The sequence below is a fragment of the Bombina bombina genome, chromosome 2 (assembly GCF_027579735.1).
Source record: "Bombina bombina isolate aBomBom1 chromosome 2, aBomBom1.pri, whole genome shotgun sequence".
Lineage (NCBI taxonomy): Eukaryota > Metazoa > Chordata > Amphibia > Anura > Bombinatoridae > Bombina > Bombina bombina.
The window spans coordinates 900,031,288-900,103,376 of record NC_069500.1 but is presented as its reverse complement, the minus strand read 5'-3'; positions in this window follow the sequence as shown (position 1 = coordinate 900,103,376).

The window sequence follows — 72,089 nt, the reverse complement described above, 5'->3', positions numbered from 1 at the left end:
AAGTGTACATTTAAAAAAAAAAAAAAACTTTTTGGACTGTGAAACATCAGTCTGCTTTTTTGTGTCAGGCTCACAGCGTATACTGTGCCCACTTGCCCAGTGACACCACTCATATCTTGTTTAATAGTAGTGTAAGTGTACATTTAAAAAAAAAAAAAATTTGGACTGTGAAACATCAGTCTGCTTTTTTGTGTCAGGCTCACAGTGTATACTGTGCCCACTTGCCCAGTGCCACCACTCATATCTTGTTTAATAGTAGTGTAAGTGTACATTTAAAAAAATAAAAACTTTTTGGACTGTGAAACATCAGTCTGCTTTTTTGTGTCAGGCTCACAGCGTATACTGTGCCCACTTGCCCAGTGCCACCACTCATATCTTGTTTAATAGTAGTGTAAGTGTACATTTAAAAAAAAAAAAATTTGGACTGTGAAACATCAGTCTGCTTTTTTTGTGTCAGGCTCACAGCGTATACTGTGCCCACTTGCCCAGTGCCACCACTCATATCTTGTTTAATAGTAGTGTAAGTGTACATTTAAAAAAATAAAAACTTTTTGGACTGTGAAACATCAGTCTGCTTTTTTGTGTCAGGCTCACAGTGTATACTGTGCCCACTTGCCCAGTGCCACCACTCATATCTTGTTTAATAGTAGTGTAAGTGTACATTTAAAAAAATAAAAACTTTTTGGACTGTGAAACATCAGTCTGCTTTTTTGTGTCAGGCTCACAGCGTATACTGTGCCCACTTGCCCAGTGCCACCACTCATATCTTGTTTAATAGTAGTGTAAGTGTACATTTTAAAAAAAAAAAATTTGGACTGTGAAACATCAGTCTGCTTTTTTTGTGTCAGGCTCACAGCGTATACTGTGCCCACTTGCCCAGTGCCACCACTCATATCTTGTTTAATAGTAGTGTAAGTGTACATTTAAAAAAATAAAAACTTTTTGGACTGTGAAACATCAGTCTGCTTTTTTGTGTCAGGCTCACAGCGTATACTGTGCCCACTTGTCCAGTGCCACCACTCATATCTTGTTTAATAGTAGTGTAAGTGTACATTTAAAAAAAAAAAAATTGGACTGTGAAACATCAGTCTGCTTTTTTGTGTCAGGCTCACAGTATATACTGTGCCCACTTGCCCAGTGCCACCACTAATATCTTGTTTAATAGTAGTGTAAGTGTACATTTAAAAAAAAAAAAAATTTGGACTGTGAAACATCAGTCTGCTTTTTTTGTGTCAGGCTCACAGCGTATACTGTGCCCACTTGCCCAGTGCCACCACTCATATCTTGTTTAATAGTAGTGTAAGTGTACATTTAAAAAAATAAAAACTTTTTGGACTGTGAAACATCAGTCTGCTTTTTTGTGTCAGGCTCACAGCGTATACTGTGCCCACTTGTCCAGTGCCACCACTCATATCTTGTTTAATAGTAGTGTAAGTGTACATTTAAAAAAAAAAAAAATTGGACTGTGAAACATCAGTCTGCTTTTTTGTGTCAGGCTCACAGTATATACTGTGCCCACTTGCCCAGTGCCACCACTAATATCTTGTTTAATAGTAGTGTAAGTGTACAGTTAAAAAAATAAAAACTTTTTAGACTGTGAAACATCAGTCTGCTTTTTTGTGTCAGGCTCACAGCGTATACTGTGCCCACTTGCCCAGTGACACCACTCATATCTTGTTTAATAGTAGTGTAAGTGTACATTTAAAAAACAAAAAAATTTTGGACTGTGAAACATCAGTCTGCTTTTTTGTGTCAGGCTCACAGCGTATACTGTGCCCACTTGCCCAGTGCCACCACTCATATCTTGTTTAATAGTAGTGTAAGTGTACATTTAAAAAAATAAAAACTTTTTGGACTGTGAAACATCAGTCTGCTTTTTTGTGTCAGGCTCACAGCGTATACTGTGCCCACGTGTCCGGTGTAACCAGTCATATCTTGTCATACCTGATGTTTTAAAGCACGTTATTCCAAACTATTTAGGAATGTTAGGTTATTTATGCCCTTTATGGATTAAAACCAGACTCTGCATCAACTATGTAATTTTCCATGGGAGTTTTGCCATGGATCCCCCTCCAGCATGCCACAGTCCAGGTGTTAGTCCCCTTGAAACAACTTTTTAATCACTATTGTGGCCAGAAAGAGTCCCTGTGGGTTTTAAAATTCGCCTGCCCATTGAAGTCTATGGGGGTTCGCCCGTTTCGCCGGTTCGCAAACTTTTGCGGGAGTTCGCGTTCGCAGTTCGCAAACCCAAATTTTTAGGTTCGAGACATCACTATTTATGACCTCAGTGCTGCTGATGCTGATTGGCTGCTGTTCATTTCTTCATTTTTTTTTTTTTTACCTGCAACTGGGCAGCAGCTGAGTATAACTTTTTGTACAGCACTTACTCTGCTGAACTGAGGAAATTGTGAGGTAAAATATCTTCTTTTTTTACATAGAGATGCTCAGGTGATATTTTCCTGTCAGCTTTTTACAGTTATACTGCATCAGTTTCAAGGGATTTACCATATGAGTATTATGTCCCTTTAAGGTGATACAACGCTGCATCTGCTGCTTTTAAAACTGCTTTAAAACTGATCTTGAATTAGATTGTCTTTATCATGTGAGGCTGTCAAAAGAAGTCTGAATCTAACTGTTTGTTGGACGGTGGAAGAAAGTGAACTCTACATGCACTTAAGTCTTCACATTGCAATGGTGGGTAAAAGAAGGCCTTACTTGATGGTTAACACATTCCAGATATTTAAAGGGACATGAAACCAAATTTTTTTTCTTTCATGATTCAGAAATAGCATGCAATTTTAAACAACTTTCGAATTTACTTTTATTATTTAATTTGCTTCCTTCTTTGTTATCCTTTGCTGAAAGGTTTATCTAGGAAACTTTTTTTGTGAATGCGCAATTTGAAATAGGTAACTGAAAACTATTACATGTGTGCTGCTTAACTGTCATAAAACAAAACAACTAACTGTACAAGAATAAAGCTGTGGGCAGAGCTTGGCAGCCATTTTCAGATGCTAACAAACTATTATTTAAACCTTTGATGTACTTCTTACAAGCTTATAGATGTGGAACCTGTTGCAAGATGCTTGTCTGGTACGTAACAATAAGTAATAAAGATTAAGTATTGGGTCTAGACTGTCCCTTTAAGGCTTTGAGTTCTTTTCAGTTTGTATTTGTGGTTATCCACTACAGTTAGCGCTACTTGTTACCATTTTTCACATAACCACGTCATTACCCTCCTTGGAACCAAACCATACCATAGTAAAAAAGTATTGCTGATGCTGCGCCCTAACATGATCCAGACCACAACACCACTAAACAATACCTAATTAAAAGGGACAGTAAACACCTTATAATTACAAGGCATTTTTGTTGTGTTCCTATAGAATAACAAACCAGCCAAGTCTTAATGTGTTTAAAACATATTAACATCCGTTTTAAGTAATTATATATCAATAACCAAATTCCACCCACCATTTGTCATATTTGGAGGAGCCAATCCAGACTTGCAGACAACAAGTCTAACCACTGTTGTAAAATTAGTAAACATTAAATTGTTTTGCAGTTATCAGTTAAAGCCAATCAGGGACAGATATGTAGCAGGGTTATAGCCTTGAGAAATCAGCAGGGTGTATTTCAAGGTCTAAGAGTTCGAAATTGCTCTATTTTCAAAGCTAAATTGCATGAATTACATGAAAATGGAGCAAAATAAACAAGGAAAATATTTTTCAAAGTTGTTTTATTACACATAACTAATAATTTTGGGCCAGAATATGAGTATCGCGCTAACGGTTATGCGCAAGCCATATCGTTTTTTTTTTCACGGCTGTTTTTGTGCGTCAGATGTAGCACTGGTATTACAAGTTGAAAGTAAACGCAATCGTTTTAGCGCAATTGAAGTTAGTATGCGCCTTGATAGAGCGACCTCGGAGATCTGGTTCACTGTTTTACGCAAAAAAGTACAGTTACACTCATAACACTATCTAAAAAAAAATTAAAAATATTGTACAAAAAAGTTATAAGGGCTCAAAAATATGGGGCCTCAGGTAAAAAAAAAAAAGGCAGGCAAAGTGCTTTAACAGAACTACATATATATGTCTTAATATATATGTATGTATATATAAATATACATGCAGATTGGAGTCCTCTGCAGTTAAGATGGAAACATGTTGAAGCATATTTATGCAATATTCATATTTAATAAAAGGTTATGCTGTCTATTTACTGTAAATATTCCAAATTCCAATGTTGTTCTAAGTATTTTTAAATAGCTATTCTTATACTTTTTACTTTCAACTTGTAATATGAGCGCTACCCAACACATGCAAAAAAAAGGTTAACGAGTGAGCGGTAGCAATACATTTTGCTCCACTCGTAATCTGACCCTTTATATAGAAATATCAAGGGTGTTAAGTATCCCTTTAACTCCCTACAGAAATAATTAATGCAGTTACCCCACCACAATCTGCCACTATAATTAACCCAGCATAATGCACCCACTACAAATACCAAATGCCCAGCTTTATGTCTGATTATCCCCCACATACATTTGCCATCAAAAGTATATTCCCTTAAAATGTTATCCTCCCTATGGTAATCTAATCTAAACTCTCTACTCTGCGAAGCAATTTCCCAAAACAATTACTTCTTTACCTAGCATTCTAGTGATGTGTTTTGCGAAGTTGTCCTGGAATGCATAACAAAGGTGTTTGTATTTGAACTGTAACTCGTGACACTGTTTTTTTAGTAAGGGAAGCATTGATGCAATTTATTTCAACATACTATGCCTTTAAAGCATAAAGATTGGAACTAAAATGTAATATGTACAATTCTGTTAATAATGCTAGGGTTGATGCCAATATCCATTGGCTTTAAAGTATAAACATTTTACTTTTGAATATGTTTATGCTTTTAAGTAGTATTAATATATAATATATATATATATATATATATATATATATATATATATATATATAAAGTCTTACTTCAATAAGGAACTGCACTTGCTGGATTTAGTTCAAAGAATGCTTAAATCTTTATTGTGGTAACGTTTCAGGGTTCACAGACCCCTTCCTCAGACCAGACAACAGTGCAAGTGAAAGAACAGTGCAATATATAGCAACAGAGCCCCACCCACCAAACAGTGAAAATTGCGCCAAAAATTTGTAACCATGGTAGCACACAATTGGCCAAAATGAACAGTGATAATACTTATCTGAGTAAAATAAATACTAATTAACAATGCAGCAAGTATATACAGTACATAAATCCTAACCATACGTTATATGTGAATATTTACAAAAAAATAAAAACAAATGTGTCAAACAAAAACGTGTAAACATTTCACTGGATATATAAATTTCATTAGAAACAAACGGCTAGATTTAGAGTTCTGCGGCCAAAGGGGTGCGTTAGCTACGCGTGCTTTTTTTCTCCCCCACCTTTTAAATACCGTTGGTATTTAGAGTTCACAGAAGGGCTGGGTTTTCAGTACGTTAGGCTCCAAAAAGGGATCGTAGAGCATAATTTATCGCCACTGCAACTCTAGATACCAGCGGTGCTTACGGACGCGGCCAGCTTCAAAAACGTGCTCGTGCACGATTCCCCCATAGGAAACAATGGGGCTGTTTGAGCTGAAAAAAAACCTAACACCTGCAAAAAAGCAGCGTTCAGCTCCTAACGCAGCCCCATTGTTTCCTATGGGGAAACACTTCCTACGTCTGCACCTAACACCCTAACATGTACCCCGAGTCTAAACACCCCTAACCTTACACTTATTAACCCCTAATCTGCCGCCCCCGCTATCGCTGACCCCTGCATATTATTATTAACCCCTAATCTGCTGCTCCGTACACCGCCGCAACCTACAGTATACCTATGTACCCCTAATCTGCTGCCCCTAACACCGCCGACCCCTATATTATATTTATTAACCCCTAATCTGCCGCCCCCAACGTCGCCTCCACCTACCTACAATTATTAACCCCTAATCTGCCGACCGGACCACACCGCTACTATAATAAATGTATTAACCCCTAAAGCTAAGTCTAACACTAACACCCCCATAACTTAAATATAATTTAAATCTAACGAAATAAATTAACTCTTATTAAATAACTTATTCCTATTTAAAGCTAAATACTTACCTGTAAAATAAACCCTAATATAGCTACAATATAAATTATAATTATATTGTAGCTATTTTAGGATTAATATTTATTTTACAGGCAACTTTGTAATTATTTTAACCAGGTACAATAGCTATTAAATAGTTAATAACTATTTAATAGCTACCTAGTTAAAATAATTACAAAATTGCCTGTAAAATAAATCCTAACCCAAGTTACAATTAAACCTAACACTACACTATCAATAAATTAATTAAATAAAATACCTACAATTATCTACAATTAAACCTAACACTACACTATCAATAAATTAATTAAATACAATACCTACAAATAAATACAATGAAATAAACTAACTAAAGTACAAAAAATAAAAAAGAACTAAGTTACAAAAAATAATAAAATATTTACAAACATATACTAATTACACCTAGTCTAAGCCCTCTAATAAAATAACAAAGCCCCCCAAAATAAAAAAATGCCCTACCCCTGAAGATCTTCCTATCTTGTCTTCACCATGCCAGGTATCACCGATCACTCCAGGCTCCGAAGTCTTCATCCAAGCCCAAGCGGGGGCTGGCGATCCATCATCCGGCTGAAGTCTTCTATCAAGCGACGGCTGAAGAGGTCCAGAAGAGGCTCCAAAGTCTTCATGCTATCCGGGCAGAAGAGTAGATCCGGACCGGCAACCATCTTCTTCAAAGCGGTCACAAGCGGCTCCATGTTGAAGACCTCCGGCGCGGATCCATCCTCTTCTTGCGACGTCCTAAGTCCGAATGAAGGTTCCTTTAAATGACGTCATCCAAGATGGCATCCCTCGGAATTAAGGTAGGAAAATTCTGATTGGCAGATTCAAGTTCAATCCGATTGGCTGATCCAATCAGGCAATCAGATTGAGCTTGCATTCTATTGGCTGATCGGAACAGCCAATAGAATGCGAGCTCAATCTGATTGGCTGATTCAATCAGCCAATCAGATTTTCCCTACCTTAATTTCGATTGGCTGATAGAATCCTATCAGCCAATCGGAATTCGAGGGACGCCATCTTGGATGACGTCATTTAAAGGAACCTTCATTCGGACTTAGGGCATCGCAAGAAGAGGATGGATCCGCGCCGGAGGTCTTCAACATAGAGCCGCTTGTGACCGCTTTGAAGAAGATGGTTGCCGGTCCGGATCTACTCTTCTGCCCGGATAGGAGGAAGACTTTGGAGCCTCTTCTGGACCTCTTCAGCCATCGCTTGATAGAAGACTTCAGCCGGATGATGGATCGCCAGCCCCCGCTTGGGCTTGGATGAAGATTTCGGATCCTGGAGCGATCGGTGATACCTGGCATGGTGAAGACAAGGTAGGAAGATCTTCAGGGGTTTAGTGTTAGGTTTATTTAAGGGGGGTTTGGGTTAGATTAGGGGTATGTGGGGGGTGGGTTGTAATGTTGGGGGGGGTATTGTATGTTTTTTTTTACAGGCAAACGAGCTGAATTCTTTGGGGCATGCCGAGCAAAGGGCCCTTTTAAGGGCTGGTAAGGTAAAAGAGCTTTTCTATTTTAATTTTAGAATAGGGTAGGGCATTTTTTTATTTTGGGGGGCTTTGTTATTTTATTAGGGGGCTTAGAGTAGGTGTAATTAGCTTAAAATTGTTGTAATATTTTTATTATGTTTGTAATTAATTTTTTTATTTTTTGTAACTTAGCTTTTTTTATTTTTTGTACTTTAGTTAGTTTATTTAATTGTATTTATTTGTAGGTATTTTATTTAATTTATTTATTGATAGTTTAGTGTTAGGTTTAATTGTAGATAATTGTAGGTATTTTATTTAATTCATTTATTGATAGTGTAGTGTTAGGTTTAATTGTAACTTAGGTTAGGATTTATTTTACAGGTAATTTTGAAATTATTTTAACTAGGTAACTATTAAATAGTTATTAACTATTTAATAGCTATTGTACCTGGTTAAAATAATTACAAAGTTGCCTGTAAAAACATAATTTATGCTTACCTGATAAATGTATTTCTCTTGTAGTGTATCCAGTCCACGGATCATCCATTACTTATGGGATATTAACTCCTCCCCAACAGGAAGTGCAAGAGGATTCACCCAGCAGAGCTGCTATATAGCTCCTCCCCTAACTGCCATTACCAGTCATTCGACCGAAAACATGCAGAGAAAGGAAAACCATAGGGTGCAGTGGTGACTGTAGTTTAATGGAAAAATTACCTGCCTTAAAGTGACAGGGCGGGCCGTGGACTGGATACACTACAAGAGAAATAAATTTATCAGGTAAGCATAAATTATGTTTTCTCTTGTTAAGTGTATCCAGTCCACGGATCATCCATTACTTATGGGATACCAATACCAAAGCTAAAGTATACGGATGACGGGAGGGACAGGCAGGCTCTTTATACGGAAGGAACCACTGCCTGAAGAACCTTTCTCCCAAAAACAGCCTCCGAAGAAGCAAAAGTGTCAAATTTGGAAAATTTGGAAAAAGTATGAAGAGAAGACCAAGTTGCAGCCTTGCAAATCTGTTCAACAGAAGCCTCATTCTTAAAGGCCCAAGTGGAAGCCACAGCTCTAGTAGAATGTGCTGTAATTCTTTCAGGAGGCTGCTGTCCAGCAGTCTCATAGGCTAACCGTATTATGCTACGAAGCCAAAAGGAGAGAGAGGTAGCCGAAGCTTTTTGACCTCTCCTCTGACCAGAATAAACGACAAACAGGGAAGACGTTTGTCGAAAATCCTTAGTTGCCTGTAGATAAAATTTCAGGGCACGGACTACATCTAGATTGTGTAGCAGACGTTAAGGATTAGGACACAAAGATGGAACCACAATCTCTTGATTGATATTCCTGTTAGTGACCACCTTAGGTAGGAACCCAGGTTTAGTACGCAGAACTACCTTGTCTGAATGAAAAATCAGATAAGGAGAATCACAATGTAAGGCAGATAACTCAGAGACTCTTCGAGCCGAGGAAATCGCCATTAAAAACAGAACTTTCCAAGATAACAACTTGATATCAATGGAATGAAGGGGTTCAAACGGAACCCCCTGTAAAACATTAAGAACTAAGTTCAAACTCCATGGTGGAGCAACAGTTTTAAACACAGGCTTGATCCTAGCTAAAGCCTGACAAAAAGCTTGAACGTCCGGAACTTCTGACAGACGTTTGTGTAAAAGAATGGACAGAGCTGAAATCTGTCCCTTTAAGGAACTAGCGGATAAACCCTTTTATAAACCTTCTTGTAGAAAAGACAATATCCTCGGAATCCTAACCTTACTCCATGAGTAACTCTTGGATTCGCACCAATATAAGTATTTGCGCCATATCTTATGGTAAATCTTTCTGGTAACAGGCTTCCTAGCCTGTATTAAGGTATCAATAACTGACTCAGAAAAACCACGTTTTGATAAAATCAAGCGTTCAATTTCCAAACAGTCAGCTTCAGAGAAATTAGATTTTGATGTTTGAAGGGACCCTGGATCAGAAGGTCCTGTTTCAGAGGTAGCGACCAAGGTGGACAGGATGACATGTCCACTAGATCTGCATACCAAGTCCTGCGTGGCCATGCAGGCGCTATTAGAATCACTGATGCTCTCTCCTGTTTGATTCTGGCAATCAATCGAGGAAGCATCGGGAAGGGTGGAAACACATAAGCCATCCCGAAGGTCCAAGGTGCTGTCAAAGCATCTATCAGAACCGCTCCCGGATCCCTGGATCTGGACCCGTAACGAGGAAGCTTGGCGTTCTGTCGAGACGCCATGAGATCTATCTCTGGTTTGCCCCAACGTCGAAGTATTTGGGCAAAGACCTCCGGATGAAGTTCCCACTCCCCCGGATGAAAAGTCTGACGACTTAAGAAATCCGCCTCCCAGTTCTCCACTCCCGGGATGTGGATTGCTGACAGGTGGCAAGAGTGAGACTCTGCCCAGCGAATTATCTTTGATACTTCCATCATTGCTAGGGAGCTTCTTGTCCCTCCCTGATGGTTGATGTAAGCTACAGTCGTGATGTTGTCCGACTGAAACCTGATGAACCCCCGAGTTGTTAACTGGGGCCAAGCCAGAAGGGCATTGAGAACTGCTCTCAATTCCAGAATGTTTATTGGTAGGAGACTCTCCTCCTGATTCCATTGTCCCTCAGCCTTCAGAGAATTCCAGACAGCGCCCCAACCTAGTAGGCTGGCGTCTGTTGTTACAATTGTCCAGTCCGGCCTGCTGAATGGCATCCCCCTGGACAGATGTGGCCGAGAAAGCCACCATAGAAGAGAATTTCTGGTCTCTTGATCCAGATTCAGAGTAGGGGACAAGTCTGAGTAATCCCCATTCCACTGACTTAGCATGCACAATTGCAGCGGTCTGAGATGTAGGCGTGCAAAGGGTACTATGTCCATTGCTGCTACCATTAAGCCGATCACCTCCATGCATTGAGCTACTGACGGGTGTTGAATGGAATGAAGGACACGGCATGCATTTTGAAGCTTTGTTAACCTGTCTTCTGTCAGGTAAATCTTCATTTCTACAGAATCTATAAGAGTCCCCAAGAAGGGAACTCTTGTGAGTGGAAAGAGAGAACTCTTCTTTTCGTTCACCTTCCATCCATGCGACCTTAGAAATGCCAGTACTAACTCTGTATGAGACTTGGCAGTTTGAAAGCTTGAAGCTTGTATCAGAATGTCGTCTAGGTACGGAGCTACCGCAATTCCTTGCGGTCTTAGTACCGCCAGAAGAGCACCCAGAACCTTTGTGAAGATTCTCGGAGCCGTAGCCAATCTGAATGGAAGAGCTACAAACTGGTAATGCCTGTCTAGAAAGGCAAACCTTAGATACCGGTAATGATCTTTGTGAATCGGTATGTGAAGGTAAGCATCCTTTAAATCCACTGTGGTCATGTACTGACCCTTTTGGATCATGGGTAAAATTGTCCGAATAGTTTCCATTTTGAACGATGGAACTCTTAGGAATTTGTTTAGGATCTTTAAATCCAAGATTGGCCTGAAAGTTCCCTCTTTTTTGGGAACCACAAACAGATTTGAGTAAAACCCTTGTCCTTGTTCCGACCGCGGAACCGGATGGATCACTCCCATTAATAAAAGATCTTGTACGCAGCGTAGAAACGCCTCTTTCTTTATTTGGTTTGTTGACAACCTTGACAGATGAAATCTCCCTCTTGGGGGAGAGAATTTGAAGTCTAGAAGGTATCCCTGAGATATGATCTCTAACGCCCAGGGATCCTGGACATCTCTTGCCCAAGCCTGGGCGAAGAGAGAAAGTCTGCCCCCCACTAGATCCGTTCCCGGATCGGGGGCCCTCGATTCATGCTGTCTTAGGGGCAGCAGCAGGTTTCCTGGCCTGCTTGCCCTTGTTCCAGGACTGGTTAGGTCTCCAGCCTTGTCTGTAGCGAGCAACAGCTCCTTCCTGTTTTGGTGCAGAGGAAGTTGATGCTGCTCCTGCTTTGAAATTACGAAAGGAACGAAAATTAGACTGTCTAGCCTTAGGTTTGGCTCTGTCTTGAGGCAGGGCATGGCCTTTACCTCCTGTAATGTCAGCGATAATTTCTTTCAACCCGGGCCCGAATAAGGTCTGCCCTTTGAAAGGTATATTAAGCAATTTAGATTTAGAAGTAACGTCAGCTGACCAGGATTTTAGCCACAGTGCTCTGTGTGCCTGAATGGCGAATCCGGAATTCTTAGCCGTAAGTTTAGTTAAATGTACTACGGCATCTGAAATAAATGAGTTAGCTAACTTAAGGGCTTTAAGCTTGTGTGTAATCTCATCTAATGGAGCTGATTCAAGTGTCTCTTCCAGAGACTCAAACCAAAATGCTGCTGCAGCCGTGACAGGCGCAATGCATGCAAGAGGTTGCAATATAAAACCTTGTTGAACAAACATTTTCTTAAGGTAACCCTCTAACTTTTTATCCATTGGATCTGAAAAGGCACAGCTATCCTCCACCGGGATAGTGGTACGCTTAGCTAAAGTAGAAACTGCTCCCTCCACCTTAGGGACCGTTTGCCATAAGTCCCGTGTGGTGGCGTCTATTGGAAACATCTTTCTAAATATCGGAGGGGGTGAGAACGGCACACCGGGTCTATCCCACTCCTTAGTAACAATTTCAGTAAGTCTCTTAGGTATAGTAAAAACGTCAGTACTCGCCGGTACCGCAAAATATTTATCCAACCTACACATTTTCTCTGGTATTGCAACTGTGTTACAATCATTCAGAGCCGCTAACACCTCCCCTAGTAATACACGGAGGTTTTCCAGCTTAAATTTAAAATTTGAAATATCTGAATCCAGTTTGTTTGGATCAGAACCGTCACCCGCAGAATGAAGCTCTCCGTCCTCATGTTCTGCAAATTGTGACGCAGTGTCTGACATGGCCCTAATATTATCAGCGCACTCTGTTCTCACCCCAGAGTGATCACGCTTACCTCTTAGTTCTGGTAATTTAGCCAAAACTTCAGTCATAACAGTAGCCATATCCTGTAATGTGATTTGTAATGGCCGCCCAGATGTACTCGGCGCTACAATATCACGCACCTCCCGAGCGGGAGATGCAGGTACTGACACGTGAGGCGAGTTAGTCGGCATAACTCTCCCCTCGTTGTTTGGTGAAATATGTTCAATTTGTACAGATTGACTTTTATTTAAAGTAGCATCAATACAGTTAGTACATAAATTTCTATTGGGCTCCACTTTGGCTTTAGCACATATAGCACAGATATCTTCCTCTGAATCAGACATGTTTAACACACTAGCAAATAAACTAGCAACTTGGAAATACTTTTCAAGTAATTTACTATAATATGAAAACGTACTGTGCCTATAAGAAGCACAGAAAAAGTTATGACAGTTGAAAATTAATAAACTGAAAAGTTATAGCATCAAATCTTTGTAAAAAAACACAATTTTAGCAAAGGATTGCTCCCATTAGCAAAGGATAACTAACCCTGATAGCAGAAAAAAAATACAGAAATAAACGTTTTTTTATCACAGTCAACTACAATCTCGTAGCTCTGCTGTGAGTGATTACCTCCCTCAAAACAAGTTTTGAAGACCCCTGAGTTCTGTAGAGATGAACCGGATCATGCAGGGAAGACAATAAACTTCTGACTGAATTTTTTGATGCGTAGCAAAAGCACCAAAAAAGGCCCCTCCCCCTCACACATAACAGTGAGAGAGATCAGTAAACTGTCATAAATTAAATAAAACGACTGCCAAGTGGAAAAAAATAGTGCCCAAAACATTTTTTCACCCAGTACCTCAGAAAATTAAACGATTTTACATGCCAGCAAAAAACGTTTAACATTAATAAATTGAGTGTTATTAAAAAGCCTGTTGCTAGTCCCTGCAAATTAGGCTAAAGTTTTATGCATACAGTATAATTCCAGTGAAGTGCCATTCCCCAGAATACTGAAGTGTAAAATATACATACATGACAGCCTGATACCAGTTGCTGCTACTGCATTTAAGGCTGAGTTTACATTATATCGGTATGGCAGAATTTTCTCATCAATTCCATTGTCAGAAAATAATAAGCTGCTACATACCTCTTTGCAGATTAATCTGCCCGCTGTCCCCTGATCTGAAGTTTACCTCTCCTCAGATGGCCGAGAAACAGCAATATGATCTTAACTACTCCGGCTAAAATCATAGAAAAACTCAGGTAGATTCTTCTTCAAATTCTACCAGAGAAGGAATAACACACTCCGGTGCTATTATAAAATAACAAACTTTTGATTGAAGGTATGAAACTAAGTATAATCACCACAGTCCTCTCACACATCCTATCTATTCGTTGGGTGCAAGAGAATGACTGATAATGGCAGTTAGGGGAGGAGCTATATAGCAGCTCTGCTGGGTGAATCCTCTTGCACTTCCTGTTGGGGAGGAGTTAATATCCCATAAGTAATGGATGATCCGTGGACTGGATACACTTAACAAGAGAAATAAATATTAATCCTAAAATAGCTACAATATAATTATAATTTATATTGTAGCTATATTAGGGTTTATTTTACAGGTAAGTATTTAGCTTTAAATAGGAATAATTTATTTAATAAGAGTTAATTTATTTCGTTAGATTTAAATTATATTTAAGTTAGCGGGTGTTAGTGTTAGGGTTAGACTTAGCTTTAGGATTTAATACATTTAGTATAGTAGCGAAGTGGTCCGGTCGGCAGATTAGGGTTTAATAATTGTAGGTAGGTGGAGGCGACGTTGGGGGTGGCAGATTAGGGGTTAATAAATATAATATAGGGGTGGGCTGTGTTAGGGGCAGCAGATTAGGGGTACATAGGTATAATGTAGGTTGCGCCGGTGTACGGAGCGGCAGATTAGGGGTTAAAAAAATATGCAGTTGTCAGCGATAGCGGGGGCGGCAGATTAGGGGTTAATAAATATAATATAGGGGTCGGCGGTATTAGGGGCAGCAGATTAGGGGTACATAGGGATAACGTAGGTGGCTGCGGTGTGCGGTCGGCAGATTAGGGGTTAAAAAATTTTAATAGAGTTGCAGCGATGTGGGGGGACCTCGGTTTAGGGGTACATAGGTAGTTTATGGGTGTTAGTGTACTTTAGAGCACAGTAGTTAAGAGCTTTATAAACCGGCGTTAGCCCAGAAAGCTCTTAACTACTGACTTTTTTCTGCGGCTGGAGTTTTGTTGTTAGATTTCTAATGCTCACTTCAGCCACGACTCTAAATACCGGCATTAGAAAGATCCCATTGAAAAGATAGGATACGCAATTGGCGTAGGGGGATCTGCGGTATGGAAAAGTTGCGGCTGCAAAGTGAGCATTAGACCCTTTCCTGACTGACTCTAAATACCAGCGGTAGCCCAAAACCAGCGTTAGGAGCCTCTAACGCTGGTTTTGACGGCTAACGCCAAACTCTAAATCTAGCCGAAAGTAACTTAATAGGGAAGCGTTTTAACTCTGCAGTGAAATATGCATACTGGCTCAATGAATATTATCACATATGTGCGTGTCCCTGTCTATATATCAGACAACGATAGTCACCACACTATGTACCCAACAAATATAGCAACAGAAATAATATGCGGGTGTGCGTTCTACAGGCCTTGCCGGCCTTCAGTCAGGTATACAAAGTTACCGCATAGCATAGTTCGTTAGAGCATATCAATCTGTATAGTCACAAAAGCGTCATAAATCATATTGTATATATACACAATTAAGCAGGCTATGTGCAGAGCGGATAGATAGTCTACTACATAGGGATCGGTATAATCAGCTCAGCATGTAGAGGATTAATAAGTGTATACAGTTCACTAGTCTCCGTAAAGGCAAAACGTAATCTATGAGGTATGCACAACACTTACGTCTGAGATCTCGTAAGGAGCTGGCTGGAATACTGATGATAGTGGTAGATAGCCTGATGCGCCGATGTGCGTGTGTAGAAACAGGCGCGGATGTCTGTGGAGTATAGAGACATCAAGCATGGCTAATTTGCATAGCCTGCTGACGTCAGTGTATGGGCGAGCGTGCGCAATAGAGTGAGTGATGGATAGCTGTTTAGAGAAACTGCAGTGTATTGTAGAATAGTCTAAAGGGCCGCTGCAATGTATGGTAATATCTCCCACCGTGGCTATAGCATAGTGTAGTCAGGAGCATTTAAAAACAAATTTCAATAGCTCATGTTCATGTTTCAATCTATGTATCAATAATGCAAGTAGTGTTATATTGTGGGGATAATCTGTCATGTGAGCCGTATTGCAGATGCCTATCCGTGCAAAGACATGAAAAGATATCATAAGTGAATCAACAGGCAAGAGTGTAAAAACCAAACAAAATAATCCACTACATGAAACTCTATACAATCTGCCCCTATGGTACCCTTGTGCCTGAGTCTATCATTACTCGTACAGTGGGACCTCAAAATTGGTATCATCGGTCCCCTGTTTAAAAATGGCAATCAAGGTATAATTGCGCAAATAGATACATTGTAGTAGTCCCGGATGAGACTAAATTAACTACACAGCCAGACTTGTATAGTCAGCACCAATATCAGTAAACGTTTGTTCTATGCGTAGGGGTGTCCTTGATCTATATGTCACTCTGTGCATTATCGACTTAGCACCCTGGTTGATGTCCCTACTGAATTGCGAGTGCAGGCACACACAGAGGATATATATATATATATATATATATATATATTTATTTATTATTTAGATGTTGAACTACCAGTCACAAAATTCAATTTCAGTTTAAATATGAACATTTATAAAATGATTCTAAAACGATTTAAAAAACAAAATCTAATTATTTAATATCATTATAAGTAAATGCATATTAAAATTGAGAAAAAATATTTATTGAATATTTCATTTCATTAGAAATATGGGATTTTTTATTTTAAAATAGTAACGTTTGAACTTACTTCAAAATGCTTGCTGATAATATAGTCATTTTTGGTTTGTTGCCTATTTTGGAGGAAACAGTTTCAATTATATACTGCATTATTTAGATTCCCCCCAGAAACTGAATATTCTTTATGAAATATGTTAGTGAGTCATTTATGTTATAATTATATTGGTGGCCACTCAATTTAGGATACACATTTGCATTGTTTTAAATTATTTTACAATCATCCGTCCAAGTAATTACATTGGTTATTCATTTGATGGATTTTTTAGTTTATTGTTATACACATTGTATAGTGTGTGTGTATTTTAGGAATATATTTATTTTTTATATTTATATTATAACAACCATTAGCAAACATAAACATCTTAATAAGAATACATTCTGTTTGGTATTTTATATACTAATACATTTATTTTGTATTTTGGGGAGCTCTTACTTCAATTGTTAATTTAAAGATCTTTTGGATCAAAAAGCCTTTTCCATATCCAAGGTTTTTTTACATTTTCAAGCTCAACATTTTTAGCATGTTCTATTTATTATCATGCTTACTTAAAAAATAATAATTAAGCTTTCATTTGCATTCAGAGTAAAGATTTTAAGCTAATACCTGAGTAAAATCTATTTATTTGAGATCTTGTTTGTACATATTTTCACCTTTGCAGGATGCAATTAATGACTATTTTTTTTTTTTTTTAAAGAAGTTTTTATTTTTAAAAAATAACAGATTTTACAAAACGTAGATAAGAATATTTCCATAGCGTAACAATGAGGTACAGCAGTAAAAGGGCTTTTGGATTAAAGGTCCATACATCATACATAAAAGTGCAACAAGTTCAGTACATAGGTTCAGTGCAGAGGCCTGTATGACCCATACTTCTATATTACAGTCTCTGGGATATTACATAAGTTACAACATATATTAAATAGCGTTATACCTCAAAAGGGTACTGGCAACTGGCTAAGATGGTATCTAAGGGCAAAGCCTGATGTTTTGTATAGTGGATGTTAGTGGGTTCTATTTATTATCATGCTTACTTAAAAAATAATAATTAAGCTTTCATTTGCATTCAGAGTAAAGATTTTAAGCTAATACCTGAGTAAAATCTATTTATTTGAGATCTTGTTTGTACATATTTTCACCTTTGCAGGATGCAATTAATGACTATTTTTTTTTTTTTTTAAAGAAGTTTTTATTTTTAAAAAATAACAGATTTTACAAAACGTAGATAAGAATATTTCCATAGCGTAACAATGAGGTACAGCAGTAAAAGGGCTTTTGGATTAAAGGTCCATACATCATACATAAAAGTGCAACAAGTTCAGTACATAGGTTCAGTGCAGAGGCCTGTATGACCCATACTTCTATATTACAGTCTCTGGGATATTACATAAGTTACAACATATATTAAATAGCGTTATACCTCAAAAGGGTACTGGCAACTGGCTAAGATGGTATCTAAGGGCAAAGCCTGATGTTTTGTATAGTGGATGTTAGTGGGTTCTAAGTTTGTGTCGCTCTTTGTGCTGCTTCCATAGAGATAGTTTAAGTTCGTGTTTGACTAATGAACCTGATTGGAGGTGGTGGTACCTTCCAAGTTGTAGGAAACTCTCTACCTGGTCCTCCCACTCTTTCTCAGTCGGGGTATTGGAAGATTTCCAGTGTCTTGGGATTTGGGTTTTAGCGCTGTTTAGCATGAGGATCAACAGGTCCCTAGCATTACTGTCATGCAGTTTGGGCAGGAGTAGAAATAGTAAGATCTTTGGATCGTTTGGTAGCTGTTTGCCTATTGCGTCTGACATGCGCTCCAGTACCGTCAGCCAGAACGTATCTAGTTTATTACACTGCCACCATATGTGTGTAGGGGTTCCTATTTCTCCGCATCCCCTCCAGCACTTATTGCTAGCCGTTTTGTAAATAGTGTGTAGTCTGCTGGGGGTCAGATACCATCCCGTTAAAAATTTTAAGTTGGTTTCAAGGACTCTTGTGGAAATTGATGAGCGCTTAGTAGTGTTAAAAACAGTCAGCCAGTCCTTAGCAGCGATGCTAATGCAATGACTATTTTTTTATATGCAGTCATTAGTAAAATGAAAACTGTAATAGTTAACAAGAGAGAGTCACCTGGTGTCTGTCGCTAACTTAAAATGAAAGTATTATTTGGATTGAATACCATTGAGGACACTTTTTCAAATTGTTAGGCATGAATTCTAAAAATATATAAATATAAATATGTAAAAACATAATTTTTGTTGTGTGTGTGGTTAAAAAATGAAAAGTTACACAAATGATTTGTTATTGCATATGTTTAAAAACAAACACACAGAGATACGATTTAATGTAACTTCTCCATGACTGATGTTGAGTTAAAATGTGGCACACGGAGACAAATATTTTATCAAGAAAATGTGGCATGAAAAAAAAAGCCAAGTGGCTCTATATAACTAAATCATATTCTGATTGTTGGATATTTATTCTGAAATGTGTGGTTTTTTTCTTGGATTCAGGAGCTGACATTTTATATAAGTATTAGGCATGTAAATGTTTTGCAAACATATCTGACAGATTGTTTCTTTCTTTTGTAGAGAGACATACATTTTCTTGACACAAAAAGCATGGAAACTGTTCTGTTCTACTATTCCAAATTACAGTTAAACTATTACAACCATTTGTAGATGTGTTTTCAATGACAATATCTAGAGCTGCCAAACAGCATCTACAACCATTTAGCAAGACTGATTATGGCTAATGTACTTTAGTTCTATTACAAATATTCTGCTTTTATGAACAAAAAGCATGTTGCCAGGTAAATTCAAGTAAGCTGCTGACATTTCTTTCCCAATATCTTTTAATCTCTTATTGAAAACATAAGAACCTTACTATAGAAAACTTTGTTACATTGCCGGGTATTAAATTCTACTAAAAGAGTCTTTATAAATCTAATATAAAACCAAAGAAAATAAACAAAGCAAATTCTATCCTCAAACTACACATTTTAGCAAAATACATTTTCTCATAATAAAACCTTTAAAAGAAAATACTATTATATTAAATTCCACCACCACCACAAAATAAAAATGGAATTATTATACCCTCTAAGACAGTGGCCTAGAACATGAGAAATAAAAAAGGAATAAAAAGAACGAACATCTTTGATTATTTAACAAAAACAAAGATACAGGAACTACCAAATCCAGAATTCCAAAATCCAAACATACTAAATTCAAAACGTTTTAATAAAAAAAAATTAAAAAAAAATATAAAAAATTACTTTTTTTCCTTGCCTGTAAGTCACAATTTTTCTGCCTGTGTCTTTGGTTTGATCTTTGTGTTCTAAAATGCAAATAATAGTCTATTTATTTAAAACAACAAATATTACATTACTGATTACAGTACTGTACTATCTTTATGAGGGTACTATGTCACAAAAGCAATACAAATAATATAAAACTACATTTAGGTTGCATGTATAATGACATGTAAATATTGCCTAAATTACATAACATATTGTTTATACTTGGTTCCATCCCCCCTCCAAATGGTCCCATTTTACAGATGCAAATATTCCGAAATCCAAACTTTTCTGAAATCCAAACCTTTGCTGGTCCCAAGCAGTTTGGATAAAGGGTTTTATACCTGTAAACTCATAATTTTTTTAATCTACCAACTAGTTTTGAATTACAATTGCCTTATATTTACTTCAACCAGAATGCATGAGGTCAATTATCTCAGGAGGCATTGAGATAGTTACATTATTTTATTTTTTCCTTTACTTAATGAAACTGAATGTTCTTATTCTACAATGTACATATTTTAACACACTGCTTTTTCTTTACAACAGCTTGAAAATGACTTACCACATGTTGTTTTATTCTAATTAAATAAATATACAGCTAGATCTACCATATGAGTGTACATGCATTTTGCTATAATATGCATCCATATACACCAATACATATATTTTCATGCTTATTCAAAAAGAAATTTAACAAATCCATAAGACCTGCAATTCATAGGTATGGATTCTGTCTTGGCTTTGTTTGCCCCATATCTAAAATGGAATTTTTCCAGAAGGAAATAAAGAACTTTTGCTGTGTGATACGTGTGAGTAGCCAAGACACTAGCTTGGTTTCTAAATACCAATTCAAGACCTTGGGCCTATCTATCAAGCTCCGAATGCAGGCTCGCCAGAAACAGCAGTTATGAAGCAGCGGTCACAAAGACCGCTGCTCCATAACCTGTCCGCCTGCTCAGAGCAGGCGGACAGACATCGCTGGAAATCAACCCGATCGAGTACGATCGGGTTGATTGACACCCCTCTGCTGGCGGCCCATTGGCCGCGAGTCTGCAGGGGGCGGCATTGCACCAGCAACTCTTGTGAGCTGCTGGTGCAATGCTGAATACGGCGAGCGTATTGCTCGCCGTATTCAGCGAGGTCTGGCGGACCGGATCCGCCCTGTCGGATCAGGTCCGCCAGACTTTCTTAAATAGGGGCCCTTGTGTTTTTTAAAAATGGCAAGCCCATATTGTTTTCTGCAACAATGCATACATCAGGTTTTCAACCAAGACATACTTCAACAAGACACAAATGTTCAAGTCTTTTAACTTTATTAATGTATAGCCATTTGTATTTAAAAAATAAACCATTTAATATATTGCAATAAACACTAACACAAGTGCCAGAATTTGCAGAAGGAGTTAAAAGCTTAAAGGGATACTAAACCAAAATTTTATTTTCTTTCATGATTCAAATAGAGCAGGCAATTGTCAGCAACTTTCTATTTTACTCCTATTATCAATATTTATTCATTCTCTTGCTGTCTTTATTTGAAAAGCAGGAATCTAAGCTTAGGAGTCGGCCCATTTTTGGTTCAGAACCTGGGTAGCGCTTGCTGATTGGTGGCTAAATGTAGCAAAGAACAAAGAAAATTGATAATAGGAGTAAGTTAGAAAGTTGCTTAAAATTGCATGCTCTATGTTAATCATGAAAGGATTTTGGAGGGCTCTCTTCATTATCAGTAAAGTTATTATCTTCATTCTACTCATACAAATCACATTCTCCATAAAATAGCTATTTTATTCTAACCTCCTACCCATATACTGTAAGCATGATCAGACAGCAAGAGTCAGAAGTTAAATGGATTTCTTCTCTGAAAAGGTGCTATGCAAAACACCTCATATGGCAGTAATGTACCAGATTTTTGAGTCTTTGTTATTGCTGGACTGTTTTAATTAACTGTAATGAATAGTACATTTTACAGAGTTATTATTCTTACTGATTTACTTTAAAGGGACAGTAAAGTCAAAAACAAACTTTCATGATTTAAATAGGGCATGTAATTTTAAACAACTTTTCAATTTGCTTTTATTACCAATTTTGCTTTGTTCTCTTGGTATTCTTAGTTGAAAGCTAAATCTAGGCGGTTTATGTGCTAATTTCTTAGACCTTGAATACTGCCTCTAATCTGAAAGCATTTTGACAGTTTTTCACCACTATAGGGCGTTAGTTCATGTGTTTCATATAGATTACATTGAGTTCAGGCACGTGAAGCTCCTAGGAGTCAGCACTGATTGGCTAAAAATGCAAGTCTGTCAAAAGAACTGCAGAGGCTTAGATACAAGGTAATTACAGAGGTAAAACTTATTATTATAACTTTGTTGGTTATGCAAAATTGGGGAATAGGTAATAAAGGGATTATCTACCTTTTTAACAACAAAAATTCTGGTGTTGACTGTCCCTTTAACAATTTCTGCTGTTACTACTGCTGAATGAGACAACTTCAACTCTTTGGGATAGGAGTTGACTGAGATACCGGATACTTATGTTGGAGTTTTTGGTGGATTACCTCCTATTTTTTATGTTATATAAATGATGCAAAAATCTATGAGAACAATAGTATCAATAGTGATGAGAAAACTGGACATACAAAGAATAACATAAAAATGCAAACAAAACATACCTAAAGTATTACACACCTTCATTTCTGCTTTAAAATATACCCAAGAACAACAAGTATACTTTAAAGTGAACACCACAGAAGACCATTTATTATTGATTCTTTTCATGATCCAAGAGTTTTAGTTGTCTATATTTTTCATCTATTCTCTTCTTGTAGCTAAGAACTTGGAAGTACATAAAAACTAAGCCCAGGTGAGGGAGAGTACATAGAAACGTAGAAAATGTGTCTCCAATTTAAGGTGAGGAAGAAATTTCCAACTTTTAACATTATTGCACTCCAAGCAATCACCTCCTAATGTAAGAACCTTTAAAAACAGTTAGTGGGTCTTTCAAAGTTCTTTCAGTACAGTTTGCATAAGGAACTGTTGTAACACTAAAGAAAGGGGGTAGCTGTGATCACTTGACATACTCGGACTGACCTAGCAAGCACCCAATAGAAGTGATTTACTTCAGCAGTTGCAGATGAACAGTGGGTTGTTGAGATTAGATTTAATTTACCAATATGTGACTCTATAGTCCCACACAATACAGTATTTGATTTATTTTTACTTTGTTGTTTGTATTTTTAATATTTATATTTATTAAATCGGCTGCATTTGTTTAGATTCAGAAGCAGTCAGTGTATTGACCAAAGAATCATATGATACCCTTTGAAAAATAGAGCATATTTTTCTACAAAAAATGTGAGTACAAATTTAGCTTTTTGAAGTGCTTCTGCTGTTGAATTGAAGGCGTTATTACACTATATTGTATTTTTTTTTCTTTTTTTGGGAGAACCACATTACACAGCGGACTTTGTATTTTGGACTTTTACTTACTATATCCTTTTGATATCATACTTGCTTATTATTTAATCTCTGAAGTGTTTGTCCCAGTCCAGGACTTTAAATATTTGTCTATCAAGTAGATGTAACCCCATTCCCGCTTACCCACTCTCTACACCAGCCTCATCAAGCCTTTGGACTTTTTTCAACCCAAACCCCTAGGCATTTATTTTTTGTGACACAACAGGTAGTACAGCCAAATAGAAGCCATAACCCATTCTCTTTTGTAGAATGGCGGACAGTGTTCTCACAACTCTACTTATAGTTATAACAAGCTTGTTGGTTTAATTCAGCGCCAATGGCAACATAGCATCTCCATCACAAAGTAAGCAATGACAAATGAATGCCTGTTGCTTCTGCAGCTGACTATAAACCTAAGCAAAGTAGCAGGACCACACTCTGCTACGCTACAGTAGATCAGGCGGTAGCACCAGTTGTGTTGGGGTGGTTGTTTTGGAGAAAGGGTGAATAATACTAATGCATACAGAAACAGAAGCACTCTACCAGGAATGAACATCAGCTCAGTAGTGTGTTACCACCTAGGAGCAGCCTCTTTTAGCCCAATTGTGCTTTACACAGAGGATAACTTTCCTGAAGTATATCAGTCTGATCCCATCTAGTAAGGTCAGCTCCGAAATACCAGGCAATCCTCCCCCAAACATGGAACATGACAACCCCAGATGATCGTTTCAGCCTTCTGTGGGCCTCATCAGTGAGATGCAGCCATATCACTCTAAGCATATCACATTTCTGTAGGATAGACTGACATTTGAGGTCCCAAACTGTGACTGACATTTATGTCTTAAACATTTCTATTTATAAAAGCAGTAACAATGTAGGGATTTAGTTTCCCCTTCTTGCAAACTCTGAGCCAATCTGTAATCAGATACCAAAGAACATAAAAATAAAAAAATAATAATTTTACTTTAACAAAGGATCACAGTTAAAACCTATCCAAATGGTCATAATATTCTGGCAAATCGTCTTGGCAATCACAAGAGTGTGATTCATCATTCTTTGCCTTTTCTGTTTCACATTCTGACCAGCACAGTAAATTTTATTATGCTTGTCATTAAAACACATGTGCCAGAAAGAAGATTAACTGCAAAACCAGGTTTATCTCTGTTCTGAGTTGTTTTGGACGTTTACCATACACAGGAGATTGTTGAACAGGTTTTCATAGCTGAGTAGTGTTCTACTAATTTGTTGAACAGGTTTTCATAGCTGGGTTTTGTTCTACTAACATTCTGAGGTTTTTTATCAATGTCAGGCTGTCTGAGAATATGGGACCAAAAACATCAGCAAATTAAACTTCTTTAGAACATAAAATCTGTTAGCTAATTAATTATATCCATTACAACAACTATATTAAATTACAACAAATTCTACAATTATAGCACAGAACTCCTGTTTCCAGCAAAAAAGCATAGAATGACACTGACTAATATTAATGTTCTACTTCACAGATGTAGTGTAGATCTAGTGTAGTGTGCATCAGTGATTAAGATTTCTTTCTAGAAAAAAATCCTATCATAAAAAAGTTGCACTAAGAAGGGCATTTTGTAGGGTATTGCGCTAAAAGGATCAGCTCTTTTGCCTGTACCCCCCCCCCCCCAAAAAAAAAAAAACTTTTCTAAAAAAGATGCCCTGAAAAGGTCATCAGTGATTGGTCTATTTTGCTATTTAAAAAAAAAATCCTATTCTAGAAAACACTGTAGGGCATTGCCCTTAAGTAATTGCCCTTAAGTAATTCTGTAGGGCATTGCCCTTAAGTGATCATCAATCATTAAGTGATTGCCCTTAAAAACACTTTCCTAAAGATTATATTTTGTAATGCTATTTTTTTTTGTAACTAAGGGGGTGTTAGGCTTGGGGTCCTTGGGGGGGGGATAGCTGTTAGGCATTTAAGTTCCTCTCTCCCTTGCACACAGCTTCCTCATCCACTCATCTGCTCTACCTCTCAAATAACTCCTGCTCACACTTAAACACAACACTAGCACATTTCTGTAGTGGCTTTAACTGTACTTGCAAAAGTAAACAAAATGGCCTGTTTGTTAGCCTCAGACAGGCCATTTGTTTTGTAATTTTCCCTATGGGCCTTGCACCCAGACCTGTCTGAGGCTAACTGCCTGTGACTCTAGGGACAGCACAGTTCCCTGTGAATGCCAGTGAGAACCCAGGACTGAGCATGTTGCAGGGTCATGTGATGTGTACCCAGTCCAGTCTGAGGGGGGTCGTTATCAAGCTGTCAACCTCAAATACGCTGGAATTCCGCAGCGTATTTGTGGCGAGGCTGATTCGCCTTAGTTATCAAAGATCGATTCTTACGTCACTCCAGATGTTCCGCACACAAGTGCGGCACAATCTGACTACTTTTGCTAGTTATCAAAAAACTAGCAGGTATGCTTGGCACTTTTCCGGCCCAGCGTACCTGGTTTTGAATCCGCCGCCCTGGAGGCGGCGGATCCCATAGGAATCAATGGGAGTCTGACCATAGCAAAAGTTCATGTTCGCTGCTGCCAGACATCCCATTGATTCCTATGGGAGCTGTCTACACCTAACACCCTAACATGTACCCCGAGTCTAAACACCCCTAATCTGCCACCCCAAACACTGCTGCAACTAAATAAATGTATTCCCCTCTAAACCGCCGCTCCCGGAGCCCACCGCCACTATAATAAACATGTTAACCCCTAAACCGCCGCTCCCTGACCCCTCCGCAACTATAATATATGTATTAACCCCTAAACCGCCGCTCCCAGACCCCGCCGCCACTAACATGATACCTATTAACCCCTATCCTGCCCCCCCATACCGCCGCTCTCTATAATAAAGTTATTAACCCCTATCCTGCTGATCCCGGACCTCGCCGCAGCTAAATAAATAGTTTAACCCCTAAACCGCTGCTCCCGGACCCCGCTGCAACCTATATTAAACTTATTAACCCCTAATCTTCCCCCCCTACACCTATAATACATTTATTAACCCTTATCCTGCCCCCCCTACACCGCCGCCACTGTAATAAAATTATTAACCCCTAAACCTAAGTCTAACACTAAACCTAACACCCCCCAACTTAAATATTAATTAAATAAATCTAAATAATATTTCTATTATTAACTAAATTAATCCTATTTAAAACTAAATACTTACCTTTAAAATAAACCCTAATATAGCTACAATATAAATAATAATTATATTGTAGCTATCTTAGGATTTATATTTATTTTACAGGCAAATTTCAATTTATTTTAACTAGGTACAATAGCTATTAAATAGTTATTAACTATTTAATAGCTTACCTAGCTAAAATAAAGAGAAATTTACCTGTAAAATAAATCCTAACCTAAGTTACAATTACACCTAACACTACACTATCATTAAATAAATGAATCCTATTTAAAACTAAATACTTACCTGTAAAATAGACCCTAAGATAGCTACAATGTAATTAATAATTACATTGTAGCTATTTTAGGATTTATATTTATTTTACAGGTAACTTGGTATTTATTTTAGCTAGTTAGAATAGTTATTAAATAGTTATTAACTATTTAATAACTACCTAGCTAAAAGAAATACAAAATTACCTGTAAAATAAATCCTAACCTAAGTTACAATTAAACCTAACACTATACTATCATTAAATTAATTAAATAAATTAACTACAAATAACTACAATTAAATACAATTACATAAACTAACTAAAGTACAAAAAATAAAAAAAGCTAAGATACAAAAAATAAAAAAAATAAGTTACAAACATTTAAAAAATATTACAACAATTTTAAGCTAATTTCACTAATCTAAGCCCCCTAATAAAATAACAAAGCCCCCCAAAATAAAAAAATTCCCTACCCTATTCTAAATTTAAAAGGTTCAAAGCTCTTTTACCTTACCAGCCCTTAAAAGGGCCTTTTGCAGGGCATGCCCCAAATAATTCAGCTCTTTTGCCTGTAAAAGAAAAATACAACCCCCCCCAACATTAAAACCCACCACCCACATACCCCTAATCTAACCCAAACCCCCCTTAAATAAACCTAACACTACCCCCCTGAAGATCATCCTACCTTGAGTTGTCTTCAGCCAGCCGACACACCGATGGAACCGAAGAGGAGATCCGGAGCGGCAGAAGTGATCCTCCAAGGGGCGCTGAAGAAGTCTTCCATCCGGGCGATGTCATCTTCCAAGCGACGCTGAAGAAGTCTTCCATCCGGGCGATGTCATCTTCCAAGCGGGGTCTTCAATCTTCTTTCTTCAGGATCCATCTTCATCCCGCCAACACGGAACATCCTTCTTCCCTGACGGACTAACGACGAATGAAGGCTCCTTTAAGGGACGTCATCCAAGATGGCGTCCCTTCAATTCCGATTGGCTGATAGGATTCTAGGTATGAAAAATCTGATTGAATCAGCCAATCAGATTGAAGTTCAATCCGATTGGCTGATCCAATCAGCCAATCAGATTGAGCTCGCATTCTATTGGCTGTTCCGATCAGCCAATAGAATGCAAGCTCAATCTGATTGGCTGATTCAATCAGTCAATCAGATTTTTCCTACCTTAATAAGTAAGTTTAGTAAGTTTATGTAATTGTATTTAATTGTAGTTATTTGTAGTTAATTTATTTAATTAATTTAATGATAGTGTAGTGTTAGGATTTATTTTACAGGTAATTTTGTATTTCTTTTAGCTAGGTAGTTATTAAATAGTTAATAACTATTAAATAACTATTCTAACTAGCTAAAATAAATACCAAGTTACCTGTAAAATAAAAATAAATCCTAAAATAGCCACAATGTAATTATTAATTACATTGTAGCTATCTTAGGGTTTATTTTACAGGTAAGTATTTAGTTTTAAATAGGAATAATTTATTTAAGTATAGTGTAGTGTTAGGTGTAATTGTAACTTAGGTTAGTTTTTATTTTATAGGTAAATTTCTCTTTATTTTAGCTAGGTAGCTATTAAATAGTTAATAACTATTTAATAGCTATTGTACCTAGTTAAAATAAATTGAAAGTTACCTGTAAAATAAAAATAAATCCTAAGATAGCTACAATATAATTATTATTTATATTGTAGCTATATTAGGGTTTATTTTGAAGGTAAGTATTTAGTTTTAAATAGGATTAACTTAAGGCTAGATTTAGAGTTTGGCATTAGCCGTCAAAACTAGCGTTAGAGGCTCCTAACGCTGGTTTTGGCCGCCCGCTGGTATTTAGAGTCAGTCAGGAAAGGGTCTAACGCTCACTTTCCAGCCGTGACTTTTCCATACCGCTGATCCCCTTACGCCATTTGCGTATCCTATCTTTTCAATGGGATCTTTCTAACACCGGTATTTAGAGTCTTGGCTGAAGTGAGCGTTAGAAATCTAACGACAAAACTCCAGCCGCAGAAAAAAGTCAGGAGTTAAGAGCTTTCTGGGCTAACGCCGGTTCATAAAGCTCTTAACTACTGTGCTCTAAAGTACACTAACACCCATAAACTACCTATGTACCCCTAAACCGAGGTCCCCCCACATTGTCGCCACTCTAATAAAAAAAATGTAACCCCTAATCTGCCGACCGCACACCGCCGCAACCTACGTTATCCCTATGTACCCCTAATCTGCTGCCCCTAACACCGCCGACCCCTATATTATATTTATTAACCCCTAATCTGCCGCCACCAACGTCGCTGCTACCTTACCTACAATTATTAACCCCTAATCTGCCGACTGGACCTCACCGCTACTATAATAAAGTTATTAACCCCTAATCCGCCTCACTCCCGCCTCAATAACCCTATAATAAATAGTATTAACCCCTAATCTGCCCTCCCTAACATTGCCGACACCTAACTTCAAGTATTAACCCCTAATCTGCCGACCGGACCTCACCGCTACTATAATAAATGTATTAACCCCTAAAGCTAAGTCTAACCCTAACACTAACACCCCCCTAAGTTAAATATAATTTAAATCTAACAAAATAAATTAACTCTTATTAAATAAATTATTCCTATTTAAAGCCAAATACTTACCTGTAAAATAAACCCTAATATAGCTACAATATAAATTATAATTATATTGTAGCTATTTTAGCATTTATATTTATTTTACAGGCAACTTTGTATTTATTTTAACCAGGTACAATAGCTATTAATTAGTTAAGAACTATTTAATAGCTACCTAGTTAAAATAATTACAAAATTACCTGTAAAATGAATCCTAACCTAAGTTACAATTAAACCTAACACTACACTATCAATAAATTCATTAAATAAAATACCTACAATTAAATCTAACACTACACTATCAATAAATTAATTACATGAAATACCTTCAAATAAATACAATTAAATAAACTAACTAAAGTACAAAAAATAAAAAAAGCTAAGTTACAAAAAATAAAAAAATTAATTACAAACATAATAAAAATATTACAACAATTTTAAGCTAATTACACCTACTCTAAGCCCCCTAATAAAATAGCAAAGCCCCCCAAAATAAAAAAATGCCTACCCTATTCTAAAATTAAAATAGAAAAGCTCTTTTACCTTACCAGCCCTTAAAAGGGCCTTTTCCGGGGCATGCCCCAAAGAATTCAGCTCTTTTGCCTGTAAAAATAAACACAATACCCCTCCCCAACATTACAACCCACCACCCACATACCCCTAATCTAACCCAAACCCCCCTTAAATAAACCTAACACTAAGCCCCTGAAGATCTTCCTACCTTATCTTCACCACACCGGGTATCACAGATCCGTCCAGGCTCCGAAATCTTCATCCAAGCCCAAGCGGGGGCTGGAGATCCATCATCCGGCTGAAGTCTTCTATCAAGCGGCAAGTAGAAGTCCAGAAGAGGCTCCAAAGTCTTCATCCTATCCGGGCAGAAGAGGAGATCCGGACCGGCAACCATCTTCATCCAAGCGGCATCTTCTATCTTCATCCGATGACGAGCGGCTCCATCTTGAAGACCTCCGGCGCGGATCCATCCTCTTCTTCCTACGTCCTAAGTCCGAATGAAGGTTCCTTTATTTGAAATAATTTTTTATTGATATTTAAACAACACAATAGAATAAACAAGACCTTCACAGAAGACATAGCCACTTAATGACAGATAGATCAATGAGACCAATATTAGTAGACAGTAACTAAGATTTCCTAAAAGCATTTAAAACATTTACATTTGTATCGCTATATAGATGGAATTACTTGGTCGATTACTCCTTAAACAACAGCTATCATGCATCTTGTCTGTCAGTTTGTCTGGGGGACCTGAGTGGGGTAAGGACACCCCCTCATTCCCATCTTAACCAAAACATTTATGAAGATCTTGAATACAAAGGGAGTACAGAGAAAAGTTGGGAAAATCAAAGGGGGAAGAGAAGAAGATAAGAGGGGAAGATGAAGAAGAGTAAGAAAATAGTGCCTTCCGACCATGACACACCCAGTGGAATTTTCATCAATAAGGATAATATTATGATTAACCAACGGATGTATAAAGGCATATAAGATCTCTGCTGTATTGGGTATATTGACAATTCAAACAGTATTATATGGAGTCATGTGTGATCCAATAAAACCAGACTTTGTGAAAAGCTTCCTGAGTGTCTTGTAATATTGCTGCCTGTGCGGACATATTGTATATGTGCCTAATTTTATGTAAAATTTAATCGCAGGGGGAAGCCCCCTCCTTCCAGTGACGGGCTATACATATACGTGTAGCTGTACATAAAATTTTGATAAATTGATTAATGTCTTTATTAAACTGCCTTAAGCATACATTCAATAGGGCTTGGTTCATTGACAACTGAATGGCGCTATCTAGTATCCTACTTAAAAGGAGTGATAATTTATTCCAGATTATTTTAGAGTAAGAGCAGTCCCACCACATGTGTTTGTATGTACCTTCAACTTCACAACCCCTGTAACAGTGCTTGGACCCCCGTTTAATGGAATGAGAGGTGATAATTAGAGTGAGATACCATCTGAAAATTGTTTTAAGGCAATTTTCCTGCATGTCAGCACTCAACAGGCCTTTACTTGCATTATATATTAAGTTATTCCAGTCGGAAATATCAATTTCCGTATTGAGGTCGGCCTCCCATTTGAGCTGAAGGCTTGTTTTAGTGATTTGTGTGGAAGATTGAATTAGTTGGTATAATTGTAATTTTATGGATTAAAGATATTATTCTATTCCACGGAAGTTGTCTTTCTCTTTTATTGATCAACTCTGAAAGGTGTTTGATCCTGAAAAGGTGTTTGATCCTGAATTTTACCGCAGCCTACAATACAACTCTCCACAGATGCACTCTCACCTGTAACCAAGCCACGCAGAGATTTACCTGCCTTGGACCAGACGCAGCATATCAGCAACTCACCAGTGTGCTAACCACTGAGAGTGTTAGTCCTCTTGAAAGCACCGGTCACAGTACGGTGCATAACTTTCCTGTAAGCCTTTTTTGATCTTATCTTCTTTGAATCTGATCCATCAGTATTACGCTATGTGGTGCCTTCTTTTTTATCTCAAATTTCCAGAATCTCCACTCCGAGGACCAGAGGAGCTGCCGCTTCAAATTTGTTTTACACCTTTGTCCATCTACACGTATATCGTATGGTTTGTGCACAGACGTTTTTTCCAATATTTAGCGCACCCCTTTCTCGGTTCCCCTCGGGGTTCCTTGTTTGACTTTTGCTTATTGGTACCTTTGGGGTCTTGCAGCTAATCATCAGACTTTTCTAAATTGACTCATTCACAAATCAACACACCGATCTATATTTGCACTGCATCATAATTATATGTTTTTATTTGTTTTATCTGATTATTAATTTTTTTCTGATCACTAACCACTTTTTTTAGGATCGTATTTAACTGTTGATATATGTTTATATATGTTAAATTTATGCAGATATGTGCTAATAATGCCGATCTGAATTTTATACACACAGATCACTGATATTTAGTTTGTGTAAGAAATGCATTTAGATTTTCAAGTCTACACACAATTCCTATTTTTCTTTTTAACTATTCAAACGATAGACTGCATTTATTATCAATCACAATCAGAGCCTGCTTTTAGCAATTTTGAAGTTTTTGACTTTTTGAAAAAACAATATCATTATATTAGTTTATTGTTTTGCGGCCAGACTAGTATTTCCATGTCGCTTTAGAGACGGATTTTGTTTAGTATATACTATACACCTACACAATCAGAAAATATATAATATATACATTGAGGCATCTGATTTTATTTATATTGATATCTCATCTCAACAATAGGATATTAACAGATTGTATTTCATTTCTAATTCCTGACTAACAATCACTCAGATATTATTTTCTCACTTCACCCATTAGCACACACCGGGGACTCATCACTAGCACAACATTCTTTCACTAGTTGATTGCACATCTGACCACCATTTTCCCTTCTCATTGCTCACACTTAGATTTTTTCACCGATTCCTCATACACTCGATATTCTGGTCACTAATAATACACACCAGTGTCAATACAATATATTCTTACACGCTCAGCATCTCATTTGTGCTTTTTTTACACTTATCCTAGTTCTCAATTAAAACACAAAATGCAATCCAAAGAAGAACGTAGTTCCAAAAGACTAAGTTTTAATCTTTCTAGGGATAACAATATTTCGGACATTATTTCTGAAAGCAATGAAATTAAACCCATGAGGGACCTTTTCTATTTATTAGAAGAGGAGCTAAACAAAGAACATAGACACTGGTGGGACCTCACGGCTCTGGAAAAATATATAGAGGTCAAATATATCCCCAGAGGATTGAGGATCTTTAAACTTTGTTCTTACAAAGATGATCCCGCCCTCTTAAAAAAGTGGTATGAGGCACTCAATGAGTGTTCTTTCAATTTAATGAAAATTTTGATCGAACATAGACGCCAACTTTATAGCCAGAGTAGCACCAACATAGAGAAAATACAAACGGATCTCAGGGTTTATCAACAAAACCCTGATTATGGTAAAACTTTAAAGGAGATCAATGAACGTACCGATAGGTTCCAAGAGAACATTGTCCATAATAAAAATAGGAAATTACAAAGGGACCATGAAGATTACATTAACGATTGTGTGTATACCTTCAATCGGAAGGAAAACACGCCTTCAAACAGTTCTACACTCCAGAATCATCAGGGGTTGAAAACTGTATATCATAATAGGAGTAACAATTATTATAAACCCATACAATCATCTGAAAACAAATCAATTTCTCAAAATTCTGCATACAACAACACATTCAGTAACAGAACCCCACGGTTCAATTCTGAACAAAGAACTTACAAGGAAGGTCAATATAGACAGAATTTGTCTCCCTTTAACAACAGAGTCCAGCATAATCATAACACTTTTTCTAAAGGCTCATATCAATCATATTCATATAACAAACCACAACACCATTACCAATCACATTCATATAACAAACCACAACACCATTACCAATTTTCTAATGGAGACCAAGCACCCCACACGAATAGGGAACAAGAACTTAAGAGCAATAACACCATTTATTCCCACAATACTTCCTATCAGTCAGTTCAAGCTTACCAACATAAAGGAGCACCAAATTCATCACACCAAGGTAACACTTGGAATCATAACAGTCACCACAGATCCCAGGATGATCATAATACTACACGTGATCACAATGATCACAACAATATACCGCGTCATTACAGACGACCAATCATTGACCCACCAACAAACCAGATTTGGACCAATAATGATAATCCACAAACACCAACTACACATTTTGAACAATACGAACATCACAATAGATTTAGCCCACTCACAACAATAGGAGATGCAGAAAGTCCCAGCACCAGCAGCAACCCGCCGCCTCCTTTTTTAGGAATAGGCCCCAACATAAGAACAGACAATTTTCCGACAAGATCGGCCAAAAGACCACATATATCAGAAAACGAGGTAGCAGGGGCAGAAAGCGGAACTATCCAGATTAAATCAGGGCCTATTCAATCTGTCATCACACACATTATCTATAGAAGAAAAAAGAGTGCTCAAAAAAGGTTTATCTTTTTGTCCACCCAACTCTCCAAACATCTTTAATTTATTTGTGGATGTGAACAACTTCACACGCAAGTTGTCTTTACAAAAATATTTTGCAAATAAAAAACTAAATAGAGACTCATATAACAACACAGATTTGCAGGTGATAGTAACTGACAATATGCCATCCGATAAATCAGTCCCATGTGTTGTATCAAATATTGAAGATCTAACTGATTATTTATTTGAAGGTTATATACACACTAAAGTAAAAAACAAATCAAATTTCAATCCAATCAACACTAATAATAAATACATTGAACTATACCAAAATATGGTTTTAGAGGATTGCAAGAAACTTCTCAAATCAACAGCTAAAAAGAAAAATGGCTCATTTTACAGGCACAAAAAAACATTATATAGTTTACAGAATAATCCAAACAATGTAATTTGTGACGCGGACAAGGGGGGGGGGGGCATTATCATCCAGGATTATAAAGATTACATCAAAGAAGCAGAGAGAATTCTAGAGGATACTAATTATTATCAAACCCTTTCTAGAGACCCCACTCCCCTCTTTTCACTAACCTATCAAAAATTAATAGGCAAGGGATCACTGCAGGGAATACTAAACAAAGAAGAAAGAGAATTTTTGAAAATAGACAATCCCAGTATCGCACACTACTACCATCTTCCCAAAATCCATAAGGACAAAAATATTCCTCCCGGACATCCAATTATAGCCGGGATAGGTAATTTAACTTATAATTTATCATTTTATATAGATCAAATTTTACAGAAATTTGTAACAACTCTTCCGTCTTATATTAGGGATAGTACCCATCTTTTACAACTATTACAGAATCTGTCTCTCACAAACACAAAGAAATTATGGATTACTTGTGACGTCAGCTCTTTGTATTCAAACATCGCTCACGATCTTGGAGTGACAGCAGTATCTCACTTTTTAGAACAGGACCCTTATTTACCCAAAGAGCAAAGAGCATATATCTTGGAATGCATCAAGTACATTTTACAACATAATTACTTCCTTTATTTAGACCGTTTTTATTTGCAGATTAGGGGGACGGCCATGGGTACCAGGTTCGCCCCAAGTTTCGCTAATCTCTTTATGGGATTATTTGAGGAGGTATACATTCACCACGCGGACCTTGGGGAGAACCTGGTATTCTATGGCCTTTATATAGATGATCTTATATTCATTTGGAATGGTAGTCAGGAATCAACAGAACTATTTATAACACGACTGAATAATAACGATATGGGAATTACTTTCACGGCCAATATACAATCTGATTCAATAGACTATTTAGATCTGGTACTTAGTTGGGGACCAAATCAGACCATAACGTCCAAAACGTTCTTTAAGGATGTAGATAGCAACAGCTATTTGGAATACTACAGCAACCACCATAGAAGTTGTATAAATAATGTACCTTACAGTCAGTTCAGACGCATTAGGAGGAACTGTTCAGATTACAAAACTTTTCTCGAACAAAGTCAGACTTTATATAACAGATTCATGGAGAAAAACTATCCGGCTCACATCTTAGACAATGCACTAACGAGAACTAAACAGTTAGATAGAAATGAGATACTATCCAATAATAACAATACCAACCTAGCAATTGACACATCAACACATCAGGGAAATATCATGTTTATTACTCAATACAACAACAGTTTTCAAAAAAAAAACAGATAATCTATAAACACTGGCATGTGATCCAAAGGGATCCTACATTAAGAAACATTGTACAAGATAGACCAAGGATTGTTTACAGGAGAGCCCCAACCCTAATAAGTAGATTAGCACCGAGTAAAATAGTGAAACATACTCAACAACAATCCAAAATTATTCCCAAATTTAAGAAAGGCATTTTTGGTTTGCAGGGAGTATACAATTGTGGAAAAACTGGATGTAACTCTTGTCAATACATCAAATCTGGTATCAAACTTTTCAAGTCTCACACCACTGGAGACATATATCCCATTCAGGGCTTTTACAACTGCAATACCTCTTTTGTTGTATACCTGTTAGAGTGTATATGCGGCCTACAATATGTAGTCCGCACCTCTAGGAAGGTCAAAACAAGGTGGGGGGAACACCACCGTAACTGTAAAAATTGCATGAAAATGAAAGTCAAACATAGTGTCCCTACCCATTGCCTAACAAAACATCAGGGCAACCCCCACATTTTCAAATACATCCCCATAGATTTCATCCCCAAGTCAGCAGATTACAATAGAACCAATAAACTCAGACAACGAGAAACCTTTTGGATTTTCAAGTTGAAAACTCTGTTTCCTGAAGGTTTAAACGCTAACTTAGACCTAGCAGCTTTCAATTAAAACCAGACCAACCAACAGTGCTCTTTTTGATTACATACCACATACCACATATTGTAATGGTAACACACACTGTGTATTGAGGAACACAACTGCAGGTTGAAAATGTTAGATTGTTTTCACAGATGTTATAGATTCCTCTATGGTGAGAGGGGAATCTGTTAATCAGTGAGATTAATATATTCTTTGGTTCTGAGTATCAGTACGCAGATATGGTGGAGAAGTAGAAATGGTGCTCTTTTCCTACTATCTCTATGTTAGTGAGTTCTAATACCTTGTAACAGCTCAGTGAGCCTCAGCGTAGGATCAGTGATATAATAGTAGCGCTTTATAAGTTATCCTAATTCAAAACAACAGAGCTAAGCAATCGTACACAAGCACAGATTGTTATTGGTTTCGAGTAAACAGAGAAATTGTACCTCCGTAAAGTCAGTTCAACCCCCTCTTACTTCCGGATGTTGTGTCCCAGTAGCTCTTTGCATCAGCTCCAAGTGTTGTCTGACCACTACAATGGATAAGTCCCTCTGCCTGTCAGCACAGTGAAGCAAGCGGTGTGTACGGAGAACCGGATGTGACGTATCGTCAGTTTCAGTTCAGTTCTCACGGAGGTGACCGGTAAGATATAGAAGAAGGTTAAGTCAGATATCTTACCAATTGTAATTCTCCCCGGTCTTCCAAATGGTAGAGAAGATGAGTTGTCCAGTATGAGTTTAAGGTGGCGGTCAGTTGGAATGTACAAGGAGTTTGTACTGAGAACCGAGGTGCATCAGAGTTCCATGCTGAAATAAAGCAAACATAAATCAACAGGCTTGAATAATTCAAAATAGAATCACTTGGCTTGTTTTACACCTAACTTAGGCTAGGTTCCAAAATACTGAGCAAGGTGTGTTCAGAGAACAGGTGATTTAAGGAAGGTGTGACCAATCAATCTCCATGATGATGTCACGTTAAAGGGACAGTACTGCATAACAACTTAAAGAGACAGGAATCCCTGATACATATATTATCTTATATACAAAATTTAAAATCATAACATTTATAACAGTCCATATGAACCTTAATGGTTTATAGGCCTCAAACAACAATCTTTTAAGAGTCCATCATAATATTAATTACATGACATGTGTGGACACCAGCCCGCAATATACACATCAGAGAATAAACACATTGAACACTTTTTTGAATGGCATATACACTGTCATTATGTACCAAGTTATTATAATAGTTAGGATCGCCAAACTATATGTATAATAGGACACTACACTTAAATATATTATCAGTCGCATATCATACACCTTGTATATTAATTTATATACAAAAGTTAGAATCACAACAATTCTCAAATAGTTTATATGAGTTTCTAAATGCAATCCAAAGAAGAACGTAGTTCCAAAAGACTAAGTTTTAATCTTTCTAGGGATAACAATATTTCGGACATTATTTCTGAAAGCAATGAAATTAAACCCATGAGGGACCTTTTCTATTTATTAGAAGAGGAGCTAAACAAAGAACATAGACACTGGTGGGACCTCACGGCTCTGGAAAAATATATAGAGGTCAAATATATCCCCAGAGGATTGAGGATCTTTAAACTTTGTTCTTACAAAGATGATCCCGCCCTCTTAAAAAAGTGGTATGAGGCACTCAATGAGTGTTCTTTCAATTTAATGAAAATTTTGATCGAACATAGACGCCAACTTTATAGCCAGAGTAGCACCAACATAGAGAAAATACAAACGGATCTCAGGGTTTATCAACAAAACCCTGATTATGGTAAAACTTTAAAGGAGATCAATGAACGTACCGATAGGTTCCAAGAGAACATTGTCCATAATAAAAATAGGAAATTACAAAGGGACCATGAAGATTACATTAACGATTGTGTGTATACCTTCAATCGGAAGGAAAACACGCCTTCAAACAGTTCTACACTCCAGAATCATCAGGGGTTGAAAACTGTATATCATAATAGGAGTAACAATTATTATAAACCCATACAATCATCTGAAAACAAATCAATTTCTCAAAATTCTGCATACAACAACACATTCAGTAACAGAACCCCACGGTTCAATTCTGAACAAAGAACTTACAAGGAAGGTCAATATAGACAGAATTTGTCTCCCTTTAACAACAGAGTCCAGCATAATCATAACACTTTTTCTAAAGGCTCATATCAATCATATTCATATAACAAACCACAACACCATTACCAATCACATTCATATAACAAACCACAACACCATTACCAATTTTCTAATGGAGACCAAGCACCCCACACGAATAGGGAACAAGAACTTAAGAGCAATAACACCATTTATTCCCACAATACTTCCTATCAGTCAGTTCAAGCTTACCAACATAAAGGAGCACCAAATTCATCACACCAAGGTAACACTTGGAATCATAACAGTCACCACAGATCCCAGGATGATCATAATACTACACGTGATCACAATGATCACAACAATATACCGCGTCATTACAGACGACCAATCATTGACCCACCAACAAACCAGATTTGGACCAATAATGATAATCCACAAACACCAACTACACATTTTGAACAATACGAACATCACAATAGATTTAGCCCACTCACAACAATAGGAGATGCAGAAAGTCCCAGCACCAGCAGCAACCCGCCGCCTCCTTTTTTAGGAATAGGCCCCAACATAAGAACAGACAATTTTCCGACAAGATCGGCCAAAAGACCACATATATCAGAAAACGAGGTAGCAGGGGCAGAAAGCGGAACTATCCAGATTAAATCAGGGCCTATTCAATCTGTCATCACACACATTATCTATAGAAGAAAAAAGAGTGCTCAAAAAAGGTTTATCTTTTTGTCCACCCAACTCTCCAAACATCTTTAATTTATTTGTGGATGTGAACAACTTCACACGCAAGTTGTCTTTACAAAAATATTTTGCAAATAAAAAACTAAATAGAGACTCATATAACAACACAGATTTGCAGGTGATAGTAACTGACAATATGCCATCCGATAAATCAGTCCCATGTGTTGTATCAAATATTGAAGATCTAACTGATTATTTATTTGAAGGTTATATACACACTAAAGTAAAAAACAAATCAAATTTCAATCCAATCAACACTAATAATAAATACATTGAACTATACCAAAATATGGTTTTAGAGGATTGCAAGAAACTTCTCAAATCAACAGCTAAAAAGAAAAATGGCTCATTTTACAGGCACAAAAAAACATTATATAGTTTACAGAATAATCCAAACAATGTAATTTGTGACGCGGACAAGGGGGGGGGGCATTATCATCCAGGATTATAAAGATTACATCAAAGAAGCAGAGAGAATTCTAGAGGATACTAATTATTATCAAACCCTTTCTAGAGACCCCACTCCCCTCTTTTCACTAACCTATCAAAAATTAATAGGCAAGGGATCACTGCAGGGAATACTAAACAAAGAAGAAAGAGAATTTTTGAAAATAGACAATCCCAGTATCGCACACTACTACCATCTTCCCAAAATCCATAAGGACAAAAATATTCCTCCCGGACATCCAATTATAGCCGGGATAGGTAATTTAACTTATAATTTATCATTTTATATAGATCAAATTTTACAGAAATTTGTAACAACTCTTCCGTCTTATATTAGGGATAGTACCCATCTTTTACAACTATTACAGAATCTGTCTCTCACAAACACAAAGAAATTATGGATTACTTGTGACGTCAGCTCTTTGTATTCAAACATCGCTCACGATCTTGGAGTGACAGCAGTATCTCACTTTTTAGAACAGGACCCTTATTTACCCAAAGAGCAAAGAGCATATATCTTGGAATGCATCAAGTACATTTTACAACATAATTACTTCCTTTATTTAGACCGTTTTTATTTGCAGATTAGGGGGACGGCCATGGGTACCAGGTTCGCCCCAAGTTTCGCTAATCTCTTTATGGGATTATTTGAGGAGGTATACATTCACCACGCGGACCTTGGGGAGAACCTGGTATTCTATGGCCTTTATATAGATGATCTTATATTCATTTGGAATGGTAGTCAGGAATCAACAGAACTATTTATAACACGACTGAATAATAACGATATGGGAATTACTTTCACGGCCAATATACAATCTGATTCAATAGACTATTTAGATCTGGTACTTAGTTGGGGACCAAATCAGACCATAACGTCCAAAACGTTCTTTAAGGATGTAGATAGCAACAGCTATTTGGAATACTACAGCAACCACCATAGAAGTTGTATAAATAATGTACCTTACAGTCAGTTCAGACGCATTAGGAGGAACTGTTCAGATTACAAAACTTTTCTCGAACAAAGTCAGACTTTATATAACAGATTCATGGAGAAAAACTATCCGGCTCACATCTTAGACAATGCACTAACGAGAACTAAACAGTTAGATAGAAATGAGATACTATCCAATAATAACAATACCAACCTAGCAATTGACACATCAACACATCAGGGAAATATCATGTTTATTACTCAATACAACAACAGTTTTAAAAAAAAAAACAGATAATCTATAAACACTGGCATGTGATCCAAAGGGATCCTACATTAAGAAACATTGTACAAGATAGACCAAGGATTGTTTACAGGAGAGCCCCAACCCTAATAAGTAGATTAGCACCGAGTAAAATAGTGAAACATACTCAACAACAATCCAAAATTATTCCCAAATTTAAGAAAGGCATTTTTGGTTTGCAGGGAGTATACAATTGTGGAAAAACTGGATGTAACTCTTGTCAATACATCAAATCTGGTATCAAACTTTTCAAGTCTCACACCACTGGAGACATATATCCCATTCAGGGCTTTTACAACTGCAATACCTCTTTTGTTGTATACCTGTTAGAGTGTATATGCGGCCTACAATATGTAGTCCGCACCTCTAGGAAGGTCAAAACAAGGTGGGGGGAACACCACCGTAACTGTAAAAATTGCATGAAAATGAAAGTCAAACATAGTGTCCCTACCCATTGCCTAACAAAACATCAGGGCAACCCCCACATTTTCAAATACATCCCCATAGATTTCATCCCCAAGTCAGCAGATTACAATAGAACCAATAAACTCAGACAACGAGAAACCTTTTGGATTTTCAAGTTGAAAACTCTGTTTCCTGAAGGTTTAAACGCTAACTTAGACCTAGCAGCTTTCAATTAAAACCAGACCAACCAACAGTGCTCTTTTTGATTACATACCACATACCACATATTGTAATGGTAACACACACTGTGTATTGAGGAACACAACTGCAGGTTGAAAATGTTAGATTGTTTTCACAGATGTTATAGATTCCTCTATGGTGAGAGGGGAATCTGTTAATCAGTGAGATTAATATATTCTTTGGTTCTGAGTATCAGTACGCAGATATGGTGGAGAAGTAGAAATGGTGCTCTTTTCCTACTATCTCTATGTTAGTGAGTTCTAATACCTTGTAACAGCTCAGTGAGCCTCAGCGTAGGATCAGTGATATAATAGTAGCGCTTTATAAGTTATCCTAATTCAAAACAACAGAGCTAAGCAATCGTACACAAGCACAGATTGTTATTGGTTTCGAGTAAACAGAGAAATTGTACCTCCGTAAAGTCAGTTCAACCCCCTCTTACTTCCGGATGTTGTGTCCCAGTAGCTCTTTGCATCAGCTCCAAGTGTTGTCTGACCACTACAATGGATAAGTCCCTCTGCCTGTCAGCACAGTGAAGCAAGCGGTGTGTACGGAGAACCGGATGTGACGTATCGTCAGTTTCAGTTCAGTTCTCACGGAGGTGACCGGTAAGATATAGAAGAAGGTTAAGTCAGATATCTTACCAATTGTAATTCTCCCCGGTCTTCCAAATGGTAGAGAAGATGAGTTGTCCAGTATGAGTTTAAGGTGGCGGTCAGTTGGAATGTACAAGGAGTTTGTACTGAGAACCGAGGTGCATCAGAGTTCCATGCTGAAATAAAGCAAACATAAATCAACAGGCTTGAATAATTCAAAATAGAATCACTTGGCTTGTTTTACACCTAACTTAGGCTAGGTTCCAAAATACTGAGCAAGGTGTGTTCAGAGAACAGGTGATTTAAGGAAGGTGTGACCAATCAATCTCCATGATGATGTCACGTTAAAGGGACAGTACTGCATAACAACTTAAAGAGACAGGAATCCCTGATACATATATTATCTTATATACAAAATTTAAAATCATAACATTTATAACAGTCCATATGAACCTTAATGGTTTATAGGCCTCAAACAACAATCTTTTAAGAGTCCATCATAATATTAATTACATGACATGTGTGGACACCAGCCCGCAATATACACATCAGAGAATAAACACATTGAACACTTTTTTGAATGGCATATACACTGTCATTATGTACCAAGTTATTATAATAGTTAGGATCGCCAAACTATATGTATAATAGGACACTACACTTAAATATATTATCAGTCGCATATCATACACCTTGTATATTAATTTATATACAAAAGTTAGAATCACAACAATTCTCAAATAGTTTATATGAGTTTCTATTTGTTTACATGTTTCAAATAGCATTAACTTATAATACCGATCCAAGTACAAATTCTATGATAATACTGGTGACCAGCCCTCAATAGACATTCTTGTGACGAATATATATCTTTACAGTTAATTGAGAAATTAATATACCAATAAATCATTTTTAAACTCAAAAACCTATCTTACCGATTAATACCACAACAAAGCAAAGTCTTTTTCAGATTTGGTTTCTCTTATTTTTTAGTCAATCTGAGAGACTCGTCAATTCAAGACTAGAATCTAGAATTAACATACAATTTCCAAAAAATGCTATTCTTGTAATGATACACGTATTACTATACATTCACTTTCTTAAATAGAAATATTACAAAAATCTTTTTTAGTAATTCAAATAATGATTTTGCATCTAAATATATAGAAGTTGCAATCAATTGAACCGGATATACGATGGTCTAAAAACGTCAGTATAGTATATGATCTTTCATAGCCGTGGGGTTCCAGTTATTTTAGTTTTTAGTTTTTACAGCTTTATTTCAAATTCAAAACGCTTCTTTTCATATTTTATATATTTTATGTACATCACTAGTCATACTCTTTTACATATTACCACTCGCTCGTTTTTTAATTAAACATATAGTCTTTTGAACCTACTCATCTTGATACTAACTCCAATACATATGCGATCAATCTGCCAGGAGTGTGTTGAGATATTTGACAAAATTTCAGATCCACTTATCTTGACACCAACCCTTACATATATGCGATCAATTCGCTAGGAACATATTGTGATATTTTAACAAAGTTTGACACACATTGGTTCCGAGATTCTTTTAAATATATGTTAACAATGGTTTAGTTCACAAGTGTATATCACAATTAGCGATAACAAGATCCATAGTGCTAACTAAGTTACTATTGGTCTCTTTTAGAAACTATGACAACTTCCGCTTTTAAACTTACCTGTATTTAAGGTTTTTAATTACCGCTGATTATATCCATTGTTTTATGCCTGAGGAAACGACCAGATAACGGTCGAGAAACGCATAGCAGTTATTTTATGGATTAAAGATATTATTCTATTCCACGGACGTTGTCTTTCTCTTTTATTGATCAACTCTGAAAGGTGTTTGATCCTGAAAAGGTGTTTGATCCTGAATTTTACCGCAGCCTACAATACAACTCTCCACAGATGCACGCTCACCTGTAACCAAGCCACGCAGAGATTTACCTGCCTTGGACCAGACGCAGCATATCAGCAACTCACAAGTGTGCTAACAACTGAGAGTGTTAGTCCGCTTGAAAGCACCGGTCACAGTACAGTGCATAACTTTCCGGTAAGCCTTTTTTGATCTTATCTTCTTTGAATCTGATCCATCAGTATTACACTATGTGGCGCCCTCTTTTTTATCTCTAATACATTCAATAGGGCTTGGTTCATTGACAACTGAATGGGGCCATCTAGTATCCTACTTAAAAGGAGTGATAATTTATTCCAGATTATTTTAGAGTAAAAGCAGTCCCACCACATGTGTTTGTATGTACCTTCGACTTCACAACCCCTGTAACAGAGCTTGGACCCCCGTTTAATGGAATGAGAGGTGATAATTGGAGTGAGATACCATCTGAAAATTGTTTTAAGGCAATTTTCCTGCATGTCAGCACTCAACAGGCCTTTACTCGCATTATATATTAAGTTATTCCAGTCGGAAATATCAGTTTCCGTATTGAGGTCGGCCTCCCATTTGAGCTGAAGGCTTGTTTTAGTGATTTCTGTGGAAGATTGAATTAGTTGGTATAATTGTGAAATAGTTTTTCTAGGTCTGGATAAGGAGCTACAAATTATTTCTAAGGGAGTGAATTTGTGACCAGTCAATGAAGGTAGGTATTTATGTATGATGGAGGATATTTGAAGATATAGAAACCAATGTAATTTGGAAGGAGAAAGTTTATCCTGAAGTTGTGTGTATGTCATTAATTTGCCTTTTTCTACTAAGTCTGTGATCCTATAAAGACCTCTGTTTTCCCACTTCTGTATAGCTGGGATCTGTTCTGAAGGTATGATTACTTTTAGGGGGGTCTTGAGGGATCTGTTAGGGAGAATTTTGAGAGAGACGAAACAAGAGTGGACCAAGCTTTGAGCATGTAATCTGTAATTGGGAATTTATTAAGTTTTTGGGTTTGAGCTCTATGTGGGTCCCACAGAGCCAGCTCTTGAGGATATAGTTTATTTATGTCTGACTCCAACGTGGTCCATCTTATCTCATCTTCCGTTTTGTTAAGGAGAGTAGTTTGGGCGAACCTAGCTGCTTGGAAGTAGTGTCTGAGATTTGGTGCGCCCAGGCCTCCCAGTTGCCTATGTCTCGTAAATATTGGTTTAGGAATTCTAGCTTTTTTAGTCCCTCTTATAAAATTGATCACAGATAGATGTCCAAACCAAGAAAATCTCAGTTTGCTCCATTTAGTGAGGTCCTGTTTGATTACTTTATAAATTGGAGGATAGTTGGTTTGGTAAAGTTCCGATGAGTGTTTTGTAAGGTTGATCCCTAGATATTTGAGATGATGTTTTACCCAATTAAACTCAAAGTTTAGTTCTATCAGTTTTTTTTGTGTGGTCTGGAATAGCAAGAGGCATGGCTTCACATTTTTCAAGGTTCACTTTGTAACTAGATATAGTTCTTAAGTTCTTAAGGGTGTTGTATAAATTTGGCAGAGATATAAGGGGTTTGGTTAGGGAGAGCAAAACATTGTCTGCAAAAAGAGTGAGTTTGTAAACTGATTGTCCTATTTTAATACCCGTAATGTCTGGGGAGTTCCTAATGTGTTGCGCCAGGGGCTCTATGCAAACAGCAAAAAGGAGAGGGGATAAAGGACAACCCTGTCTCGTCCCATTTAAGACCGCAAATCTGTCAGATTGGTGTCCCATTGCCTTAACGCATGCCGAGGGATATGAATATATACTCTGGATCGCTGTAATAAAAGAACCCCTAAAGCCCATGGTATGTAGTACAGCTTGCATGTACTCCCAGTCGACCCTGTCAAACGCCTTCTCTGCGTCCAGGGATAACAACAGAGAAGGCGTTTTAGAAATATGCAAATAATCTATTAATGATATCATCCTTCTGATATTATCTGGAGCTTCCCTATTTTTAATGAAGCCAACCTGGTCTGGGTGAATTAGTTTTGGGAGCAAGTGTTTTAATCGGTTGGCCAGAATTTTGGTAAAATTTTTTAAATCTTGGTTAATGAGGGAAATTGGTCTATAATTATGACAGAGGGACCTGCCCTTACCCAGCTTAGGGAGGACTATAATTTTGGCATCTAAAAGTTCTGAGGGAATAGTATAACCTTGAAGTATATGATTGCTAAATTTGACTAGGTGAGGTATGAGAAAGGATTTAAATAGCTCATAGTACTCGCCTGAAAAGCCATCTGGGCCCGCTGCTTTACCAGGTTTCAGATCTTGGATAACTCTCTGTACCTCACTTGCACTGATGTCTGAGTTAAGAGTTGCCAAATCTTGTTGGTCAATTTGGGGCAGAGTGGCTTCCTCCAGAAATCTATTCAGGAGACAGGAAGTTTGTTCCGATTTGGAAACTTTCTTGCCATCGTATAAAGAACTATAAGTGTCTACAATTACTTTTGGGTGGGATGTAGATTCACATGCATTTATGCGTAAGAAGGGAATAGAAATATCTTTGATCCTATCTCTAATTTTATTGGCTAGATAATGATCTGGTTTATTGGCGTATATATAGTATTTGGTTTGTAGTCTTATTCCGGCTCTAAGTGACTGGTCATTTAATAATTTATCTAGTGTTTGGCGTTGATTTTGCAATATTTTATATACCTTGGGTGAGCAGGTAAGTCTATGTTGTTTCTCTAGTGTAGCTATCTCCTTGTGTAGTGTCTGTAATAGTAACTGTGTTTCCCTTTTTGATTTTGACTTTAGTTGGATTAGGAAACCTCTTAACACCGATTTATGGGCTGCCCAAATCTGAATCGGGTTATCGATGGAATCTGTATTAATATTCCAGAATTCCATCATCTGTTTGAAAATACGATCTTTATGTTGGCGATTTTTCTTAAGTGTGGGGTCATAAGTCCAGCTTCTTGCATTGTTTGGGGGAAGAAGCCCTGCTATTTTAGCTACTATTATGGAATGATCAGACCACACACAAGGATGAATGGAGGAGGATACCAGATTGGAAATTAGGGTTTGGCTCAGGAAAATGTAATCTAGCTTGAAATATTTTTGGTGTGCTGTTGAGTAGAAAGTGTGATCTGAAGTGATGCCATATAGCGCAGTCCAAGAGTCAAGTACATTATGTCCTTCCAGAGTACTGGAAATAGATTTAGTTTTTCTGTTGTTTCTAATTTGTGATTGTGTGGGTCATATTTGTGACTGAGGAAATTGCATGTAGAGGGAGACATTAAAGTCTCCTGCTAGAAATATTCTAGCCGAGTTCCAGTTTGTGAGAAGGTGTGAGATTTTATTAATGAATTTGTCTTGCTTTTCGTTTGGGGCATAGATGTTGCAAAAAATAATTTCCACTTTGTTAATGTGGCCCTTAATGATTAGGTATCTGCCCTCTTTATCTATTATGGATTCTTTGTGAATAAAATTTGAGGAGTGGAGAAGGATGGAAACCCCTCTCTTCTTTTTATCTGTAGTAGAATGAAAGTGTGTTGAGTATTGATTCGTCCAGTATTTGGGAATATGATTAGACTCAAAATGAGTTTCTTGTAAGAAAATGATGTTAGCACCCAAGCGTGTGTATTGAGATAAGGTTTCCTACGTTTTGCATCTGAATTTAGACCTCTTGCGTTATGGGAGAGTAGAACTATATTAGTCTGAGTCATTAGTGTGTGACAAATGGAATTGTTTGATTATTAATTGTAAGGAATCGTGATGAAGTGTATTGTGTTTGCAAGAGCTCACCAGCCTCTAGTAACGAATCACCTCTCTGAAAAATCACTCTCATCCATTGGGTTACTGGGTGTGTCTGTGGTCCACTTGGGGAAGGCACAAGGGGAGAGAAGAGAAGGATAAGTAGAATGAATAACTGTAGGGTAGAAAAAGCAAAGATGTTAGAGAAGAATAACTTAAACAAAAGAAATATAAAATAAAAAATAACATATTGAGGTTTCTGAAATAACATCAATTAGTTCTGGGGGAACCTATAGAACAGAGGAGTTGCCAACTAACTCCATTTTTAAAACATAGGGGGAAAGTAGCTGTAAGGTAACGTACCATTAATATTGTTAGATATTAACTATTAACCACTCTCCTCTACCAATGCCAACAACAATAACTGTATATGATCTTTAGAAATACAACATTTGGATAAACCTACTATGTTGTGAGATAAAGAGATAAACTTAGTAAAACCTAAATTAGACATTTTCTTGTAAGAGTTCTTAAGCTCGACCCATTGTCTCCGGAGATTTTCCTAGTCTCTGTAGGTACACTGCAAGCTGTAAGAGAGGGGAAAATAGAAAAAACAAGGAGATACACAAAACTTCACTGTGAGTCTTTCACTTATTCTTCTGTCGTCTCCTCGGGGCTCTAGTCCATTGTGACTTCTGAGACTTAAGTTTCGCCTGTTGAGGTGTTATAGTCTCCTCCATCTGTGATTTCTCTGGCAGGTTTGGTGTTTCCAGATCCAGTGCTTCACATATATCGGATATCCCTTTAACATCTCTAATTGTGAGGATTTTATTGTCCTTAGAGATATGTAGAGCAAAGGGGTAACCCCATCTGTACTGGATGCCATGTTTTCGAAGCAGAGAGGTTAGAGGATGCAAAGTCCCCCTCCGTTGGAGTGTCCTAGTGCTCAAGTCCTGATAGAAATGTACAACGTTTCCTTTAAACTTGAAAGTTGGTTGTTTAGCAGCCTTTTTGAGAATCTTATCCTTCTCTGGGAATCTCAGGAATGCCACTATAACATCTCAAGGTGGGTTGTCAGCTTTGGGTTTGGGTCTAAGAGCCCTATGTGCTCTCTCAATCTCTATTTCCGTTGACTGATCCACCCCTGTTATTGCACAGAACAATTGATGTAAATATGAAGGCAATTCAGCTACCGTAATCGATTCGGGAATTCCTTTAAGACGGATGTTACTTCTTTGACTCCTGTTTTCCATATCTTCGATCTTGTCCAGCAAATCGGTTACTACCTGCTGTTGCTCTGATACTTGTTGGACTGTCATTTCAACTCTACCAGGTTGTCTCTATTTTCCTCCAGTGTTTCTACTCTGGAACCTAGGTCCTTAATTTCTTGTTTGATATCATTCAGACTTGTCGTCATGAAGGTGTGCATGGAATCCAATTTCTCCCAGAGTTTATCAAAACTATTAGTAATATCTTGTTTGGAGACAAGTAGATGTAGGTCCGCTTTAGTTAGTGGAGTGGAGTCGACAGAAGGATCCTGCATGGAAGTCTTCATTGTATTCATTTCTGCCATTTCTTTGTTGGCATCTGGGGTTTTATATCCCTGGGATGGTTTAAAATATGAGTTGACAGATGCAGATTTCCCTGGCTTGTCTGATTTATTTGGTTTCTTGGAGGCCATGTTAATGCTCTAAAATAGTCTCAGGAGGTAGGGTTAATTCCCTAAAAAATATTACTCCAGCAATAGTGAGAGTATTGATATATTTAATCTTCTGAGGTTTTAATAGAAAAAGTCCTTTTGGGTGTGCTTTCGTAATCATCCAGCAGGTGGCGCTGTTGTGTAGGAATAGGTGTATCTCTATGAACTGATTTTCAACTACATTAAAAAAACATGTCCCAGTTTACAAAACAATATAGTTTCCCAAATACAAGACCCTTCATGTAGAATGTTGAGAGGGGAGTAGGAATATTGCAATTTGTTCACCTCTAAAAAAAAGTGGTAGTACAGATCTCATTCTTGCACTTTTAAGAAGCTAGTTCTTCCTAAGATGCCATTGTGTTCTCAGGCTTTATCTAGCCACATGGGAGATTTCTAATAACTTAGTGATTTCCAGGATTTGTAATTTGGACCTTAAGGTTTCTGTCTTAAAGATTAATGTCCTGGCCAGTATTTTATAGTGTGGCAATGTGTGTTAGGCTCCATGTTTGTGCTGTAATGTTTTTTCAAGTCTGTAAAGGTTTGACCAGATCTATATGGCCTTTACTCACGACTGAGCCCTTTCCCACAGGGTGGATGATGGTCTGGCTGATGATGACAGTTATCCACAGACTGTTTTCTGCAGTTTCAGCCCCTGTGGTGTTCCCAGCAGCTTCACATAACTTTTGAGCTGAGATGTACCCTCTGGATCCTTGATGGAGAGGAGTAGTGGCTGATCTCCCTTTTCTGGTATGCAGAGCTCTAAGCTAAGGCATCCATCTTGGAGCCCTGTCAGACTCCGCCCATGAAGGTTCCTTTAAATGACGTCATCCAAGATGGCATCCCTCGAATTCCGATTGGCTGATAGGATTCTATCAGCCAATCGTAATTAAGGTAGGAAAATTCTGATTGACTGATGGAATCAGCCAATCAGATTCAAGTTCAATCCGATTGGCTGTTCCGATCAGCCAATAGAATGCAAGCTCAATCTGATTGAACTTGAATCTGATTGGCTGATTCCATCAGCCAATCAGAATTTTCCTACCTTAATTCCGATTGGCTGATAGAATCCTATCAGCCAATTGGAATTCTTGGATGACGTCCCTTAAAGGAACCGTCATTCGTCGGGAAGTCGTCGGTGAAGATGGATGTTCCGCGTCGGCGGGATGACCATGGATCCGGAAGAAAGAAGATTGAAGATGCCGCTTGATAGAAGACTTCAGCCCAATCATGGACCTCTTCAGCTCCCGCTTGGATGAAGACTTCAGCCCGATCATGGACCTCTTCAGCTCCCGCTTGGATGAAGACTTCAGTCGGATCATGGACATCTTCAGCCCCCCGCTTGGGCTTGGATCAAGACATCGGAGGCTCTTCTGGATCGATCGGTGAACCCGGCGTGGTGAAGACAAGGTAGGGAGATCTTCAGGGGCTAAGTGTTAGGTTTATTTAAGGGGGGTTTGGGTTAGATTAGGGGTATGTGGGTGGTGGGTTGTAATGTTGGGGGGGTATTGTATGTTTTTTTTTACAGGCAAAAGAGCTGAATTCTTTGGGGCATGCACCGCAAAGGGCCCTTTTCAGGGCTGGTAAGGTAAAAGAGCTTTTCTATTTTAATTTTAGAATAGGGTAGGGCATTTTTTATTTTGGGGGTCTTTGTTATTTTATTAGGGGGCTTAGAGTAGGTGTAATTAGTTTAAAATTGTTGCAATATTTTTCTAATGTTTGTAAATATTTTTTTATTTTTTGTAACTTAATTCTTTTTTATTTTTGTACTTTAGTTAGTTTATTTAATTGTATTTATTTGTAGGTATTGTATTTAATTAATTTATTGATAGTGTAGTGTTAGGTTTAATTGTAGATAATTGTAGGTATTTTATTTAATTAATTTATTGATAGTGTAGTGTTAGGTTTAATTGTAACTTAGGTTAGGATTTATTTTACAGGTAATCTTGTAATTATTTTAACTAGGTAGCTATTAAATAGTTATTAACTATTTAATAGCTATTGTACCTGGTTAAAATAAATACAAAGTTGCCTGTAAAATAAATATTAATCCTAAAATAGCTACAATATAATTATAATTTATATTGTAGATATATTAGGGTTTATTTTACAGGTAAGTATTTAGCTTTAAATAGGAATAATTTATTTAATAAGAGTTAATTTATTTCATTAGATAAAAATTATATTTAATTTAGGGGAGTGTTAGGGTTAGGGTTAGAATTAGCTTTAGGGGTTAAAAAATTTATTAGAGTAGCGGTGAGGTCCGGTCGGCAGATTAGGGGTTAATTCTTGAAGTTAGGTGGTGGTGATGTTAGGGAGGGAAGATTAGGGGTTAATACTATTTATTATAGGGTTATTGAGGCGGGAGTGAGGCGGATTAGGGGTTAATACATTTATTATAGTAGCGGTGAGGTCCGGTCGGCAGATTAGGGGTTAATTATTGTAGGTAGCTGGCGGCAACGTTGTGGGGGGCAGATTAGGGGTTAATAAAAATAATATAGGGGTCAGCGTTGTTAGGGGCAGCAGATTAGGGGTACATAGGTATAATGTAGGTTGCGGCAGTGTACGGAGCAGCAGATTAGGGGTTAAAAAAATATGCAGGGGGCAGCGATAGAGGGGGCGGCAGATTAGGGGTTAATAAGTGTAAGGTTAGGGGTGTTTAGACTCGGGGTACATATTAGAGTGTTAGGTGCAGACTTAGAAACTGTTTCCCCATAGGAAACAATGGGGCTGCGTTAAGAGCTGAACGCTGCTTTTTTGCAGGTGTTAGGTTTTTTTTCAGCTCAAACTGCCCCATTGTTTTCTATGGGGGAATCGTGCACAAGCACGTTTTTGAAGCTGGCCGCGTCCGTAAGCACCGCTGGTATTGAGAGTTGCAATGGCCGTAAATATGCTATACGCTCCCTTTTTGGAGCCTAACGCAGCCCTTCTGTGAACTCTAAATACCAGCGGTATTTAAAAGGTGCAGGGGAAAAAAAGCCAGCGTTAGCTACGCGGGTCGTTACCGACAAAACTCTAAATCTAGCCGTTAGTTAATAAGAGAAATATTATTTTGATTTATTTAATTAATATTTAAGTTAGGGGGATGCTAGGGTTAGTGTTAGACTTAGGTTTAGGGGTTAATAAATTTATTACATTGGCGACGGTGTAGTGGGGGGCAGGATAGGGGTTAATAAATGTATGATAGGTGGCGACGGTGTAGGGGGGGCAGATTAGGGGTTAATAAGTTTAATATAGGGTGCGGCGAGGTGCGGTGAGGTGCGGGATCAGCAGGATAGGGGTTAATAACTTTATTATAGAGGGCGACGGTATAGGGGGGGCAGGATAGGGGTTACTAGGTATAATGTAGGTGGCGGCGGTGTCCGGGAGCGGCGGTTTAGGGGTTAATACATTTATAAGAGTTGCGGCGGGGTCTAGGAGTGGCGGTGTAGGGGTTAGTAACTTTATTTAGTTGCGGGAGGCTCCGGGGGCGCCGGTATAGGGGGTAGAACAGTGTAGTTAGTGTGGGTGCTTATTGACAGGCTAGCAAGAAAGCTGTAAAAAAGCAGAAGAGCAGCGAGATCGGATGAGTGATAACTATCACAGTCCGCTGCTCATCGCCCCATACTTGGTGCGCGGCTTTTTGACAGCTTTATTGATAACTTAGGCGAACATATTCAGGTCCACGGGGGCGATGGTAGGCGAGCTTAGGTGGGCGTATTGAACCGGCGAAGGCAGGTAAAGTAGACGCGTTGATAACTACCCCTCTGAGAGTGCAGTCCCCTTACGTATTTTGTATATTTCTGGGGTGATTACATAAGCCTGTGCAACCTTCACATGTTCTCAGTTTGTTGGATTGAGAGCTTGCATAGTGTGGCTGTTTTAGGGACCCAGGTTTTGGAAGGGACCTTGACGAGGTACCTGGGCTTGTCCCATTTGGCCAAATGCAGTAACTAAGCCTTCCATTTTTGCTTTTAATCTTAGCTGAGAGCTTGTAAGTGAGTGCTGGACTTTCTTTGTGTGTTATATTAATTTGTTTTGTAATTTTCCCTATGGGCCTTGCACCCAGACCTGTCTAGGGCTAACTGCCTGTGACTCTGGGGATAGCACAGCTTCCTGTGATTGCCAGTGAACACCTAAGGCTGAGCATGTTGCAGGGTCATGGGATGTGTACCCAGTCCAATATGAGGGGATATTTATCAAAGCATCAACTATGTTGCATTCGCGGGCATCAATACGCTCGCCAAACATCGCCAAACATTGCTGCAGCGTATCTGAATACAATCTCCTTATTTATCAAAAAAGCCATCGAAAACATGCGCGTCAAGTACAGTGCGAAGAGCATCAGACTGGTGTTGGGGCTATTCGGGTTTTTTCCAACTTTATTTATACCATTTCATTACTGTCCATGAACAAGCAAATTTCTCTTTAGCACATTATTGTATATAGTATAAATGTTTTCTTTTTCTGAGCAGGAATAATTGTGAATATAGCAAGTAGCGACATATTTGGTGCAAAGTGAAGAGTGAATTATTCTAATTCTTTTTAATATTGGACATACATATTTTAGTATGTACAGTATATACATACACACACGCATACACACGCTTTAAAAAGGGACACATATGAAAAATACATATGTCAGAGTTCTTATACAAAAAACTTCTTTAAACAGCCCTGATATATGTATTTTATTTTATATGTGTCCCTTTTTAAAGCAGCAATAGGGTCACTATATATATATATATATATATATATATATATATATATATATATATACTGTATAAATCTATATATATATTTGTGTGTGTGTGTTATGTCAGAAATCTTGTGCAAACATATTTACATTTCCCTAAGTTCCTTTTTTTGTTTTAAACAATGTTGTCTTTCATATCTCTGTGTTTATTTATACCACTATATGTATATATTGTAAATGTATTATTATTCTGAGCAGGAATAATTGCAAATATAACATGTAATCAGAGTATCATATGTATTTATTTGCAATCTATGGATATTTTAGTTGAAATCGTTTTTTATTGAGCACATATCACTCATTTAAACAGAAGGAACGTACATATGTTATACAAATTCTCGAGGCACATATTTAGTATTTCTTCTATACAAGGTGAGAAATACAACACATACGTTACAGGGTTTGAGATATGTTTCTAGTTATTAAATAACAGTTCAATAAACATAACAAAGTAAACATGTGTCATTGTGAAAGTCAATCATCTCCATTCAGGTTGTCACATTCGTCCCCATTGAAAAAAAAGAAAAGAAAAGTCAGGTGGGAATCTATGACAGAAACGCAGCAGTGAATAAAGGAAACACAGAACACAATCACTTAAAGGGACAGTCTATACCAAGTACAACATTTAAATAATGTATTAGTGCATACCAGAGAAGCATCCTTCAACTGGTCACACACCTATAAACTTGTAAGAAGTATATAAAATATTTAAATACTTATCGTTTTTTAAACTCCTAAAATGGTCGATAAGCTCCGCCCACTATTCCATATACATTTTGGTACATTATCTTTTTCCAATCACAGTCGACTCGTAAATAACTTTTCCTGCTCGCACACACTGATTTTGAACATGCACAGTTTATTCAAGAAAGTGTTACAGGCTAATTATTCCCCAATGCTCTTTCTCCTCATTTTCGTTCCGGATGTAATTGTGCACTGCTCTGCATACTGTTATGTTTGTATTTTGCGGGGCAGGGGGAAATACTTGCAGCAGCCAGGCATCGCACTCTGAGAATAGCAGCATGAGAGGATCTGTCTGTACACACACAGCACCACTGTATTATAGAAGTGCTGTGTTAGAGCAGCGATGTGGAGGTATGTTTTGTGAGAGCTGTGGGGGCATATTTTAGTAGTGGGACAACACTGCTGCTTGTAATCTATGCCGGAGTGTACACATCTTCCTGTCAAAGAGACTTTGAGCCTGTCATAGTGACTCATCTACTTTCAGTCTGCTGGCTAATTTTTTACTGTATTAAAATGCAGCTCTAACTTTCTCTTCGAAGGTGCAGGGGAACTATTTTTCCCACAATAGCACACAGCATTCTCTCTCTGCGCTTAGGGTTAAACAAACAAGCATGGATCTTTCAGTCCAGTCCTGTTCCCTGTTGTTGATCTTTAACCCCACCCTCCCTTCCTTTATGACCTCTTCCTAATCAGAAGTAGAAGAGAGGCAGCAATCGGCTCACCAGTACTTTTGCCAGTATGTTTGTGAAGTGATTTTTTTCACATTGGGTGTTGGGGCTTTCAGGAGTGCTTCAGAGTCTGTCATTTTTTGTTTTCTTAAGGGGTATACTGCTTTTTTTAAACCTATGAATAATTATACAGCTAATAAAATGCACAGAAACTGCAACTTCTGGGAACGGTGTAAAAGCCGGAACGGAACGGAACAGGCCTTTTATGAAGGAAATTGATTTAAAATATAATGGGATGTATTAGAGACTCTTGAGAGCAATTTTAGGAACAAGAATATTTGTGATATAATAATTAATTAACCCTTTAACTACCAAAATAGTGTCCGGAACCAAACATAACAGCCCGGAACAGCACCTTCCCAGGAAACCAGATACACCAAATTCATAAGTCACATGTGACTAAATGTAATAAGTGTAATCAGCCACAAACCATCCACAGAAACCACGTTCCAATACCCGTTCCGGCCTGTAAAACGCTTTTTCATGAAAAGTGACGGAACAGCACCTTACCAGCAAACCAGATACACCAAATTCACCAGTCACACATGACTAAATGTGTAAAAGTGTAATCAGCCACAAACCAACCACAGAAACCACATTATGATATCTGTTCCGGCCTTTAATACACTTTTTTATAAAAAGTGACGGAACGGCACCTACCCAGCAAAATATACAGACCAAATTCACCAGCTACACATAACTAGATGTGATAAGTGTAATCAACCACAAACCATCCACAGAAACCACGTTCCAATACCCGTTACGGCTTGTAAAACGCTTTTTCATGAAAAGTGACGGAACGGCACCTTACCAGCAAATCAGATACACCAAATTCACCAGTTGCACATAACTAAATGTTATAAGTGTAATCAGCCACAAACCATCCACAGAAACCACTTTATGATATCTGTTCCGGCCTTTAATACACTTTTATTTATAAAAAGTGATGGAACAGCACCTTCCCAGTAAACCAGTTACACCAAATTCACCAGTTACACATAACTACATTTTAGAAGCGTGATCAGCCACAAACCATCCACAGAAACCACTTTATGACATCTGTTCCGGCCTTTAATACACTTTTTTATAAAAAGTGATGGAACGGCACCTTCCCAGCAAAATATACAGACCAAATTCACCAGCCACACATAACTAGATGTGATAAGTGTAATCAACCCCAAACCATCCACAGAAACCACGTTCCAATACCCGTTCCGGCCTGAAAAATGCTTTTTCATGAAAAGTGATGGAACAGCACCTTACCAGCAAACCAGATAGACCAAATTCACCAGTCACACATGATTAAATGTTATAAGTGTAATCAGCCAAAAACCAACCACAGAAACCACATTATGATATCTTTTCCGTCCTTTAATACACTTTTTTTATAAAAAGTGATGGAACGGCACCTTCCCAGCAAAATATACAGACCAAATTCACCAGCCACACATAACTAGATGTGATAAGTGTAATCAACCACAAACCATCCACAGAAACCACGTTCCAATACCCGTTCCGGCCTGAAAAATGCTTTTTCATGAAAAGTGACGGAACGGCACCTTACCAGCAAACCAGGTACACCAAATTCACCAGTCACACATGACTAAATGTTATAAGTGTAATCAGCCACAAACCATCCACATAAACTACATTATAATATATATTTATAAAAAGTGACGAAACGGCACCTACCCAGCAAAATATACAGATCACATTTCTCTCAACCCCTAAGGGATCCTCTTCCCTTACGGAAAGAAGCAAGTGATCCGGAGTCACAAGATGAGGACTCCCAATCGAGTTCTCAGTCCGGAGCCCACTTAAACCATTACATCACAGAGAGCACATTACAGAAAATGCTTGCAGCTCAAACCAAATCCATTACAGCCGAGATCCAGAGGAGCTCAGCAGAACTCAGGAAAGACATAGGCGAGATGGGTGACAGAATAGACACCCTGGAGAGGCAGCATGACGACCTGGCTACAGATAACTCTAACATCCTAGCATACGCCAAAAATCTGGCTGAACAGATCTCTCAGCTCGAGTTAAAACTGGCCGATGTGGAGGATAGGGCCAGAAGAAATAATGTACGATTTAGAGGCATACCTGAGTCAGTGCTACCAGGCGATCTACCAGAATTTCTCACATCACTCTTCACGGCTCTACTTGGCCCCCTGGAGGGCGATAAACACGTCATGGAATGAGCACACAGGGCCCTCAGGCCGAGGTCAATGTCATCTGACCGACCTAGAGATGTGGTGGTCTGCTTTCACAACTTCAAATTCAAGGACCGCCTGATGCAGGCGTCTTACAATAAACCTACTCTGCCTGATAACTTTAAAGATGTTCAGCTTCTTCCGGACCTCTCCTCATACACGCTGCAACAACGCAGATTATATGCCCCTATCACTGCACAACTTAGGAATGCTAACATTAAATATAGATGGGGATTTCCCACTAAACTAATTGTGACAAAAGACAACCAGACTCATGTTATCTCTTCCCCTTCTGTGGGCAGTACCCTCCTGACTACCTGGGGCCTACAGGCCGCAGTGGACACTCAGACGGTTGCCAATTCTAAGCTACGTGTCTCGGCCCCTGCATGGACTGTCAAAGAGCAGAGGTCTAAACGCCAAAAACCTAATCCCCCTGACCATACTCCGAGGCCTCAAGCCTCACCTACCTGATTTCTTACTGTTATAGCTACATAGGTGATGACTACTTCTTGCTGATATACTTTATCTATATGCAAAATAATTTACTGTTATGCTTATTTCTGAGTTAACTGGTTTTTATTAATGTTCTTTATTTGTAAGCAAACGTTTGTGATTATAGGTTAAAAAGAAGTGCAGGGTGGCTGGCCCCTGAACGGACTCCTATAGTTGAAGTCAGCCTGTAACTACCCGAAAGCTTTTCACGGTTGATACAGTGGCCGATTGGTTTGCTAGCCATCCTGTATTTCTGTAGAGAGCGGGGCTATGGGTTTATTAGCCCTATCCTGCTGGTTCGGTTTAGCTCCCCCCCCCAGATTTTGGATCCCGCGTTTGGGTCCCACTTAGGTGGACTATTTCCACCAATCCCCCTCCCCCTCCTTGATTCCCTTCTACAACCTTCACTCTCCCTACTGACCTTACCTTACCCTTTACCCCTGCGTGACTGTAGCTTGTAAATGGCACCCCTCAGATTCCTAACTTTGAATGTAAGAGGCCTTAACACCTTTGGTAAACGGAGCCTACTATCTAGAACGTTACACTCTCATAGGGCCGATGTGGCCTTCCTTCAGGAAACACACCTAATAGGAGACTCTTCCCCGGGCCCATCACTTCGTGACTACCCTACTGTAAAGACTGCCTCTTACTCTAAGAAGGCTAGAGGCGTAGCTATTTTGATTAACAGTCTTTCGAGTCTCTTCAAGAGATTAACAGCTTTCGAGTCTCTTCAAGAGATTAAAGATCCTCAAGCGAGGTACTTTATTTTGGTTTGCAACCTAGACCATGTCACCTACACTTTAGTATCCATATATTTGCCAAACACACTCCAGCCCAGATACCTAAAGAAAATATTACGTAAAGTAGAGCAGGTTAAGCAGGGCAGGGTGATCCTGGCAGGTAACCTGAACATGGTGTGGGAGGATGGCCTTGATAGAAAGACAAAGTCACCCAAAAAGAGTTCCTTTAGTCCTGAGACAACAAGCCGTAGATTTCGGGAACTTATGTCTCAATTCAACTTTTTTGATGTCTGGAGATTTCTCCATCCTTTGGACAGAGACTTTACTCACTACTCTATACCCCACTCTACACACTCCAGACTCGATTATTTGTTTTGTCACCCAGACTCCCTTGACCTGATACTCTCCACGAATATCCGGGCATGCCCATGGTCAGATCACGACATGGTTCTAATGGACCTGGAATCACAAAACACTACCAGACCAAGGCCCAATTGGAAGCTCCCCCACACTCTCCTGTCCGATATTCCCTTCAGGGAGGAACTTAGGAAAGAAATAAAGTTTACCCTACAAACCAATGACACCCCTGGGATTCGGGAAGATATAAAGTGGGGGGCCTTTAAGGCCACCACTAGAGGTCTCTTTATTCGAAAACAGGCCCACTTTAGGAAACAGGCAGGCCTCCCCTTATCCCAGGCTCACCATAAACTTAGAGGACTTGAATCACAAAGACGTACTACAACTAACACTAACATCGAGGAGGAGATTACAAGTTTGAGGAGACACATATGTCACCTAGAATACATTAAGACCCAGAATAACCTACTTAAGCTGAAACAGCTATTTTACTCTAAGGGTAACAAAGCAGATACATTCTTAGCTAACAAATTAAGACACCGTACCAGTATCTCTTGTATTCACGAGATTAGGCTAGGCTTTCAATTCTTTAAACTCCCATCACAAATAGGCCAGCAGTTCAGCGAATACTACTCAACTCTATATAATATCCAAAAAGATGCCACAGCCCAACCAACTCCATCAGAGGCTATAGGACCTTTCCTACGCTCCTTAAAATTGCCTGTCTTGAGATGAGGCCAACATTGACAGCATAGATAGCCCTATTACGCTTCAAGAGGTTAAATTCGTTATCAAGAACCTGAAATCCCTCAAGGCCCCCGGACCTGACGGTTTTACTGCAATCTTCTATAAAACTTACCTACAGGAGATTGTTCCCATCCTGACCAGATTTTACAACCTGGCTATGGAGGAGGGTAAATTTCGAGGGGAGTTCCTCGAGGCCTCCATCATCACAATTCTTAAGCCCAATAAGGACCCAACCCTCTGTACTAGTTACAGGCCCATCTCTTTGATTAATACCGATACTAAAATATATGCGAAAATCCTGGCCAATAGATTCACGAAACTACTCCCTACGCTTATTAATCCTGACCAGGTGGGGTTCGTACCGGGAAGAGAGGGACCCGATAATACGAGGCGACTCCTTAACATCCTTCTCGAAGCCAAAAGACTTAACAAACCGATCGCTGTGCTTTCGCTTGACGCTGAGAAAGCGTTTGATCGGGTTCGATGGGAATTTCTTTGGGAAGTACTGGCGACCTTCCGGTTTCTGAGTCACATCATTCAAGCGGTGCGGGCCCTATACTCGGACCCCACAGCCTCCGTTAGGGGTCTGGGGTTCCATTCCTCTCCCTTTCCTATCTCAAATGGCACCCGGCAGGGTTGTCCCCTCTCGCCCATTCTATTCGTGCTAGCCATAGAACCCCTAGCAGCTGCCATCAGAGCCAATAGAGAAATATCTGGAGTTATCCTCCATGGCACAGTCCACAAAGTGGCTTTTTTCGCAGATGATACTACCATATTCTCTGCAAACCCTTTAAGAGAGTTCCCTAAGGTATTATCCTTATTAGATGCCTTTAGCGGCCTATCTTTCTATAGACTGAACCAATCCAAATCAGAACTCTACACGCAAGGATTCCCAGAACATGTCACCAACTACCTACGAGACAAATACAATTTTGTCATTAACAATGCATATGTCTCCCATTTGGGAGTAAAGCTGTCTAACTCCATCCCCAATCTAATAGCAGATAATTATAAGCCCCTCTTAACGGAATTGCTTGCGTTGACTAAGCAGTGGAATTACCAATGTATTTCCTGGCTAGGCCGGGTAACGGCCCTCAAAATGAGTTATCTCCCAAAACTAACCTATGTCATGCGATGCCTTCCGATAAGGGTACATAGATCCCTTCTCACTCAGTTTCAAGGCGCATATACCAAATACATTTGGCAGAATAAACCTCCGTGAGTAGCTCATAAACTTCTGCAGTACCCCAGGATGCATGGAGGGGTGGCATCCCCATCTGTATCCAGATACTATGAAACTGCTATGCTTACGCACATTACTCAATGGGGTGTAAAGGACTCCGATAGTAGATGGAGGTCGATAGAACAGGCCTCCCTACCTTTTGACCTCCCCCTGAGGGATTTAATCTGGACCCCCCCACACTTTCGAAGACCCTTAGGGATAGAGAATCAGATAATTCAGGAATGCCTTGCTATGTGGGAGCAACTGCGACATTATCCCCATGTGGCTCCCCATCCATCTCCGATCACTTCATTCACTGGCCTCCTATCTGGCCTCCCCGACTCGCACCCATCGGTATGGCTGAAACTTGGCATCCTGAGAGTAGCAGACCTTTGGCCCTCACACAAGTGTGATTCTTTTGTTTCCTTTGACCAAATAGGTGGTCCGTCGCCTCCTCCGCCCTATATGCATTTTGAATATGTACGGGTCCTCAGCTTTCTGTCCAGTTGGGGTTTCAAACCATCCCTCTCTCGACCATTAACCATCTGGGAAGCCAAGTGGCAACAGGGTCTGAGGTTAGGAAAGCCACTATCTTTCCATTACTCTATTATGGAAGGAGCAGCCCCCACAGACAAGGCATTGCACATCACTAAATGGGAACAGAAACTCGAGTTCACTTCCTCTGCCAAAGAATGGCACCGTACACTTCTTCTCACTAATAAAACTCTTCACTGTGTCACTATGCACGAGAACTATATCAAATTGCTCACACAATGGTATTTTGTGCCTGCTAGATTAGCTGCAATTTTCCCTGAGGCTTCCCCCATTTGTTGGAGGGGCTGTGGCATGGTAGGAGACATGACGCACACCTGGTGGTCTTGCCCCAAGCTGGGTCCCACCTGGAGCAAGTGCTTTTCACAGCTCTCGAACATGGGTATATCTCTCCCCAGAACCCCAGAAGCCGCCCTACTTCATATAGGTACTAGCAAGCTCCCCAGGCATTACGCGTCATTATGTATTTACCTCCTTTCAGCTGTTAAGCTTAATATTGCCAGGGCTTGGAAGAGAACTAACCCCCATCTTGGTCTGACATTACCCAAACCATGGCCTATATCTACACCATGGAAAAGACTATATATTACTCCAAAGGTAGAGTAGACTTATTTGAACTAATTTGGGCTGAATGGAAGAATAGGTTTGATACAACATGGCTGCCTATCTTTGAGACTTAAGACAATATATCCTCCCTCAGTAGTCTTGGTGCACTTCCCACACTTACTCCGCTTTGATTACGTCCTTAGTAAGCCCATATCCCCCCCTTTTTTTTTTCCAGGTCTTGCTCCCTTTCCCCCCCCCCTTTCCCATGGATGAGCCCCTTCCCCCCCCCCCCCTCTACACTCACGTCAGATTTAAGTGAAGTATGTTTTTACGATCATTTCAACTACATTCTGTGCTTCTCTAAGTGTCAGTTATTTCTGTTATGTCATTGTAATTGTACGCTTTGGCCATACTAATGTTGTACTTGTTTACTATATTTGAAATCCCAATAAAGCTTTTCAAAAAAAAAATAAAAAAAAAATATACAGATCAAATTCCAATAAATATACCAAATATCACAAAGAAAAAAAAATGTGAAATAAATGTGATAACAAAAATCATAAAAGGAAAACCAAATAAAGTTCTGAATAAAGGATATGTCTGTGTCCTCTGGATGAGTTTTCAACTTGTTAGCATTCCTCAGTGAGATCCCATAAAAAAGGAAACAGAAAATTGCAACATAGTGTGAATCTGTAATGGCACTTTGAGGAAGTAGTTGTTTTGTAACAAATGACTACTCACATTTGTTGGAGCTTTCCACTAAGCTCAAGGATATGCGCACTCCCACTTTATACTGATGGGAAAACAGTACACTAGGCAAAACTTGGATACAAATTTATTTTAAAATATATAAAAGCGTCACATAAGCCTTGATAACACCACAATGTAAGGGTACAAAAGCAGATATGCTGTAATAAATGCTTCAAATCGCCAAACTTGCAAAGAGGTAAATGGATCAGCAGGAGTGTGACCGCCGAAACCAAAACCTCTTTAGTAGCAAGACAGTAGCGCTAAGCCCCCAGGTGTCCTGGCTAGTGTAGAGACGTGATAAAACTCAATATAGAACAGTTCAGTTCCGACGTACGTTTCGCAGGTATGCTTTGTCAAAGCATACCTGCGAAACGTACGTCGGAACTGAACTGTTCTATATTGAGTTTTATCACGTCTCTACACTAGCCAGGACACCTGGGGGCTTAGCGCTACTGTCTTGCTACTAAAGAGGTTTTGGTTTCGGCGGTCACACTCCTGCTGATCCATTTACCTCTTTGCAAGTTTGGCGATTTGAAGCATTTATTACAGCATATCTGCTTTTGTACCCTTACATTGTGGTGTTATCAAGGCTTATGTGACGCTTTTATATATTTTAAAATAAATTTGCATCCAAGTTTTGCCTAGTGTACTGTTTTCCCATCAGTATAAAGTGGGAGTGCGCATATCCTTGAGCTTAGTGGAAAGCTCCAACAAATGTGAGTAGTCATTTGTTACAAAACAACTACTTCCTCAAAGTGCCATTACAGATTCACACTATGTTGCAATTTTCTGTTTCCTTTTTTATGGGATCTCACTGAGGAATGCTAACAAGTTGAAAAACTCATCCAGAGGACACAGACATATCCTTTATTCAGAACTTTATTTGGTTTTCCTTTTATGATTTTTGTTATCACATTTATTTCACATACAGATCAAATTCACCAGCCACACATAACTAGATGTGGTAAGTGTAATCAACCACAAACCATCCACAGAAACCACGTTCCAATACCTGTTCCGGCCTGTAAAACGCTTTTTCATGAAAAGTGATGGAACGGCACCTTACCAGCAAACCAGATACACCAAATTCCCCAGTTACACATAACTAAATGTTATAAGTGTAATCAGCCACAAACCATCCACAGAAACAACATTATGATATCTGTTCCGGCCTTTAATACACTTTTTTATAAAAAGTGACGGAACGGCACCTTCCCAGCAAAATATACAGACCAAATTCACCAGCCACACATAACTAGATGTTGGAACGTGGTTTCTGTGGATGGTTTGTGGTTGATTACACCTATCACATCTAGTTATGTGTGGCTGGTGAATTTGGTCTGTATATTTTGCTGGGAAGGTGCCGTTCCATCACTTTTTATAAAAAAAGGGTTTATTAAAGGCCGGAACAGAGATCATAATGTGGTTTCTGTGGATGGTTTGTGGCTGATTAGACTTATAGCATTTAGTTATGTGTGACTGGTGAATTTGGTGTATCTGGTTTGCTGGTAAAGTGCCGTTCCGTCACTTTTCATGATAAAGCATTTTACAGGCCGGAACGGGTATTGGAACATGGTTTCTGTGGATGGTTTGTGGTTGATTACACTTATCACATCTAGTTATGTTTGGCTGGTGAATTTGGTCTGTATATTTTGCTGGGAAGGTGCCATTCCGTCACTTTTTATAAAAAAACGTGTATTAAAGGCCGGAACAGATATCATAATGTGGTTTCTGTGGATGGTTTGTGGCTGATTACACTTATAACTGGTGAATTTGGTGTATCTGGTTTGCTGGTAAAGTGCAGTTCCGTCACTTTTTATGAAAAAGCGTTTTACAGGTTGGAACGGGTATTGGAATGTGGTTTCTGTGGATGGTTTGTGGTTGATTACACTTATCACATCTAGTTATGTGTGGCTGGTAAATTTGATCTGTATATTTTGCTGGGATGGTGCCATTTTGTCACTTTTCTATCAAAAGTGTATTAAAGGCCGGAACAGATATCATAATGTGGTTTCTGTGGATGGTTTGTGGCTGATTACACTTATAACATTTAGTCATGTGTGACTGGTGATTTTGGTGTATCTGGTTTGCTGGTAAGGTGCCGTTCCGTCACTTTTCATGAAAAAGCGTTTTACAAGCCGGAACGGGTATTGGAACATGGTTTCTGTGGATGGTTTGTGGTTGATTACACTTATCACATCTAGTTATGTGTGGCTGGAGAATTTGGTCTGTATATTTTGCTGGGAAGGTGCCGTTCCGTCACTTTTTATAAAAAAAAGTGTATTAAAGGCCGGAACAGATATCATAATGTGGTTTCTGTGGATGGTTTGTGGCTGATTACACTTATAACATTTAGTTATGTGTGACTGGTGAATTTGGTGTATCTGGTTTGCTGGTAAAGTGCCGTTCTGTCACTTTTCATGAAAAAGCGTTTTACAGGCCGGAACGGGTATTGGAACGTGGTTTCTGTGGATGGTTTGTGGTTGATTACACTTATCACATCTAGTTATGTGTGGCTGGTGAATTTGGTCTGTATATTTTGCTGGGAAGGTGCCGTTCCGTCACTTTTTATAAAAAAAGTGTATTAAAGGTCGGAACAGATATCATAATGTGGTTTCTGTGGATGGTTTGTGGCTGATTACACTTATAACATTTAGTTATGTGTGACCGGTAAATTTGGTGTATCTGGTTTGCTGGTAAGGTGCCGTTCCATCACTTTTCATGAAAAAGCATTTTACAGGCCGGAAAGGGTATTGGAATGTGGTTTCTGTGGATGGTTTGTGGTTGATTACACTTATCACATCTAGTTATGTGTGGCTGGTGAATTTGGTCTGTATATTTTGCTTGGAAGGTGCCATTCCGTCACTTTTCTATCAAAAGTGTACTAAAGGCCGGAACAGATATAATAATGTTGTGGTTTCTGTGGATGGTTTGTGGCTGATTACACTTATAACATTTAGTTATGTGTGACTGGTGAATTTGGTGCATCTGGTTTGCTGGTAAGGTGCCGTTCTGTCACTTTTCATGATAAAGCATCTTACATGCCGGAACGGGTATTGGAACGTGGTTTCTGTGGATAGTTTGTGGTTGATTACACTTATCATATCTAGTTATGTGTGGATGGTGAATTTGGTCTGTATATTTTGCTGGGAAAGGTGCCGTTCCATCACTTTTTATAAAAAAGTATTAAAGGCCGGAACAGATATCATAATGTGCTTTCTGTGGATGGTTTGTGGCTGATTACACTTATAACATTTAGTCATGTGTGACTGGTGATTTTGGTGTATCTGGTTTGCTGGTAAGGTGCCGTTCCGTCACTTTTCATGAAAAAGCGTTTTTCAAGCCGGAACGGGTATTGGAACGTGGTTTCTGTGGATGGTTTGTGGTTGATTACACTTATCACATCTAGTTATGTGTGGCTGGTGAATTTGGTCTGTATATTTTGCTGGGAAGGTGCCGTTCCGTCACTTTTCTATCAAAAGTGTATTAAAGGCCGGAACAGATATCATAATGTGGTTTCTGTGTATGGTTTGTGGCTGATCACACTTATAACATTTAGTTATGTTTGACTGGTGAATTTGGTGCATTTGGCTTGCTGGTAAGGTGCCGTTCCGTCACTTTTCAAGAAAAAGCGATTTACAGGCCGGAACGGGTATTGGAACATGGTTTCTGTGGATGGTTTGTGGTTGATTACACTTATCACATCTAGTTATGTGTGGCTGGTGAATTTGGTCTGTATATTTTGCTGGGAAGGTGCCGTTCCATCACTTTTTATAAAAAGTGTATTAAAGGCCGGAACAGATATCATAATGTGGTTTCTGTGGATGGTTTGTGGCTGATTACACTTATAACATTTAGTCATGTGTGACTGGTGATTTTGGTGTATCTGGTTTGCTGGTAAGGTGCCTTTCCGTCACTTTTCATGAAAAAGCGTTTTACAAGCCGGAATGGGTATTGGAACGTGGTTTCTGTGTATGGTTTGTGGTTGATTACACTTATCACATCAAGTTATGTGTGGCTGGTGAATTTGGTCTGTATATTTTGCTGGGTAGGTGACGTTCCGTCACTTTTTATAAAAAAATGTATTAAAGGCTGGAACAGATATCATGATGTGGTTTCTGTGGATGGTTTGTGGCTGATTACACTTATAACATTTAGTCATGTGTGACTGGTGATTTTGGTGTATCTGGTTTGCTGGTAAGGTGCCTTTCCGTCACTTTTCATGAAAAAGCGTTTTACAAGCTGGAACGGGTATTGGAACGTGGTTTCTGTGTATGGTTTGTGGTTGATTACACTTATCACATCAAGTTATGTGTGGCTGGTGAATTTGGTCTGTATATTTTGCTGGGAAGGTGCCGTTCCATCACTTTTTATAAAAAAAAAAGTGTATTAAAGCCGGAACAGATATCATAATGGGGTTTCTGTGGATGGTTGTGGCTGATTACACTTATAACATTTAGTCATGTGTGACTGGTGAATTTGGTGTATCTGGTTTGCTGGTAAAGTGCCGTTCCATCACTTTTCATGAAAAAGCGTTTTATAGGCCAGAACGGGTATTGGAACGTGGTTTCTGTGGATGGTTTGTGGTTGATTACACTTATCACATCTAGTTATGTGTGGCTGGTGAATTTGGTCTGTATATTTTGCTGGGAAGGTGCCGTTCCATCACTTTTTATAAAAAGTGTATTAAAGGCCGGAACAGATATCATAATGTGGTTTCTGTGGATGGTTTGTGGCTGATTACACTTATAACATTTAGTCATGTGTGACTGGTGATTTTGGTGTATCTGGTTTGCTGGTAAGGTGCCTTTCCGTCACTTTTCATGAAAAAGCGTTTTACAAGCCGGAACGGGTATTGGAACGTGGTTTCTGTGTATGGTTTGTGGTTGATTACACTTATCACATCAAGTTATGTGTGGCTGGTGAATTTGGTCTGTATATTTTGCTGGGTAGGTGACGTTCCGTCACTTTTTATAAAAAAATGTATTAAAGGCTGGAACAGATATCATAATGTGGTTTCTGTGGATGGTTTGTGGCTGATTACACTTATAACATTTAGTCATGTGTGACTGGTGAATTTGGTGTATCTTGTTTGCTGGTAAGGTGCCGTTCCGTCACTTTTCATGAAAAAGCATTTTGCAGGCCAGAACGGGTATTGGAACGTGGTTTCTGTGGATGGTTTGTGGTTGATTACACTTATTACATCTAGTTATGTGTGGCTAGTGAATTTGGTCTGTATATTTTGCTGGGAAGGTGCCGTTCCGTCACTTTTTATAAAAAAGTGTATTAAAGGCCGGAACAGATTTTATAATGTGGTTTCTGTGGATGGTTTGTGGCTGATTACACATATTACATTTAGTCACATGTGACTTGTGAATTTGGTGTATCTCGTTTTCTGGGAAGGTGCTGTTCCGGGCTGTTATGTTTGGTTCCGGACACTATTTTGGTAGTTAAAGGGTTAATTAATTATTATATCACAAATATTCTTGTTCCTAAAATTGTTCTCAAGAGTCTCTAACACATCCCATTATATTTTAAATCAATTTCCTACATAAAAGGCCTGTTCCGGCCTGTTCCGTTCCGTTCCGGCTTTTACACCGTTCCCAACTTCTGTCTTTATTTTATTGGAGCCAAAAGAAGGGACTCTTAAGCAGTGTGTGTGAGACACTGTGTGTGTGTGTGTGTGAGACACTGTGTGTGTGTGTGTGAGACACTGTGTGTGTGTGTGTGTGTGTGTGAGACACTGTGTGTGTGTGTGAGAGACACTGTGTGTGTGTGTGTGTGTGTGTGTGAGACACTGTCTGTGTGTGTGTGTGAGACACTGTGTGTGTGTGTGAGAGAGACACTGTGTGTGTGTGTGAGACACTGTGTGTGTGTGTGTGAGACACTGTGTGTGTGTGTGTGTGAGACACTGTGTGTGTGTGTGTGAGACACTGTGTGTGTGTGTGTGTGAGACACTGTGTGTGTGTGTGTGTGTGTGTGAGACACTGTGTGTGTGTGAGAGAGACACTGTGTGTGTGTGAGACACACTGTGTGTGTGTGTGTGAGACACTGTGTGTGTGTGTGTGAGACACTTTGTGTGTGTGTGTGTGTGTGTGAGACACTGTGTGTGTGTGTGTGAGACACTGTGTGTCTTTGTGAGACACTGTGTGTGTGTGTGAGAGAGACTGTGTGTGTGTGTGTGTGTGTGAGACACTGTGTGTGTGTGTGTGTGTGTGTGAGACACTGTGTGTGTGTGTGTGAGACACTGTGTGTGTGTGAGACACTGTGTGTGTGTGTGTGAGTGTGTGTGTGTGAGTGTGTGTGTGAGAGACACTGTGTGTGTGTGAGACACACTGTGTGTGTGTGTGTGCGTGTGAGACACTGTGTGTGTGTGTGTGTGTGTGTGTGAGACACTGTGTGTGAGTGTGTGTGTGAGACACTGTGTGTGTGTGAGACACTGTGTGTGTGTGTGAGACACTGTGTGTGTGTGTGAGAGACACTGTGTGTGTGTGTGAGACACTGTGTGTGTGTGTGTGAGACACTGTCTGTGTGACACTGTGTGTGTGTGAGACACTGTGTGTGTGTGTGAGACAGTGTGTGTGTCACAGTCAGTGTGAGTATGTGTGTGTATTTCGATCTGACACAGCAGGTCAATTATGAAGATGTACAGCGCAGGTAGCACATGGAGGACACATGAAGCAGTCAGTGGTTTCTGCTTGGTAGCGGTAGTGCCTGGGCGAGTTCTTCAGAGGAGTGCAAACTTTCTGCATATAAGGTAGGCCACAGACTCAGCAGCAGAACCATATATTCCATAGTGTTTAACTGCATACTGTGTTAACATTATGTACAAGGTCTCTCCCTACAGGTGGTCCCCTTAATGTAGCCAGGTTTGTAGCACCCCTGGTTACCTTAAGGGGACCACATGTAGGGAGAGACTGTGTACATAATGTTAACACAGTATGCAGTAATTTATTATAATAAAAACGTCTCCCACAGTTTTTGAGTGTTTACCTAGAGTTTTATATATTGCTATATAAATAGTTAAATATTTATGCCACAATTTACACATCCCAAATACCTTCACCTTTCTCTAACTATTTTTCTTCCTTCTCTTCTCTCTCCCCTTCCCTTTCTCTACTCTTCCTCTTTCTCCATTCTTTCCATCCCTTATCTCCCTTCTTCCGCTCCTTTTCTCCTCTTCCCTCAATCCTTTCTCTTCCTACCTTCTCACTAACACAGACACACCTACTCATGCCTTCCTACACTGCATTACTCTGCTCACATAACCTTTGGAGGCATTTCTGCCTAAAAGGAGAGGTGGACCCTGCAGATCCACATCCATTTTTGTCAGGACCATGCTTCTTGTTGCAATTGTCTATTCTATTTACCTAATATATATATATATAAATATATATATATATATATATATATATATATAGTGTGTATGTATATCCTATATTTTATAAAAGGCCAGGTATGTTTGTTCTGGGCATCTCTCTGCCGCGATCTTGCTAAAAGTAGCAAGTGGGGCAGTGCAGAAAGTCTTGCAGAGGTACAGAAGCAGAGAGGGACACTCTGTATCCCTCTCTGCATCGGGCAGTCGTGGTGCCGATCGTTGGTGGTGTGGGAGGGTTAGGAGGGAGACAAGTTGGCGGCCCATCGCTGGGGGGGGGGGTGGGACCGCTACGCTACAGAAAAAAAAAAATGTTTAGAGCGGCAGTGAGTGGGAAGGAGGGAGAGTGGGCTCCTATAGTGGAGGGGGGATTAGAGGGTGTGCAATCGATCTGGGAGGGGGAAGGGGGTAGGGTAATGGGGGGAGACAGCTACACTACAGAAAAAAAAATGTTGAGATATAGGGATAGAGGGATGTGGATAGAGGGATAGAGCTAGAGGAAGGGGGCAGGAGAGGGTGGGACCGCTGCGCTGCAGAAATTTTTTTTTGAGAGCAGCAGGGAGGAGGAATGAGGGAGAGGGGATCCGAGTTTTTTTTTTATATTCTTTTAATCTCAAAAAACTCAAAGGAGTGACCATGAGGTGTTACCTCAAAAAAATAAAAAAAATATCAATGGATAGTAGCCACCATCTCGCAGCACCGCACATGTAATAGATAGCTATGCGCACAGAGCAAAATCAAATTGGTACAGCTGGTACAACTATACACTATGGACTAGATTATAAGTGGAGCACTAAATTATTGTGCTCCCACAAACTGGCAAATTTACCAGTCATTACAAGTGACTGGTTATTGCTACCGCAAGTTTGCGGTAGCAATTAGCGCTCACAAAATTAACTAGAAATTAGATCTCTGTTTTTTTTTTTAAAAGTGCCCCAAATGCCCTCAAAAATAAATTTAAAATTAAAAACAACTGCACTAGGCAGTTTTTGGGGTCTAAAGTTGGTGGGGTGTAAGAAAAAAAAAATGGAACTAAAAAGTGCCTTTACATTGTGGTCTATGGGAACTGGGTGTTCCCATAGAC